We start from the raw sequence: 72,089 nt of genomic DNA on the forward strand, positions 1-72,089 counted from the left end.
TTGCATCTTGTTTTGCTTGCGAGTTTTAAGTCTATTTTATGATTTTGTGGAACCAAACACTTATTGATTCAGTGATTATCATAATTATTTTCGTTCTTAAAATAAATATTTACATAGGGATATGTCCTATAAATATCTCTGTAAATATTGATAATATTTGATGACACTACTTCCTCATATTTTGGATTAAGAAATCATTTAGTTCATATTCATACGAACGCCTTGATTTTTAACTGAATTTATTATCTAGTACTATTGCTTGATTAATTTTCTAGTGCTCGACACTGCATGTATGGGGATGGGGTAAGGGCAGAATTCAATTTCATGACCTATTTTTGCCGGGAAAGTTCTTTCAGAAAATAATGATGATGGCCCTAGCTCGAAGTTTTCCAGATACACCAGCGGTGCTAAGAATATTTCATTTTAGGGGGTTAAACTTGATAAGAATAAAGTTTCCGTTGTATCAAATTTATTTTGTTTTCCATATATAGCTTCAGCAATACCATGCAAAATAGTTCAACTTTTTTTTTCAATTTGGTCTACTTACAGCAGAGATATCGTGAACATCCGACATATCTATAATAATGGTAATTAATATGTGTGAATCCAAGTAAATGCCACTAGTTTTTGACAGTATGCTTGTGCAGTGTCGTTTATATTTAGAGGGGCATGTATGGCAAATGAGGCAAAGTGTCTCAAAAGCTGCGAGCGAGCGAAGCAAGCGACCATTAGGTTACCAGGCAATCAAACTAAGTTTGAAATTGTTGCGACCCCTGCAACTTTTTAAATCGATATTTGATATAAAATACAAATTTGTTCATGGTTTTGATTTTCAGATTTTGTTCATAAAAAATGCATGAATTAATGAACGAAAACAAAAATGGAATGAAAATACTGACTTCATCACTTATAAAATAAATATTTGTTTGAGATTTTGACCCCCCCCCCACCCACAAAAAATAGAAAATAAAATAATATTTCACCTTCATCCGTTTTCCTGTCCGTTCCTTTTATTTTCTTCATAAATGATCTTGTGCGTGAAACTTTCTGGACCCCACCCCCACCTGTACGCCAGTATGCATGTTGGATCCAGGGGCACAAGCGTAACCCTCTCGCCAACGTCGTATAAATACGATGTGTACGTAAACAATTCTAGACTTCAAAACATCCCGTGACATCAAGTAAATGGAATGCGGAACGTGTACTTAACATTATATAGGTAATTAAAAATCACAATTAATGCGAGGGTCGTTATGTTAACTCCGACGTGTACAGTGGCGTAGCTAGGACTTTTTTCCGGGGGGGGGGCACTGGGGGGTCCTTGCTTTTTCGGGGGGGGGGCACCGGCCATTTTTCCGGTGTGTGTGTATGTGTCCACAAGGGCGGATCCGACTTTCGCCAATAGGGGACGGGCCCGAAATTATCTTCACCTATATCAGTCACTTCTCAGTTTTATTCTCATAAAACAACATAAACATAAAATAATCTCATGAGCCTTATAAAAGTGCGAGCGCGAAGCGCGAGCGATTTTTTTTTACTTTGATGTATTTTTTCCAGAAAATTTAATTTTCTTTGCAATGTCATGTGTGATCCTGAACAAGATTAGTATGTACCCCAAGCGCGAGCAGATTTTTTTTTCTCAACTGTTCTAGCATTATCGAAAAGGGACCTGTTAAAACTGCTTACAGTTACCCACGAAGATGGTATATATTTCAATAATGCGAGCAAATTTTTTGACATTCCAACTAAAAAAAAAATGGTCATCCTAAGCACTTTTTGTATTGATTAATGGGGTAGGTATGTAACTAAACAATTGATGCGAGCGCGAAGCGCGAGAGGAAGAAAATTGAGATTTTAGACCTAAAAGTGGGACACTCTATTCATATTTTGTAAGTCATAAATAGGATATAGTCAATTGGGTATCATTAATAATGCTATCGTGAAGCGTGAGCAGACAATTATTGATATTCTGATGTAAAACTGGATAATTTAAGTACATTTTAAATAAAGAACATGCAGGCTATCGCGCATGTTTTATATTTAGACCTAAAATCTGGGCATTCTGAATACATTTGTTTAATGGAACATTATGGAATACACGTAGACAATATGAACTTGGCAAATCAAACAATGTGACCACGCAGCGTGAGCTTAAAATGCTGATATGTAGACCATAAAACGGACATTTTACAGAGCACTTAAATTTGTAAATGAAAAAAAAAATAATGAAAGCTCGATGTCCGAGCTAAAATATGTTTTGCATATTGACTTCAAAACTTGCTCCACATCAGCCTATTGAGCAAGATATGAATCCCATCGAACAGGCAATTATGGCTAGAAGCGCCAGCAAAAATTTGTATAGTAACATGAAGAGATTTTTTTTTTTAATTGCAAGTCTTCCCCTCACATTATTTCATTCACTCGTCTCCCTCCTCTTCATTTCCTCGTCTTTTTTCTTCTGTCTTTCTTCTTCTTTTCCTTTTTCTTTCTTCTTTCTCCTCTTTTTTTTTGCTCTGCCAATTTTTTTCTGGGGGCACCTGGGGGGGGGGCACACCAAATTTCAAGGGTGGGGGCACGAGCCCCAAGCCCCCACCCCCGTAGCTACGCCACTGGACGTGTAAAGAGCTAGCAATAAAATACCAGCTGCCGGACACCCTTTCTTGCATCCGCACACTGCCTATTAACCTGGGACACGACAAGGGCGAGCCCACGGACTCTTTTTTTATCTATAGGCCTAAGATTCGTTCAGTAAGCAGATGAGTATTCAATGATCAACATTAGGGTCCCGTATCATAAAGGTTAGCGATTAATCGTACGATTTATTTTTACGATTGATTGTACATTATAGTCAAGGAATCAATCGTAGAAAAAATGAACTACGATCATTGCTAAGCTTTGTGTTACGGGCCCTGGACTGTTAAACGTTAATTTGCTCTTTATATTTCTTCTCGTCTTATATTCCCTTTTTTATGAAGTTAAAGTTATTGATATTTTACCGCTATCATCCTCTGTTATGCATATCACTTTAAACGAATGAAACTTTTCAAGGCTCGCTCACTTCTCTCACTCGCTACATTTCTCTAATAATCACACACACCTTGAAAGACGATTTTGGTCATCATTATGTCTTCGAACTATTAAAATTTTTCTCGCTCGCTTCACTCGCTTGCACATTGATTTTAATTGTAATTCATTACTTTATCATGTTAATCACAACAAATCCATCAAAATATAGCTATTGAAAAAAGAAATCGTTATAGGCCTTTCACTGAAGAGTATTATGTACACGGTTAGTGTGGGGGTCTAATTGTTACTTTTAACCAATTATTTCGTATATTTTCATCATGTTCTGTTGTGTATCACCCTCCCCTTAATCATAATCTTTTTGTGACTTGGCTTGATCTATTCACCAGCTCATGAAATCGAAATTGCAGTGAGGTCGACTTGAGATTGGAAAACATAATGTATAGTTATTTATGTCCTCATTGCTCATCATGATTGCAATTTATGAAGCGCTAAATTTCACTTTCACAATTAGATCATGAAATAAACACGTCCAATTGCGAAACAAGGTCAGCCATCATGATTAACCTAGACGACGTAAATAGATCTGGCTATTTTTGACGTCGGGAAATCCCCGTAAAACGGGTGGATCTTGTTATTCACAAATCGTCATCTGGGTGATTCACTCTGGCCGAACCTTTCCCGTGTTGATACTCATAAATTTCCAGGACCTCTGATATATTCAGGTTAGTGAACATAATGACACTATCATATTCATGTTATTCTATATTCTTTGCCATGGAACATTTTTTATTCTTAGAGCTGAAAGCTGAACAACTAATAGCATATTTACATCTTATACGATATACAGACCGATTCGTTTATGTTTACCCTCTCGGTCCGACTAGCGACGAATGTGTCCTTACCCAGCAACACGTTATTTTATTTTATTATTGCTGTGTTACTGTTACTTGTAATTTCTTATAATTATGTTAATGGGTGTTGATTCCCATGCATACAATGTTTACGTCGATTGTTCCATTTGTTGGATGTCGCCAAGCAATGAATTATGACGGTGATTTGTGTCAGTTGGTGTTATATATAGAGTATAGTTTTTTTAGTTAGGACCTACTGGGACCGGAAGGTGTGTTTTGTTTAAACAGGAATCTTATTCTCACGTCAAAATGAATGACAAATTGCCAATGACTGAAAATGGGAAGAGGGGGCAAGAGAGGGCCCCCCGGGGGGGGGCACTTCCATTCACGAGTGGATACCATGCGCGACCATGGGGTCTCGAAAAGCACCCTAAACACGTAATTTCCATATTCTGAAAATGCACCCTTAACAAGTATTGGCGTGTGAAACCCTACCCGTAACAAGTATTGGAAACAAAACGATACTCTTGGCAAATATTCCCTGAAATGAATCCCTAAACAAGTATAGGAATGTTTTATTAATACGGGTCGTCGGCTTTACCTTATTTGGTTTAGTACGACCCCACCTTCTACATCTCGCGCAAATCAGATTCTAAACACGAAGTGTTGGGGCAAAAGGACATCCTTTATAAAACATTTTAATTTTGTTTTATCATCCCCGCAAATTCGACCCTAAACACGTAATTTTCCTAGCGAAATAGATACCCTTTTTTCATTATTTTTGTGTTTTTGACACCCTTATCAGGTTACGTACGTAACGTGCCCTATCGTGAAAAGACATCCTTTTTACGGTTTTTTTTCGTCGCGCATGGTATCCACTCGTCAATGTAAGTGCCTCCCGGGGGAGAGGGCAAAGGGAAAGAGAAATAAACATGATGGTTGCTTGCTCACAGGCATTCGTGCTTTCTCAGCAGTCAGGAAAAAAAAACTCGGTATAACGTATGAAGAGAGGAAGAGAGATAGAGGGGTAGCTTGCTAACCCCTGACGCAGAGGGTAAGGGGTGCCCAATATGTACCAGGGAGGGGGAGGGGCATGTTGATATATAATTACCAGATGGGAGGGGGCATGCAGGGTTGACCTTCTTTGTTAAGGGTTGGAACAAGCTACCTGGCATACAGGAGAGATGATTTAAACCCTTTTAAAATCCATGTCAACGAATCAAATTAAGAAAAATGAGAAAAAAATCTCACACCATCAAATCAAATAATTTCTATTTAGTTTATTTGATATTTGATTATTACATTGTATTTTTACATATGTCCAATCTCTCCTTTGTTATATCTGCTCTATTAGAGGTTTGTCACATTGTAATGCATTTCATTATGCCATATTACGATCATGTGTTGTAATTTATTTCGAGTATACATGTACAAAAATGCAGGACCTCCTGCAAAATAATTAAATAAATAAAAATGATATATAAAAGCGAAGATGTCTCTGGAATATTATGACAAAACGTCAATATGATGATGTTGATTAGAATGCCCGATTTCACCCGGTCTCCATTGTTTTTAATTTTTTTTATATGAAATTAAATTTTTACGAAGTTTGGCCCTAATCAGTATTGTATTCTTTTATTATGCATGAGAAGTCTTGCCATTTTTTGCAGTTAATTCCATGATGCCTTATTTCTGGTATTGTAAAAGATGAAACTAGAATGCATGTTTCAGATAATTATAATTATCATTCTAAGTAGTCGCGTGTTGCTCCTTGTGGAATTAATAATGCTAAAAAGGGATTATGCGTAACCAGCTTTTTATAAAATGTCAAACTCGCTTTTTTTCTCTTTCTTCATCTCTCATTATCCCAGGCAATATGTTTATTTCCCCCATTTATTGTTGTTTTTTCAAACGAAGTTCCTCTTTTCCCATTCGCTTGTTACTTCATTTTGTTATTGTCAGTTTCTATTCACGACTGTTATCGCGTTGGTAGCACTGTATACTCAATGGGGTCAATGCGAACAAAGGATTTTCGCGCCCGATGTATTTTTCGTCTAAAATAAATCAATAAACACTTTGTTAAAAGCAGAGGTACCTGGATTGGGGAATCCCAATGATGTAATCATCTTACAATGGGATCGTGAAAGAGTTTTCTTTTACTTTTTTAAAATTTAATTTGTTTTCACTGAGAAAATAGATAATCTGTTTGAACTTGCTGCGGGACAAGTCTCGCACAACTTTTGAGACCAAAATTGTGACCCCCGGTTAGGCGGTTCCAAAAGCAAGCAACATTTCGTAGTGCATGCATGCAGACCCCAAATTGCTCAAAAACGTGAATTTGTGTACAAATCCAATGCAACTAGTGTTTTTTAGCCAAAATTTATAAATGTAACATTGTTTTCCTTTTGACTGATTACAATCAATAAATTCCATCTTGTGTATGGTCAAAATCAACTCCTTGATAATTTTCATTAAAAAACAATACAAAACAAAAAGTCGAAAAACAAAGAAATACATAAGATATAAAAAAAAGTGATGTCGAAATTGTTTTAAAAAGCATATAATAAGATCCCTTTAAGTTATAAACAGTCTGTGTACCAAAAACTAGCATTTCAGGAGCATTATTTCGTTAATTAGAGCAACATTTTGATTTTATGCATAAATTCAGCATAATTTATTATCAATGAGATTTTTTTTGCAGACTTTGATCTTATAGTCTTGGAGATTATGCCGGGGTAAAACGCACATGCCAATCGAGCTTTCGAGCTTTTGTGTGCAAGCCTGTTGTTTAATTGCTACTGTATAATATCTTATGGTGACTTGCCAAATAAAATCAATCAATAAATCAATCTTCGTCGCGATCACGAGATCGACGGCCGAGATCATAAGGGGAGGGGGCTGAAAACCCCCCCCCCCCCTCAGTCTCTCAGGCGTCAAAATAGCCCAGTCTATTTAGGGTAAAGCTCATCTTTGAATAAAAATCGAAATTCATCAGTAAGTGAAGGAAAATCAACAATTATTGGTGTCATGCTGTTTACAGACAATTTACAGAATTTGCTATAGTAATAATCCCAAATTCCTTGTTACTCTATAAAATTAACACACCACAAAGGAAATGCAGATTAAGACACATACATGTTTTCGTCGTTATTGGGGTGGACTTGTCCTTTTAATACAATTTTCTCTTTTATTTATTTGCAGATTCACTCCCCCAGAATGGTGAACCTTACAAGGTTCTTTGTCATCACAACCATGACAGAGACCTTAGCGCTACTGTTGTATGTCTATGAGTATGAAGCAGTAGTCCAGGAGTGTTCAGACGTCTGCGACTTTTACGAGTGGGGTAAAGACGCCCAGTGCCAAGGTCGCAATCTTGAGTCCATTCCTCAAGAGTGCATCCACGCCAAGACCCTTCATATGCAGGACAACCGGGTGTCGAAGTTGGCTCAAGGCTCATTGAGAAACTTCACCTGCCTCAAGTACCTGTACCTGGAGAGGAACAACATGACGGTTGAGGTAGGATCCTTCGAAGGATGTTCTATGTTGGAGAAGATTCATCTGAACCAAAACCACCTACCGATATTGACTCAACGTATGCTGGATGGAATGCCCAATGTCCTTTACATGTTCTTGGACAATGCCAGCGTTCACCAGATTCAACCTGATGCCTTCGGGAATCTGCAACATTTGAAGTTCTTATCCCTTGAAGACAATCGACTAGAGACACCACCTTGTGGCGCGTTCGGTCCTGATAATTCCCTCGAGACTCTTTATCTCTCACAGAACAACATCTCCAATTTGCCAGACAACTGTTTCATGGACTTCAGTCACCTTACCAAGCTGTATCTGAAAAGAAATCCCCTCGTTAACCCGAACCCGTTGGCATTCAAAGGTTTAGACCGACTAACTCTGTTGGACCTCCAGTATACCAACTTGACAGAAGTTCCAACCGGTATATTTCAAAACGCCATTAACATTGAAAAATTGTATCTTTCCTACAACAATATCACGCATTTGTCTGACCGTGACTTCATGAGTCTGTATAGGCTAACGCACCTTTATCTCCATCACAATAATATAATCGTAATCCAAAAACAATCATTGGAGTTCCTGGGTTCTCTTCGTATGTTGGACCTTTCTTTCAACAGAATCAACTCCATTGCGGAGAACGCGCTTTCGCATCTCAGTAATATCAGAGAAATTAAACTGCAAAATAATCTCTTAACATCGGCGCGAAATGTTTCCTTTCAGGCATTACCAAGTGGAACCAATTTCAACCTAGCCCTCAACCCACTGCAATGTGACTGTACCCTGGCACCATTTCTGGCCTGGTCTAAGGTGTCATTAACCAATGTCATTGAGGATTCGCCAAGTCAGCCAAATCATGCCCGATGTGCATCCCCTCCTGCGCTTGCAGGAAGATTTATCCTGAGCATTCTCCATAGTGACATTTGTCCTGAAGAAAGTCACATAGCCTTTGAACCACTTACACAATCCGCCCCCGAAATAGAAATGGAAGAGCGAATTCATGTCCCTTCTGATGTAACTTCTGCATTTCCAACATTTACGGTGGTCATCGTTAGTGCAGTGTTTGTTCTCGTCAGTGTAGTCATCTTTACTTTTGTCTTTTGTAGGAAGCGACTTTATGGAAGAACACAACTTGAAGATCCCGAAAATGGAATTCAAATAACCCCAAACCCTCTAAATCCCGATGTTTTCCGTGGTCGCGGACATGCAGCATTGTCATCGTCTCCACCTCCAGGGCTGACTGATGGCGCGAATAGTCCGTACTATCTTTCACTCGACGGTGATAGCCAATGTCGATCACACGGATTCCATCCCCTTCATCATCCTATGCCCCCTTGCTTCTCATCTCAGTCTAACGTAGATGTGATCGATGAGCCTTTGAAGGACTCGACTCAGGTAAGTACCAACACCGTCGATACTTTTGATTGCATAATTAATTTTGGTATTCGGGCAATTCCCGTGGACTGGGATTCGTCTACAGAAGAGGTGTCTTAGAGCAGTGCCGCGCGGAGGGGGGGGGGGATCTTTTTGGTTTGCTTTTTTTCTATCCTCTGAGATTGAGAAACATTTCCGGAGCAGTCGCTTCGTGGGGATTAGATTATGGGGAGCAATATCACAGAGAAGTTATATATCCACTTTCCCATCTAGAACCTTAAAGCCCCAGTCACATATAGACGCCAGACAGACCGTGTAGACGTCTTGTACATCCTTGAGGTCCATGAACATGCTGAAGACCAACACGGCAGTTGTTAACATAACATTAACACAACATATTCTTGAATGTTCTCGCGGTTTTCTTTCAGAATGACATAGTCTACTCTAGCGTGCTACCTGATGGAGTTCGCCAAAATAAAAATGAAGTGAGTAGAACTTTGTATACATGTATTATCATCATAAAGGGAAGAGGAATCGATCAAGTTGATCCGTAGGAAGCTTCTGATTTAAAACAGGAATTGGACACCGTGGTATTTCAGAGAACAAATCAACTTGGACTCTCTATGTGATCGGGGGGGGGGGGGGGTGCGCTATACTGAGCCCCGTTTTCTTGTTACTCATGACATTATTGACAAAAATAGGCTACTGCCTGGTCTGTGAACGAGACAAGATGCTTTATATATATGTTATCGAAATCTTAATAGTACTCCTTATATGCTAGAAATGTTTCCGATGTGCATGTATGGTTGAATAAGTTTACTTAGGCGGTGGCTTTTGATCAAATTGACTATGTCAGATTCCGTTGAATTAAGGGTAATCAACTTGTCATGCCTTCCCAAAAGGGAAGGAAATATTTGACCGGACTTGATCGGGTTGATTGGACTCTCAACGCTAGCCTCCGATTGGCTTACGATCGAGAGCTGTCATTACATGGTGTACGCCAATATCATGTTCGTGCACAAAACCACATACAAGGGTCGATCGTCTTCATGAGCGGGTTTAGATTGAAAATGGTATCAGATTTGCCAAATTCAGGGAAAATAACGGGTGTACTATTCAACCTGTCATGAAAATGGAATATATGAGGCTTTTGAGTGTGTGTGTGCGTGAGGGTGAGTGTGTGTGTTTATCTAGAATGGGTGAATCATGAAAAAATACAGGGTACTCTGAAAAAAGAAAGATGACGAGTTACCAATGGTCCAATTTGAAAGTCTATGAATCATTAGCATGGACAGTGAACTAGCATTTTAATGACGATAGGGGCATAAAATGAAATGTGACAAATATAACAAATAGGCCTACATACAGGCGATCGGGTGAAGCGACCGAACCAATTTCCTGATTAAGGTACCTTGTGTAATTTTTCGAAATTGAAGGTTGTCTTCACTAGCGTACCTACGGGGGGGCAGAAGGGGCAGTCAGCCCCCCCCCCTCCTGACGAGTCACAACCCATACAAAAGACATGTCCCTGAGCTTTTTTTATTTTGCTTGTCAAATTTTTCGACCGGTTTTTGCCCCCCTGTGGAAAATCCCAGGTAGGCCACTGGTTGTCATTCACATTTGTAGCGTAATTCTGTGGGTGTTTTTTAAGTAAATATTGGAATTCCCCAGCTACATGCCCTAATGTTTTTACCTTTTTAATGTGTACTCACGTTTTTATGGTACCTCCTCAATCAATATTAATGAGATTTTGGAAATATGGCGTTGTCAAAACAAATTTATCATTTATAAATGATATTTAAAAAAAAAATAATCTCTTGTTATATCCTGCTATCAACAGGCTGACGTCATTAACTATACAACTGTTCTACCTGATGAACCAAGACAAGAACCGGTGGGTATATACCATCTAGTAAAGTGAGTTATCTTATACTATCGCGTTAAGGATTTCCAAAGTCTTTTACGAAATGTTGACATTATAGACCTATATCTCCTCAAGTTTGTAGGTGTGCAGTTGACGGAGCAATGAGTAATTCCATTAACCGATAACATGTTTAAGTATTCGATAAGCATGATAAGTACTTGGAATCAGGCTATTAATGATTCTTGCTATGGCAAGCATCTCTCTATGTGGGAAGCATTCTCTTTTTTTAAAGAATAATTTGTATTTAATATAAAAGTCTTCTAAAGTACAATAATTGAAGGACTTATGGTGCGGAAATATGTTTTTTATTGGTATTTCATATCTCAGTTTTATTTATTTCATTTATTTTTTTATTAATTTTATTGATCTTTTGTTTGGGAAGGGGCGGGGCTCTGGAGCCTCTGGTTACATGTGAGAGACACCTCACTTTGGGCCTGATGGACGTTAAGATCAGTTTTCTCATTTTTACAACTTATTGAAATTTAAAGGCTAGCATTTAAGGAAGGATGTTGAGAACTTGAGATTAGATACAAAGTAATAGAATCCTCCTTCATGCAATTACTTATAAAAATGAAAGATGTGGTAAATTTATATTTTTAGTTTTGAAAAAACAACAACTATAAAACCCTCTGTACTGTGTGCTTTTTCTGCTTATTATGGCAAAATTTTGGTTCAGCGCTTTATGTCACGCCTTTGATGTATTACGGGGGGGGGGGGAGGGAGGTTAGCACCAAAAACTAATCCTTTATCCCATATCATATTATAAATGTTTCGCGGGCTCTTGCCTTATTTTATACAATTATTATGTATATCATATTATTCATAAACAATATATCTATATAATTTTTTTGTTATTTCTACGCAGAGACCACCAAGTATCACGGACGAGGAGCCTATTGAGGAATGGTTGAAGAATAATTTTCGATTCGATACCGACCCCAGGTCCTCTGGAATGACTGAGGAGGTAGAGTCTAACCCAACTGGAAATGCTCGGTCACCTTACGTTACAGCGATCACACCTAAATAGACATGTTGGCATCGATAGCTATATTGATAAGAGTCTTTAAAAAAACACTTTTTTGTGTGTTAGCCGTATATGAAATTCTTCACTTGATTTCTTCAGATTTTTCAATTGATATGTCCTATGCACTGTACTGTACAGTATGTACAAGGTAATAAGTCGGAATTAGGTCCTACATCAAAATAGGAGAGAATTCTGTTTCTGTTATGGTATAGCTCCCGTAGGAACTCGGCTAGGAATCAGATTCATGCTGGTCTAACGCCAAGCTGGTACATAACCAATAAGACACATTCCTTTGTGAATTGGCAACATACCCCCTCCCCCTCCTCCCCCCCCCCACACACACTATAGGCTATCTACGTGAAGATGGAAGTGTAGCATCAAGGTACAATAATCAGGTTCAAGGTATGGTAATATTTTTTACGTCTTCATGCAAATAGTGGCTGAACTTGTAAACGAAAGAAATGACAATCGGGTCGTTTTATCATAGTGATCGAGATAATGGCAGAGCGGGGATTCGAACTAACGATCATGAGTAATCCTCGAACCATGTACGACCCGTCACCGTGCTCATGAATGGTGACGACAACGAAGATGACAAAGAAGGTTTCTTATTCTCTTGAAATTCTTCATTTTGATCGCTGGGTATGCACAGAGCTTGCCGCTAAAGATCCCCGAATTCTTAAATATAAGTTTATTCTGCTGGGCTTTTTTCCGTGCTGGTGCTGGCGCTGGCGTCCATGGAACTTTATTTTTATGGTTTTTGTACAATATCATGTAAGCTTTTTATAAAATAAATTGTCCGGCAAAAATTTTAAGAGCATTTTATTCGACCAATCATGTACTTTTGCCCGTCCACGAATGAGAAAAAAAATGTGTATCATGCATGAATATTGCCTTTATGAAGAGATTTTTTTTTTAGAATTAGTGTTGTTTTTAACGTAACTTCATGGTCAAGTTAAAGTCCCAAATATCAGAATACCATTTTTTAAATGTATATGGTATGAAATTGCTGACTTTGTCATACGATCTTTTTTTTACAGTACTTAGTTACAGCTCTGCACAAAGATGATAGGCCTAGTTTGAGAACGTGTTCTTCATATACATGTATCTTGTATGTAAATGTTTGTTTGGTATGTCATAATCATATACATATTACGCTGTAAATACGATTTTCACAGTTCTTATAAAAATGTGTTCTTCCGGCAGATTTGGTATTCATGAATAGGGCCCAAGAATAATTTCGGTACGTGTATATATAGCCTAAGGAACTTCTTTACCATACCTTGCCAGTTTAATTTTGCAGTGTATATTGGTGAAAACTTGGATTAAGAATTGTAAAGAAGAAAATTTATTCATCAATTATTTCAGGGACCGCAGAACCCCCCCCCCCCACACACACACACACCATTCTCCAAAACCGTTTACAAAAAGCTGGAAATTGCCATTTCAATGTATGTGTTTTTTTTATATGGTCAGGGTCCCACTTTTTACTTATCAACCGAACCCCCCCCCCCCAAAAAAAAAAACTTTCAAAAACGTTCCGCAGCCCCTGTATTTAAGGAAACTGTATTTCATTTAGTTTCAAATCGTCCGTATTTGCTATAATCAAGTTTTGGTTATTCGTCTTTCTATTGTCACATGAGTTTTACAATTAGCATCGCTCTTTTTTACAACTTTTATCTAAAAAGTATGATTGTTAAATAAACAGCAAATACTTTTTTTTATTTTAAGCATGGTGGATGTTCTTATTATATTATGTTTCGTATACACTCTAATAACAGTTCCGGCTGGGTGTTTCATAAAGCTGTTCGTAAGTGCAGTATAAGAGCGACTATAAGAACGCGTAAGAGACGACAGTGCTATACTATATTCTACACTTATGCTACGGCCGCCAAATTCTAAAATTTCTACGGCGAGTAGCAATTCTACGGTCGCCTCAGAATTTCCACGGCCACTTACTCTAGCGGTCACATATGTTACGGTCGCCGCACGGCGTATTTTTTAATTTATGGAGAAAAGAAATCTGCGGCTGACGTATGTCCTTGAAATCATGACGTACGGTCGCCCTAGGGCGACCCTGCGCTGGCCGTAGGTTTTTGACAAATACTACGGCAGACGCAAGGTGGCCGCAAGGCGCCCTCACGGCGGCCGCATGGGGACTATACAGTGAGAAATACCATCATGATATTTTACATTAGACATTTCATTTCAGAAAGTTCTCAAAGTGTCTCACCATGCCCATGCGCGTATTCTGGGCGGGAGGGAGGGGGGGGGGGGAAGAGAAAGAGAAAAGGGAGAAAAGAAAGAGAGAAGGAAACAAGAAGAAGGGAAAAGGAGAGAAGAGAAAAGGGGAAATAAAAGTGCTTGGACGCCAAATTGATGTTCGACTTAGGAAGGGGGGTCGCCAAATTAATGTTTGATACTGATCTGAATATTATACGATCAGTAATGTTCGACCTAGGAAGGGGGGGGGGCAAATTCGACCTTTGTGGTGATTCGCGCTCGCATCGAATGATTAGTTAGATGACATCCTGTTAATTACCTAATGATTACCTCAATCGCGTAGAATGTCTAGTTTTGGAACGGAATATAATCGAATAATTTTTAAGTACCCATCCTGATCATGATTACCAATAATGCTTAGAATTTCCAAACTTTGGGTCATTTTGGAATATAGACAATCATCAGCTCGCCCTGACAGATAGATAGATACCCATCCTGGTCATGCATACAAAACTTCTCAGAATACATGTATTCTATTTTCTGGTCTATACACAAGCTATCAAAAATCGCGTTCGCATTATTTATTTGGACTTATGAAATAAATCTCCCTTAAACATGTTAACTTGTTTGTATGAATAAAGTTAAGATGTTAATAAACACGTTAGTCTTAAGTAAGAACTACACCCTAGGAAACAACAACAAAAATCAGCATTTAACTCCCCATGATAGTAATAATAATAATGGTAATGATAATAACATCATATTTTACCCAAGTTAGCCGCTAGTGAAAGTGCAATATCTGTGCTTCCTGGTCAAATTTTTTTAAAGTGGTATTACAGTATATCATATTCATGGATAGTTTGCTTTTTATTAAGTCATAATTAAAAGAGTTGTCTGCAGTTGTCCTTTTTCATGTGATTATGAAATAAGATAATTCAACATGCATTTAAGGCACCTGTTTGCCTGACGAGGAGGGGTCACCATTTTCTTCCGAAAAGTACACATGCATATGGGCCAAAATTATAGGGCGGGCCCCCGAGGTGCAAAATTCTGAATACGCGCCTGGTGGCTTCCGAGCAGATAACACAATAGGAGAAGGGGAAAGGAGGGAAGAAAAACACAAGGGCAGCCGCACGGCCACCGTACGCTCAACGTACGGCCGCCGTAGACCGTTCTACGCCATGCCTACGGCTAGTCTAATTTCTACGGCGAGCGTAGAAAAGAAAAAATGTTATAACTCCGAGTTAAAATTCTACGGCCTGTAAAAAGTAGGAATCCGCCGTACATCGACCCTGCGGCCACCGCAGATTTTCTGCGGCCGCCGCAGAAATCTCTCGAATTTATGTATCTACGGCCGCCGTAGAGCATAATATGTGACCAAGGTATTAATTACGCGCTAAACCATCGCCAAAGAACATTTTGGTGTATATCATTTACCACAAGAAAGGATTATCAGTCGTTCTTAAAGTCCCTCTGAACTTACGAACATAGCTTCATAAAACGGCACCTAGGCCCGTATAGACCACTATACAATCGGTCTTATTTGCACAGTACCACTTAATAGCTTTGAAAAAAAAAACGAGATTGAACAAACGAGGAAAACGAAGAGAACATAAGAACATGAAGAAAATGGACATCGGGGCAGATGAACGCTCAAAATTCCAACTGACCCCTCGTGCTTGCATTAATATTACTTAGTTAGATTCGCATCGTGGGACTACTTCGAAAAAGGATCTTTTTAAATGTTCCTTTTTCAGGTCTGAATATCAATAAATTTCAGCGCTTCGCGCTCACATTCATTGTTTTTCTAGATACGGATTATGTTTATGATAAAAAAAAGAATATTCCGTCTTAATATTCGCACTCGCACTGATGTTATGTTTTATTTTAAATTATATATATAAGCTCTCGGAAAGGGCGCCATTTGTTCGAGATACGCCACTGCCTTCATGAATTCCTAAAAACAGTTCTTGAAATATCCATTTTCTGGTCTGAATATCAGAAGATTTGTAGCTCGCGCGCGCATTGTTTGCTTCGTGAGACACGTACGTAGAGTGATTACAAAATTTTGATTTATTTATTTCCACATTCCACTAACAAAGGCATATACAAGTGAAATCATTTTATTATTAACATATGCATATATACAATTTAATTGAAATAATTTATACCTGATTTTTTTATTGTTAAAAAAATAGCAGCAGAAAAAATATATATACATGTATCAACAATATACATTTTGAAATGTGGGAGACCTTCATCTTAAGCTTAGAGCTTGAAATTGATGAAGGCCTCAAAAGGAAAGGGGGAAAAAACAGACAAAAAGTGCAATAAAATTAATTAATTTTGCTTATAATTTCAAATTTTCAACCCACCTTCTCGCTTGTGTTATTTGATTAGTGAGGTAATCTATTTTCATGTTATTATGCCTGGCTTAATAAGTGACTAAAAAATTATTCTCGTGTCCCCCCCCCCCCCTTCAATGTCACGATGAGCCATGGTTACGCGACTGATCTAGGCATATCAATTATTAAAATAGGTGTATTGAAGTCGCTTATCTAAATTCTGAATTATGTACGTGCGTCAGTGTCAGTGTCAACCCCCCCCCCCATACACAAATATTGCAGGCAATTTTATTTTTTTTTTGGGGGGGGGGTGTCAAACTTTTGGCGGACGAATTTGCCCCCCCCCCCCCTGGAAAATCCTAGGTACGCCACTGCATCCATGGTTTATAAACGGATAACTGAATCCAATTCTTGTTTTTTTCTGAATCATTCAACGTTTAGTATTAGTCTACAAAATGTAGACCCACATCTGCAGTGTGTACCTCAGCTGATTCAACGAGTCTGCACAGCAGACTAGGTCTATTGAGGCTCGCTAGCCCTTTCAGGCTGGTTTGCCAGATCCCAGTTCACGAGCCATTCAGAGTCTGCATAGCGAACTAGTTTAGTATACTATAGTTTAGTATAGTGTGGACCATACCACAGTGATAAGGTCCATCCATGATTATAGGATGTAATGATTTTGGATCCTTTTACTTTTTTTTAGATGTGTCCTCTTTCAGCACATATTTTCCTTTTCTTGCTCATTTCACTCGATTTTAGGAATAAGGAATTTCATGTTAGCGTTTCATAAAAAGATTTTTCGAACGTTTTCTACAAGCAACATGGAAGCTGTGCTTCTCAGCCAAACAAAAGTCTAAGAAAGTTGACTTATTTATTTCCACATATCATTAAAAGAACAACAAAACAGTGCATAATTATATGGTATCACATATATATGTAAATATGTAGATATATATATGTATACATATATGAAAAAAATGGCAGACGATAAATATTGATGAAATGCCCCCAGACTGCATAGGTGTCTGATGCTCCAATAGAGTCATACTCTATTTCAAATTATTAGTAGGTAGGTTATAAGTGAAATGCGTTTTCATGATATGGTTTGTGACAAACAGGGTAATAGGCAAATAAAGACGTAGTTTGATGAAGAAATAAGTCAATAACATTATTGCACTGAACAAATAGCAAACCGGGTGTTTTGCTAGTTCACCAAGTTTTTCCCCAAATACACCCCTTCAATATTAAAATCAAACAAAAATAATTCAACCGATGATGTTAAACATTATCGACTGTTTATTGACCCGAACGTTAACAACGTCCTCTTGAACAATGATTTAAACTTTTATCTCGTTCTTGGGGAAACCCAGCTCGATTCAAAGCATGTTTTGAGTCTTATGATTGGTGAATCGTTGTGCGCCTATAATCACGCTGTTTACGCGTGTCGCGTTCGCCACCAAGGCTATATATGATGTAAAATGAATCAACCGTATAAGGGGAACTTCGTGCTTACATCAAGTTGGCGTTAGTAAAAAACACAAATTGAAAGGAATACATTGATGAATGATTACTAAAAATCAGAAGCGTAATAAAGTTTTGAATTATTTCAATGTTCAATTGTGACCTCATTTTGTGACCAGCTGCCCCTTGTTGGTCACGTGTTATAATTAATTAATATGTTCCACTCGTTAATGATAAAGTAATGTGTCTAATGATAGCATTGCTGATGGACAAATAAAAACAACAACATTTTCTGAATAATGACACTTGTTGGAATAAAGAGTATGGAGATCTACTGGCATTTAGTGGCGTCACAAAATTACGAATTAAAACAAATGCATAACCCTGTTATTCCTTGTAGGATTTCCCAAAACTTAACATGTTTACTGAACATCTTACTTTATTAGAAAAGAAGAAAAGCCCGGGGAACTTTCCTATGAAAGCTTAAAAGTGCCACCTAGATGTTCATGATTATAATCATCTCGTCATTTCTACATCTCTTAGGGAAAAAGTAAGATGACGAGATCTCGAATCTCGTCATGTCGACATCCCATGTTAGAGATGATCAGACATGTCAGACGGCAAGATCTTGGATCTCGTCATCTCTTCTATATAGATGTAGACATGATGAGATTTAAGGTCTTGCGAACTGATTCTATTCTAGAAGATGTGTCGAGATACAAGATATTGCCATCTGATCATCTCTCACACGGGATGTAGACATGACGAGATCTAAAATCTTGTCATCTCATCATCTCTCACACGGGATGTAGAAATGACGAGATCTAAAATCTTGTCATGTGATCATCTCTCACACGGGATGTAGACATGACGAGATCTAAAATCTTGTCATGTGATCATCTCTCACACGGGATGTAGACATGACGAGATCTAAAATCTTGTCATCTCATCATCTCTCACACGGGATGTAGACATGACGAGATCTAAAATCTTGTCATCTCATCATCTCTCACACGGGATGTAGACATGACGAGCAGGATTGACGAGATCTAAAATCTTGTCATCTCATCATCTCTCACACGGGATGTAGACATGACGAGATCTAAAATCTTGTCATCTCATCATCTCTCACACGGGATGTAGACATGACGAGATCTAAAATCTTGTCATCTCATCATCTCTCACACGGGATGTAGACATGACGAGATCTAAAATCTTGTCATCTCATCATCTCTCACACGGGATGTAGACATGACGAGATCTAAAATCTTGTCATCTCATCATCTCTCACACGGGATGTAGACATGACGAGATCTAAAATCTTGTCATCTGGGGAGCGTTTCATGTAAGGACTTGTCGGACGTTTTATCCGACAAGTCCCATTTTATCCGACAGTTATAGTGCCTCTCAGCCAATCAGAATCAAGGAAAGATGCCAGATCTGACAACTTGTCATACAAAAATGTTGATGAAACGGTCCCCAGATCATCTCTCCACGAAATGTAGAAAAATGACGAGATCCAGATGTTTATCCCACAATTACCATGAAAACTTCTCAGCCAATCAAATTCAATGGATATTGTCAGCTGATGAGTTAATATTGATGAAACGCCCTTTTGGTGTCGGGGTGAATTATGATTGGAATCGTGCCAGAATGGTCTGATATTGGATATATATGATTAGGACCCCGTGGAGAGATTGTGCTAAAATTACTGCTGACTCTAACAATACTTCATGATTTTATTTTGACTTCATGCATGCACGACTATATCGCATGAAAAGGAATATTGAAAAGATTATATCAAGATCTGTATTGTATTTTGTGCATCGTCCTGTCTTTTTTACAGTGCCATGAATCCCCAGGGAAAACTGTGTTAAATTCCCAATGGATTCTGGCGAATATATGAATAAAAAGAAGTTATACACCTTTTTCATTTCATGTCAACACATGCACTTTTCTTCAGTTGATAAAACCAGTAGATTGTCAAAATACCCGCTCTAATGATTAAACCCTTTAATGAAAATGTAACATGTTTCCATGATGCTCTATATTTCCTTGAGTTGGAGGCGGTCCCCGGAAGGGGGTGCACAGTACCCCTATCACCCCAATACCCCATAAAATTCCTACAACTGTGTAAAGTGCCCTTTGTAATAGAGTATGTAGGTACTCTACTTTGTAATTACAAACAGTGCCCTCTTTAGGCCTACAGGTAATAAATGCTTTATATTCTTGATATAGACCCATTTCTCTTTTGATGAGTGCCATATTGGCTTCTTTATTTTAACACGGCTAGTGAGAGACTGGGCAACGATGGGGTATTATAAACCTCTATTTCTGATTCGTCAAAAGTTTGGGTCACATGTTAACCATGCTTTCAAAACCACAAACTAGGATTGTTACCTAGGGCAATGGGTACAGTTTACAAGAAAGATTCACATGGCCACCTAGGGACCTAGCAACATAAAGGACAAGTACACCCCAACAAAAAGCAGATTTGAATAAAAGGGGAAAAGCATAACTCTGTAAATGTAATCAAATCAAATGTAAAATAAGAAAGTTGTGATAATTTTGTATAAAGTTTCGCTTAATTTCACAAAACAGTTATATGCACACCCAAGTGTTTGGAATGCAAACGAGGAGAATGATGACGTCACCCACTCATTATTTCTTTTGTATTTCCTTTTGCAAAAAAAACGTTATTTTTTATATGTAGAATTACCATTGCTTTGACATTTTGTGGTTTATACAAGTTTGTTATTATTGTTATATCTGTAAAATTGAAATATCGTATAATTCAAACAATAAAAACAAACATAATATAGTGAGTCAGGGACATCATTGTCCCTCTCATTTGCATATCACTGAGAAGTGCATAATATATGTTTGAGAAAAATCAGCGAAATTTCAAATTGTCTTTCTCTTACATCAGATTTGATGAAAATTTCAGCGTTATGCTTGTTTGATTGTTTTCTCTATGCTGACTCAGATCAATTCTGGGGGCTCCAAATACGCAAATTATGCAAAACGCCGTTGAATTGGTTCAAGTACCAGCCCTACGTGCACATCCGAGAAGTACCAAAATAACACCAGCTTGGAATCAAACTAATGTTGTTTTAATAATAGTTGGAAAACCAAAATTGTGTTGTTTAAATACTTCTCAGATGTGGACATTCCGGGCTGGTGTTAAATTGACATCAGAATTTTTGCAGTGTGTCCAAAAAAGCTCCAAAGAGACTCCGCATCTGCATCTGAAAAGCACATCTTCTCCGTTAATATGATGCACTTTTCGTAACTATTTATAATGTAGACCCTATTCCTTTTCAATCAGCATGATGAGTGTTATAGACCCACAACATGGTAGGTCCGTTGTGTTACTTATTCCACATTTAGAAGAGAGGTGGATCTCTCCCCCCCCCCCCGACTACAAACGACCTCTCACCATGTTTACATGTCTTATATTTTCGTCTGGCATTGTCCTCATTCTCTCGTTTACTTTGATTTCGTTATAAATACACTTATTTCGATGAAATTTATTTTCTCTCTTTTTAACAAGAATTACAATTTTGAATGATATGATTATTATAATACTCTTGCGACTGGTTAGCTCGAAAAAAGGTACGCGGCTAGGTATATTCTTATTGTATGAAATCTTTGAAGTGCCATCTACATGATCTATTCGAAGAGAAGGTGAGATATTTGATCTTTCAATGTCGATATGGTGAGATGCCATGCTGACTTGATAGCATTACAATGTCGACAATGGCGACAGAAGGCACCTAACAAAGACCATGCACTTACGAAAGTTTTGGCGAGATACGTTTGCCAAGTCGATCGAATCATTTACATGGCAACATAAATCTTACAAATCACTTCACATCAGAGACTATGTCGACATGGGAACCTGCAAGTTTGTGAGTCGATGCGACAAGAATACGTAAAGTGTTTCCATAAGTTGACGTAAGATAACGTCATATGTTACCATGTCGAAAAAGAAAATAAAGTAACGTGGTGAAATAAAAGCATCTCACCCTCTCATCAAAGCTTAATTCCCCATCCTTATTATATTTTAAGCCCCGTTTAGATAGAAGAACCATGGAGCTATTATGTTAATAGCTCTATGGAAGAACCATATGGAGCTACTACGGAATAGCTATGAGGGGTGGAGAAGGATGCTCCGAGGACGAACTCTTCGCAATTCCCTGCAGTCAGTAGGCCTGTTCCGATCTAGGTACCGTTCCGTAACGACTATTCGATTCTGATCTGCTTCGACAATACAAACCCAGGGCTGCTGTTATTGTCACGATTGTGTATACAAACTTCGTACCCGAGTAATAAAGGGTAAGAGGGCATACGACCTGGGTCAGGTGAATGCATTGTGTGGAACCAATTTTGCCACCGTTGAAACCTACCAGGCCTAGGTTGTGTTTTCTTCTGTGTGTGCACGCACTGCATGGTGACTGTTGCTCTCCTCGGCTGCAGCTATGGCATCTTGTTATTTGCATCTCTTTTAAGTTCTTGTAATTTTGCACGACATCGAGGAACGTAGCTTTGTTCACCTGTCCCCGTCATCGACAAGATTTTAAAGAAGCCTTCTTTTTTAATCAGGCAAACTAGAGGTACGTTTCCCACATGTATATTTTAGTCGTTATGGGTTACTCCCAGAGGATGATACCCCGGCCGTGAACTGAATTCATAAATTATAGCTCTTTAACTTTTTGTCTTTATATTTGCATAAATTACTGATTTTTATTTTGTATTTGTAATCATCGATAATTTGAAATATGAAGTATATACTTTTCTGAATGAAAGGCAGCTCGGTGAAGTTATTTATGATCCAAAGTTTTGTTTGTAGTACGACCTTACTCTACAAATTAAGAAGAACACCAAGGCAACAACATCCTCCGAAAGGATGATACCCCGTGAACTGAATTCATAAATTATACTTTCTAGCTAGCTCTTTTTGAATTTTTGCAAAAAAAATACCGATTTTCATTTTGCGTTTGTAAGCATCCTTTAATTTGAAATATGAAGTATGTTGTTTTCTGAATGGAAGGCAGCTCGGTGAAATTCATGTAGGATCCAAAGATTTGTTTGTAAAACTATTACGACCATACTCTACAAAGAAGAACACCAAAAACATTCATGCTGTTGGTCGCATGCACAACAATTATATGTAACTCTTACAAATTATTAGGCCTGCCATCTATAATTTTACTTGACGTATCTCGTTGCTGGTTGACGATATTCGTCATTAAATATTGTAATCTTATTATATCATATATTGGTTGTATCCCTCGATACGTTTTAGTCAGCTTAATCATTCGCCCACTGACTTCGAATTTCTCAAACATTTGGACAGCCTGTTTGTTATTTATGAGGGAGTATCTCTCTTCTCCTCTCAATATAAGAGTTATGTAATAGAGTACAAAGTGTATTCACAAAAGAGATATCTTGCAACGTGTTACCTATAAAGATTGGTTCATTCGAGGAATACCAAATAAACACTGAGCGTAATAATTTTTTATTTTCCTCACAATTTTATCTTTCTCCGTCAGCTCTTTTGGGGTCTGTCTTATGCTATCATTATAATGCAACTGATTTTTATTTATTCAGATGCTGGAAAAGAAAGCAACAAAAGAAACCTTGAATCTATATACAATTTAAACCTTTCTTGGCTATTGGTCTGTGACGTCGTGTTAGTCAGGATTAGTAATGTATTGTTGCGGTCACCATATACCTATACACGAGCGATCTCTTTGTTGTTGCGATTGGGGGGGGGGGGGCACCACGATATCAGGAAATTATCAATAAAGATGCTGCTGAAACGATAAAGATAACGATAAAATAAGGGATACTGAGAATGCTTTGGTAATTGTCTCGAGGATAGGCGGGATAGTCCATGCGTACACTGAAAAACTGTGGTGTTAAAAGGTGGGGGGGGGGGGGGTGAAACGTAAAAAATCAACTGTAATGTTCAATTAAACAGCCGCAAGTTATACATTTGAGGTGGGGGACTCATTAATTGATATATTATTGTTGCTATGACTATCATTATTTATTATTATTATCATTATTACTGTTATCATTATCATCATCAGTTTTATCATTGTTATCATTATTACTATTATCATTATCATTGTTATTGTTGGGAGGGGGTTATTTTTACATGATTAGATATAGAGTTTCAGAACATCCTGCTGAGAAATATCGGTAAATTGTTTTTTACATAGTAGATCAAATGTGCATTATCGTTCATGATTAGTTGTAACGGGTTACGTTTTTGTCAAGGTTGTTCTGATGGCAGGAAACGGAAATTTTGATGTAATAATCGGATACGACCCGTAAGCTAGCCGAAACAAAATAACAACAAAGCGATTATGGTAGAAATTCTTTTATTTGATTCATTATTGTTGTTGTAAGAAAGCAGTAAGAAGGATAGATTAAAACCATTCCTTTGTGCAAGTTGTTTACATTATTTACAAACCAACTTAACAGAGGTGACTGACTACTATGGACCACAACAAAGAAATCTGAGATGTTTCTGTGGTTTTTATACTTGATTCATTCAGTATTCACCTGTCTACAATGACACTGTATAAACATGGACCTATATTAGGTCCATGGTATAAATAACGTCCTTTGCGTCTTCCATTGTCCTAATTGCCCTGTGGCAGGGAAGGTATGATATTTAATTTAGATCTGAAATTGTGCATGAGTCATGTCGATATTTAGTTTTTCTTATTGATACACAATACTAGCAACCATAAAGAGGTTTTCTTATGGTAAAGCGTTTCCCCGAACAGGTGTTATATTACACCAGTCGCTCTTCATGAGGGCCTTCAGGGAAACAGTAATCAAGTGAGACAATAAACACAGGATCTGTAAATGAAATTCAAAGGAGTCCATGTTTGGACTATAATAAGTAAATAATAATCTATCCTCTATCCGTGACTTGCATTCACTATTCTTCTCAAAATGTATTGTTTGAGAGATGATTGTCTTTGTATAAAGAGCCTCGCTCGACAGACACCTTAATCAAATATAAAATGGACTCATCTAAAGTGCCTGATTGATGTGTAAATATATAGAGCTTAGTTTAATCAATACGTGGGAGCTCATTGTTCTAGATAAATGAGTAAGTCGGAGGCCTACCTAGTAGGCCTAATCCTTGTGATAAAACTTATAATGATTATATCGAAAGCTCAGCAATAATGGGCTTTTATATAATACGGAACATGACGAGACAAGCTGTCTTTTGTATGCCATGAATAGGTTTATTCTCAAGTATACTTGCATGTTCTTTAGTTAGGGATCGATTAAAGTTTGACGAGACCCCGCATCCGGGCCCGCATATATTATTTCCGTGACACCCCAGGGTCCACACCCATGTTGATGTATGTTAATACCCGCTCGTAATATTGACCGGAGACTGAGTTCTGGGGCCCGTCTTACGAAGAGTTGCGATTGATGCGATCAATCGCAACTATGGACAGCCAGCAAAGTCAACATATAGAATGCACATTTGTTTAAAAAAATCTAGATATGAATGTATATCCATTAATTCATTGATTTCTTGACAATTTGGTGTGTTCTCCTTTGTTTACAAGAGACATTCTGCGAATTTCCTGTAGAAAAATAATAATCCAGATGGATTTCCATAGAGTTACGATTGATTGAATCAGTCGTAACTCTTTGTAAGACGGGGCCCCTGGTGACTTTTTTCTTGATTTCAGTCAGGGAGGAAACATAGTTATTGTTATATAATTTATGATTCTTCATAATAACTATTTAATGGAGGAGATAATTATTGACCTACAAATGCCAAGCATATATCTATATTTGTTGTAATTTTTGATTCAGGGATACTCAAACCATGTCCATGCTCAAACATAGAGTATGCATGTATATATATGTTTATATATATATCCTTGACGGTCGGTCCTTATTATCCATACAGATTAAATAAGGAAGTACAAATAAAAGCTTGAAATTGAAAGTATACATCCTATATTTATTTAACCCATTGAAAAGTAACCATTGTAAATATATATGATTATGAATCTTTATATAAACCGGGGTGATGAACGTTTATAATCAACTTTTAAGAGCGTACAGACGAATGTAGGCTGCATACAGTTCTGCCATAGCGCTTTCTATATATAGAGGGTTACATTTTTAAATATTGGGTATTTCAAGTTTATTCCCTTCACGTTTACGATCGCGTTACCTTTTTTCTTGTAGCAGTTTAGAGGGTAATCCAAACCTCATGGGTAGTTGTTTAAAAAAGAGAAAATGCAAATCAGAGAAATCTACTTGTAAAAAAAAATGAATAAAAAAAAGAAATTTGCCATATAAAGAGCTGACGTCATTGGGACTCAGTTTTCTCTCATAAGTGTTCTTAATTCATAGAACTAAAAATTCAGATCGCTAGCCATAATCAATAGTTCCAAGGATCGCTATTCACAATGTTGAAGAGGGTTGCTTTTTTACAGGGTCGCAATAGTCGTAAGCGCATGAGATGGATGCAAGTCATAATGAAACAAAAGTTCACGAGTTATGATAAATTAGGAGGGCCACTATTCGTAATAAGAATAATAATCATCAGATTAACAACTATGTACAGTCACTAAAACCAATTTTGATATGTTCGTGGGGAAACTATATTCTGAAATGACTAGAGCCAAATTGAGAGCTGCGAGGGGAAGGGAAAAATGAACGAATGAATGAAATAAGCATGTCGAGGGGAGTGGAGTTGGTGCATGCAGTCGGTAAAAAGCGTTAGGGTTTCGAGCCGACTCCAGCCATCATGGTAATGTGAATAAAATCTGCGTCGTGAGTTAATTAACGTGCCCCTCTGGCAATGTCTGGTACAGCCTTTTCATAGACGCAAAGTAAAAAAAAAAACGTGTTCCTTGGATAGGGTGGAACGTAGAGAACCCGTCTCTATCGGAACAAATAATTTTTTTTCACGAAGAAAGGAGAATAAACGAAATAATCCCCCTCTATTTTTGTATGAGTAAGGGGAAACCCCGTTGCAATCTTCCATCTGCTCACTCCATTCATCGAGAGGAGAATTGGCCTTAAACAGTTGTGTTGGGAAGGAGAAAAATAAATTAAACAGAATGGTGAAAGTTTGAAAGAAATCGGCAAGCAGTTAGAAGGTTTAACTGCTTTAAAACTGAAATCACTAATACTCTGTAGATTTCAAATTGGCAACTGGGTAAGTAAATTTTGACAAGGGGCAAGGACAACTTTCCCATAGGCCATGTACTTTATTATCAGGGATTTGTGGTTTTCTCCTAAGTACCATTCCCCCGGGGCAGTATTCTAAATATAACCCAGGTAGTATATTGTTTTATGTCCTCATGAAAGAAAAAATAATTTGAAATAAAACTTTTGGGAAAAAGGACATTTTAGCCATAATATGTATTGGAGTCTATGGAAGAGTAGTCCTTGCCTTACATCACTATGACATCACATATGCGGTAGGCTTGGGAGCCAGCGCCGAGTACTCGAGTCTACCCGATTCTCAATGCCAGAGTCGGGGAGTCGACTCTAATCTCAGGAGACTCGAGTACCAAGCGGCGGCGGTTCTGAGATAAAGGGGCTCGAGTCTTTGCCGTGCTCTCTCATTCATGGACAAGAATCGGCCCCAGCGTCGACTCCCAACGCCGAATCCAATCACTGAGATAGAAAATACATGGAATTTGGAGCCGACAGAATCATTTACTTCGAGCAGAGGACGAACTTTCTCTGATTGGAGCCTGCAGTGTATGCCGTGTGCATGCATCGTGTGTGTTGTGTGTATTTCTGTGACTGTACAAAGCCAGTAGAGAGCACGTGCGTTGTGTTAAGCAACACTTGTGATTGTATCGTCAAAGTTAGTGTAATGGGATTTGTGTGTGACTTGTGTGAGAAGTTTTTTTTTTGGCTTTCATTCCAGAACCCCCGGCCCCACCATCATTTGCTCGCTAGTCTTAAATGGGAGTCTTGTCATATTGGAATATTGACCAGAAGTTAATAAAACATATTATTGTTCTGTCAGTAATGAAATTAGCGATTGAACTATGGATATTTTTCAGTCATATTTCCTTTAAACTTATTCTTTTCATTCCAAACAATCATTTTTTTTAATGATGTATTTCACTTTTATCCAGTTTGCCATTTTCTTAAGTGACTGAAAACAAAGACTAGTCCCTTCATTCAGGGACATCAACCCTCCGCGAGTTGTTTACATAACTTTCTTTGTCTCCGCTAGTATTGCACAATCTTGAGAAGCACATGTTTGGAAATCTGATATTCTTGCGGTGGTGGGGGGTTGCAAGATTGCCGCCCTTTTCATTCTGTGTTGGGTTTGGCTGCTACATGGCCTCTGTGTTGAGAAATTAGGTCAGGGTAAATTTATTTGCAAAGAGAGGCTTTGGACGGCATTCATGATGGATAGTCTTTTTTTAAATGCATCATTTAAATAATTTTAACTTCATAACATTTGCAGGCTTGCAGGTATATTGTATGATAAAATTACTTTTCTCAGAATAGTATGAAAGTTGTACAAAACTTTATCTTTTTACATTGTATTTGGACACGAATGCAGATCTTTCTTGATTAATTTGACAAATAATGGGCTAAAAATACTAAACAGTAAACATACAGACCTCAAGTAAACCAAGTACCACACATTCAAACTTGGATTAAATCAATTCAGATATCAGTCAAGCACAGAAATCATTTTATCATCACAGCACTAAAAATTATAAACAATCACTTCGAAGAAACAATTGCCAGGGTCAAACCACGGTCAAACATGTGCTTGCATTGTGTCCTGTGTGTGTATAATGTTTGCAGTGAGTTGATCTTGTGATGATGTGGAGAGAATTTGTGTGTGGGTTTTTATGTCTGCAGTGAGTTGGGTCATGACTGGAAGAGAATGAAAGGACCAGGGAGTCGGGAGGAGAACCGAAGCGAGTGCACACTGAGATAGAGGTATAGAGTGTATATGGTAGGGGCATAATTGAGGCATTGTCTTGAAGCCCATTTCGGCGCTGGGAGTCGACTCTCTTCGGAACCGACGCCTGGGGCAAGAATCGGAGTCGACTCTTGCCAAGACTAGAACCGCCCAAGCCTAATATGCGGCCAATTTGAAGTCTCCATGGGTAAAGTGATCACCAATATTTACCACTTTTAAAATTCATAACTTTCTTGTTGTTTGTCCACTATATTGTTCAAACTTCACCTATCAACTTGTCTGATTTTTCTTTTCCTTATAAAAATAAGTTTTTATTTGGGTTGGATTCCCCTAAGTTCCTAGGCCTTTTCGACACCGAGGCAAAACTGACGCCAAACAACCATTATGATTATATTCATCTCTTTACAGTATAGAATATTCAAGCCCCGCAGAGTTTTATTGAAATCTCTTTTTTCAGAAAGAGGCACCTGCTTATATATATATATGTATTGCTTCTGAAATGCTGCACGAAAGCATTCGTGTGAATTGAAGATGGAATGCGTTCGGACGTAGCGACCGAGTGATAAAATTGAAATCCAGAGGCCCCCAGAGGAACTGTATTTAGAGTAAAAACAACTTATCGTCATGTTGATTAGCAAGGGTCGTGATCGTGGGATTAGTGATGTAGGGTTTTGAATTTTCTGGAGTAGGTCCTCAGTACCCGCGCAATTGGCCTAATTACTCATGGCTTATTATAGCCTCTGTAGATGTAGAAATAGAAGAGAAATGACAGGGGAGGCGAGTAATAAATATAGTGAACAATAAGTAATCATATCTGTCTGACGTGAGGACATCAAATGGTTATAACCATCTTATTTTCTGTATCCTGATGATCACAGCCGCCTTATTTCCAGGTAATGTGGTACCACTAACCCCCCCCCCCCCACCACATACGCTCGAGCATGGCTGTGATAGGTCTCGTCGAAGGGTAATGTATCTCAAATTGTAGGAGAGAAGATTGAAATAGCATCTACTCTCCATGACCCAGCGATCTCTTATTCCTCGAGGGTTCAAGGGGTTGCCATGGGTTTCTGTGACTATCACGTTTTCGCTGATGAATGTGGTTTTCCCCTGCAATCTTCATGGTAATCCATATCTCAAGGAGATGCAAGGATATTTTGATGGGGGGGGGGGCGCACGTCCGAATGGTGACAGCATAGTTTGCCCCCATCGAATCATTCTTTTAATACCTTTCTTCCCTTTTCCTCACTTTTTTTTCTTCTCGTCTCTGTTCTATGAGTTCATTCCTCGGTCGACCCCCCCCCCCACCCTCAATGGCACCGCCCTGCGTGCCACGATGTATCACAATGTTGTGGGTTAGTCCTTAGCTGATCGTAATACATTAACTTTTGGGACCTTACAGAGTTTACTAGCAGTAGTAATTCATCACTTTATTAACATTCAAATCATTCAAACAAAGGAATAAATATATACAAATATACAAGGAGCGCCCAGGACATATCTGAGTATACTATTCATACGGACAACACAATTTTTTTTAAGTGGGGTTAAGAGTTCTATTTTCATCTATATTCAACCTTAAAAAAAATCAGCATAGGGATTAATACTTTTGAAATGATTTATTTCAAGGTGGTGTAAATGTGGTTGATATTGTTAAAATACACATGTCAGAACTATTTTCCAGCGGTAGTATCGTCTTATTCCCCCAGGCTTCCCCACCACCTTTCTGAAATCAAATGTCTAGGGAAACAGAGAGAAAAGAGTGTAGGTGTGGATCAAGAAACGCTTCATTAAAAAAACATCCTCAACACAAATGAAAAAGAAAACGTTTCATTGATAAGGGAAATAAACAAAAAATCGAAGAAAAAAACACTTGACAGAGTTTACGGATTTATTACCGGCATCAATTCATGTATCAATGAATGTGTTTCCATATTTAGACAAGATATACATTGGGTTTTCCCATGATTATGGAACAATTGTAAGATTCCTTTCGATTTAGTTCCATTAATTGCTTCACCCACCCCACGACTGACGGGACATCCTCCTCATTTTAAGCAACGGTTTTCTGTAGGGAACTCCGCTTTACATCAGTTCGTAATTCTAACGTTGAGTTTGAAATTGTGGAACATTTGATTTCAACATCTTCACAATCGACTTCCCATGGGCTTCTTTAGAGAAATGGTAATGAGACTTATCGATTCAGCTCGAAACAGGTAGTTTATCTGGTAAAAAAAGTTATTATTGTATTAATTATTGCGCAACGTCACTCTCATCTCTAAATGTCAAGATGGTCTGTAGGGGTGATGCATTTTGGCTGACGTTATCCACGATTTCGCTATATAGAAATGATAGATGGATTCTAATTTCATATCCCGATTAGGCACTCTGTGATGAGGAAAGTCTTTTTTTATTCGTCTTTCAAACCTGAATGTTATACAGAGACATCTTCAAAATTGCCTTGCTCGAGTAGTATACTGGAAATCATAAAGAGACGGTGTGTATAGTATAATTTGTTCTTACTCTCGAAATTTAGAAAAAGGGAAATGGTCTTTTATTTCCATTTATTTTATACATGAAATTGCATTTGAAAATGATATGATTCTTATGCACTCTTTGCCATAATATTGCAAGAAAAGAATTTTAGGTGTGGAGTGTGTATATGAGAATAAAAATTTACGGTAAAGTTGGAGACTCGTTAACTACCTGGTTGCGAATTTATTCTCGTGCATGGAGCGTCAACTTTTCATGACACAGATTTCCCACTGCCTTTACGCTAAATTTTAAGTTTTAGTCATCAGTAATAAGCACCGTGAAAAGTTATGACGTGATGTCTCGTAGACCTGTTGGAATTTCTTAATGGAAACAAGGACATTGCACGTATACGACGCACGCGGCTATGATGCGGTGGTGTAGCGATGATGCGGCGGTCTTGCGATGAGGCGACGATGCAAATGATATAATGCCATCCCAGTGTTGGTTGCTTGAATCGGTTGACGATCCCGGGTAATGGGAGGTGACTTCCCTGCCTCCCCTCTCCCCCACGAATTTCGAACTTATCACGGCAAATTATGGGAGGATCGTCTCGCTCCCCACCTCCAACCCCCCCCCAAATAGAGTGACCTAACTCTCAAGAAATGTTCATACACGGTTGCTTGACCCAAATTGATAAGAAACAGAAAGCATTTCGGTAGTGAAACGGCGCGGGTGTGAAACATCTTTCTCACAACAATAAACAAAATCGAAAATAATGTACTTTTCAACATCATAATTTTGTCATAAAGTTTCTTCGAATATCTGGCTCTTTTGATTTTTTCTGTTAAAAATCTATCACAGAGTATAAAAAGCAATTATTGCTCAATCACTCCCTCCGAAAGAGTGCACTATATATTATTGATAATTAAAAGAAATGAGTGATTACAGATGAATGTGAACAAATTAATGTTCGCTTAACCAGTGGGTGTATAGGTCCATGGTTAAATCAGGGAGTTGGGACTCCCTGGTTAAATCAAGCTGACTTGTGTAGGTGTTACTCCCTGTGTAATTATTGAGCCAGAGATGTGAGGTTCGAGTCCTAGTTCACGTCTTTCGGTCCCAAACAGAAATCCAACTGCTAGGCCGGCAATTATCTTTAGATCCAAATCTCATCTAAAACCCCACCCCTACTAGACACAAGAGCTGGAAAGAAGTTATATATCAATCTATTTTTTATGGCGAATTTGCATTTAAATGAAAGTGTGATATCATATCATTTTACAGTGAAGAAGTTCCTGGAGGGGATCCATTTTACCACCCTTTTTATGATTGGCTTTTTAAAAAAACGAAAAAAGAAAGAAATCTATAGATATATATTTGAACACAGCAAAAACTGTGGTGTTAACCGGTGTACATAGTTTTACACCGGTGTTAGATTGGCGGTGTTAGTTTTACACCTATAGGTGTTATTACAACACCTTTGGTTGTTACATTTACACTCTTTGGTGTTATGTTCAATCTTTAGGGTGTAATTTTAATACCTCAGGGTGTGGTCATCTATTAACACCAATTGGTGTCAGTTTTAACACCACAGTTTTTACAGTGAAGGTCGTCTTGGTTCCATGTACTCGAAGGCCTATGGGCCTTCTTGGCATTTAGTTCGTGACCTTTGCGTGAAGAGATAGTAAACAATGATTTGCAATGTTCACAAAATTTATCATCAGTTTGCACAAAATCTTTAAATTTCACGTTACATAATGCAAAGCGCCTCAATGACAAGCTTGGCGCACTTCGATCGCTTCCTCGCGGTCGAGTTTCTAAGAAAATGTTTAGGTCAACATGACTTGCCCCCACCCCCTTCCCGGTAAATGCGCGTACGACCATGCTCCCTTGCTTGTAAGTCTCTTTTTGTCGAAAGAGGTCTCGTGGACCATGAATTGTTTTCTTACCTTTTTCTATTTCCCTCCAACCCCCCCCCCTCTCTCTCTCTCCCTCGCTCGCTCTCTCACTTCCCCTCTTTCAAATCGTGGCCCTTTCCCCCGCAATTTAAACATCAACAAAATAGAGAGATGTTATTCTGGGGATCCTTTGTTAGGAGCTCACAATCACTCGTAAAAAGCAAAGTCCAAAACGTGTTTATCTCGGAGTGCCTTTTACATCTTTTCATGATGACATAAATAAACCCTAAGGACCCAGCTCTGTAAATATTATTGACTTGAGATCGAGGTTGATAACCCGAAAATGAACTGGCACCTTTTAGGGCATGTCACATTGACCGCTGCACATCGTCAAAAGGGGCACATTTTTTTAGAGAGATTCTATATAGAGCTATTAGAAAATACGTCATAGGTGGAACTGGATTCACAAACGGTATCCCATCCCGAGACACAAATATGCATCCCAAATTTCTGGATTTGTTTATTTATATGTCTTTCTGAATAAAAAAAAAGACAGAATACATACGAAAGCTCATTAACAAAATATCTTCTGAAATAATAATGATAATAATAATATAGGGTATTTATATTGCGCACATATCCACCTTGTTAGGTGCTCAAGGCGCTCCTATATTACCCGGCAGCTAAGCTAGGCGTTCATAGCGCACACAGCTTTTTAAGGAATTACTTCCTACCGGTACCCATTTACCTCACCTGGGTTGAGTGCAGCACATTTTGGATCAGTTTCTTGCTGAAGGAAATTACGCCATGTCTGGGATTCGAATCCACGACCCTCTGTTTCAAAGTCCGAAGACTAATCCACTGGGTCACAACGCTCCACAAATAACAGTGAGAAGAATAAAAACAGCCAAAATAGAAGACGTTAGGGATGTATAAATAAAGTATATACTTTCAAGACAGAAATCGTGTTATCCATGCTCATATGATGGTGAGCGTCGAGATTTTAGACAGTGCAGACAAAGTTGCCTGCGATCAGGAATATTTGAAGACAGTTTGTTGGAAAGATACCCGGGGGGGGGGGGCCACTTCCATTCACGAGTGGATACCATGCGCGACCATGGGGTCTCGAAAAGCACCCTAAACACGTAATTTCCATATTCTGAAAATGCACCCCTTAACAAGTATTGGCGTGTGAAACCCTACCCTTAACAAGTATTGGAAACAAAACGATACTCTTGGCAAATATTCCCTGAAATGAACCCCTAAACAAGTACAGGAATATTTTATTGTTACGGGTCCTTTGGTTGTCGGCTTTACCTCATTTGGTTTAGTACGGCCCCACCCGTAGTGTTGGGGCAAAAAGGACATCCTTTATAAAACATTTTAATTTTGTTTTATCATCCCCGCAAATTCGACCCTAAACACGTAATTTTCCTAGCGAAATAGATACCCTTTTTTCATTATTTTTTGTGTTTTTGACACCCTTTTCACGTTACGTACGTAACGTGCCCTATCGTGAAAAGGACATCCTTTTTACGTGTTTTTTTGGTCGCGCATGGTATCCACTCGTCAATGTAAGTGGCCCCCCGGGAAAGATACATGTAGCAGGAAAGAGGGTCAAGTAATGGGACTGGGATTAATCTGTCATTGGAACGTACTGGCTCTGTTACATAAATGGAAAACTCTGGCATTTTTTTTTTGGGGGGGGGGGTGAGGGGCATATTTTTTTTAATGATGTGTAAGTGTCAGTGGCATAACTTTGTTTGCAGAGTATTTGCTTATTTTACCAGAGTTTTTTTATTGCAAAATATTTATGCAACAGGCCCCTGTTAAACTTTGCCAATTTTTCATCTCGATATTCCTACATAAACTTATGTACGAATGATGAATCTGATACGAAGGCATAGTTATATGAGACGAGATGTAACTGGGATCCTGGGGGAAAATCACTGGAACGAAAAAAAAAGTTCTTCACCATAACATGTCAAAAGATTGAATCGACGGAAAGTAAGATTATCCTCTGACTCTGAACTTAAGCTCGTCAGTCAAATTCAAGCGCGGGTCACACAGTTTAAAGGTTGTAACCCTGATGTATCAAATGACTGGCTGCAAAATTAGCAGGCTATTCGTATACATTTTGGGTATGTTCTCTGTACAGAATGGAAAAGGGATTTCAGTCTATTTCGATCATGGAGTAGGTCCATGTTTCGACCAACAGCTCACGCTTCTTTCCAATTTAAATTAGGCTTACTAGATTACAGGAGGCGTATATCCATCTATAAAAATATAAGAGAGCTACCGAACGTTTGAATTAATTGCATTAACGCATTGTTGGTTTGAAGCCTCGAACCCGCTCTATAGAGTAGAGCAAATAAAGGATAATGTAGACAATACTATAGAACTTCCCCAGGGGCATTCGCATGTCAGATGTTTTTATTGCAACGTGACATGTTCTTATTCAAACATGAAAATGATAATAGGTACTGTGCATGATTGATTTTTTTTCGCGCTTACCTTCTTCAACCCTTTCTCTCTGACATTGTCTTCCCCGGGCCAGCCCCGATCTTATCCCAGGACAGCGAAATGAAAGGCCGGGATTGACAAAATGACGAAATGTTTTCTAACCCTACTATTATTCTTTAACTGTTTTCGTGCAGGGCGCGACAAACCCGCTTGCCCGGGGCAAGTGAAAATGACGTGCGGGCAAGCACCTCTCAAAGTCAATTGCCCGATCGGGCAAGTGGTTGTTGCGTCTTTTTTTTCTGTACCGTACCTCGTTTTTCCATATTAAAATCAACCAAAATCCACACTCAAAATCATGAATAAGCCTTAAAAAATAGCGAGTAGCGCAGTTTCAAATTCCGAAATTGCGTTATTTTTTCTGTACCACGTATTTCCATACATGGTACCAGGTATGAAAAAAATCAACGCAATGGCCGGGAAACAGTTGAATGTAGTATAGGGGTCCATTATGACTACCACCATGTGCAATTTCTAATGCACATTTTCCCCCTTCAGATATCACAATTCTGTGATAAAATAATTAGAATTACACAGGAAATAAATCACAGAGTCTAGTAACCTCGCATTGGTGAGTTGTCATGTCATTCGGCTTTGCTTTTCAAAACGGCCTATTAACATCCAAAATAACTTGCCGTATTTGTTAATTATAACTTAAAATTCATTTGTTTCCCTTTTTGAGGGGATGAGGTAAATATCAGACAAATCATCAAACAAAGCTCCATCTATTTTACAAGGCCGTCGGGAGGCTCACACACGTGCGCATACTAGCTAGCCAGTCTGAGCTCTGTCTCTCTGCCAGAGCTCTGGGGGACAATTCGCTCAGTAAAGGCCTCAATGATGGTGATTTTCTGTTTCAGACAGAGTTTACATTTCGGGTATATTATTCAAAACTTCCAATAAAGTTTGATGATTTCTTCATTGTCATGTATATTTAAGTTATTAATGAATACATTCTCACCAAATTTAGACTCCCCCATAGAGAAATGCAATTTTCGTAGAAGTCTGCGTTTTCAAAGAACTTCAGGAAAAGTTAGGGTATGTGGGCCTTTATTACATGGCTGAGTACAGGTTATTGTACTGGAATAGGCGAAGTAGAAATTAGATATTGAATTCATTTATATCAAAGTTCAACTCACAGTCACACCCACACAAACACACCCTCACACACACACACCCAAGATTCTAAGCATAGTGAAAAAATTACTTAAAAATCATACAATATTAAACAATGTTACTAATAATTCATTAATAAGTGAACAGGTATTCCTCAAAATAGAAAAAAAAGTAGCATGTGAAAACATGTAGATAAAATTATTGACCGAGTGGAACATCATAAAATGATGAAGAAAGACTTGATGGTTTCCAACTATTTTTTTTTTAAATCAAGGAAATATGGAAAATAAATGACCATTTCATGGATTTAAAGATGCAAAATGTGAAATTTTAGCCACTCCACTTTTGATGATAAAATAATTTTTTCTGAGTCAATAAAGAGCTGAACATTTTTCACTGGCTTTCTTTATAGTTTCCAACTACGGTAAATGAAAGCAATTCTAAGGAAATATGTTACGCAGGTAGCCATTTCATGGATTTAAAGATGCAAAATATGAAATTTTAGCAACTTTTGTTGAAGGGTTTTTTAAAACCTTAAATACCCATAAATATCGATTTTTTTTTCTCCAAAATAAACGTAAAGACTCAGGCCTACGTTGCTGAAAATATCCTTTTCAATGTGTGTTCTTTTATACTGGACATGATTCTCAATTGTTATTTTGTATACCTTAATAAAAATAAGAGTAGTGCCGTCATAATGAAAAAATTATTTGAAAAATTGGGCAAGCAGTTTTTTCTATCGGGCAAGCAAATTTTTCATCACTTGCCCAACAGGGCAAGTGACGAAAAAATTTTTTGTAGAGGCCTGTTTTCGTGCGTGAATTCTTATCAAATAAAGTCTATATTTGTTTGGTTTCACTTAATTTGTCTTTTAGTATTGGCAAAGGATGATGACGTTTTATTCTAAATGGGTATCGTGCTTTCTCTAATTATGGATGACAGTAAAAACTAATTATAGATCCAGGTAAACATGTAGCTTGGTAAAAAGCTCCATTGATGAAACATTGATAAAGGGAAGACCAGAAATATTATACTCAATAATCCTTACAGAAAAATATGCAACCTTTTTTATTTTTCAGATTATCAATCTCCGAGATTGTATACTACTTTGATGAACGCAAACACGGCGTCTGATTATGTTTTAAAGGTTTATACACCAGGCCTCCGGAGATGAATCATGTTTTTATATGAGGAAAATTTGAATTTTTAACATACAGTACCATCAAATTAAGCACCCCCTCCCTGGAACCCCATCAAATCTTCTAATATCACAAATCATTCAAGTTAAAACCAAGGATAAGATATAATTGAAAGAAGCTGTGTGGGTTTTTTTTGGCAAAAATATTATTAGCGACGTCCGTGACTTAACAGCTGAATGAGCCCATCATGAACAACCAAATGGCAATTATTCAAAAACAATAAAATGTTTTAATGACTTTGTTTTGTCACGTTTGTGACAGAAATACTTGGGTTAGAAGTGTTAATAGGCATGCATGAATAACAGACAATATGAGAAGAAAGGGGTTGGGAGAGCATCATGGTGCAACTTTTGGCAATTATTTTATAATGCACTGCATTTCACTACATGTACATGTTTTATCACATTGAAAATGAACATGAAGTTTCTCTTGCAAATTTAAAAATTATTATTGTCTTTAGTTTGTGCTTTTTCGGTTTTTGAGGCAAGCATATCTGTGGGGTTTTGTTTAACAAAATAATTAAAACCACATATTTTGCTGTTTTGAAAAAGCATCTTTTTGTTCATGTTGTGCTCATTCAGCTGTTATGTCACTGATATTCGAGAATCATCACCCTATTGTTCTGATCTTTTCCATGCTTGGCTCTGACTGGAATAATTTGTTATTCTGGAAGATTTGATGCGGTTCTTTAGTGGGAACTTACTTTTGAGGTAGTGTTTATTTTCTTGATAAAGAGTAATATTATTGTACATCATTTCAATGAACGAATAATTCAACATTTGCTCATAAGTAAATTGCACATCGTATCGAGTTCACTAGCACCCATATCACCCATTTTCTCTTCATAACCAATCCCTTCCATGTCCCCCGGCCATGTCCCCGAAAGGAGGCTATAATAATGTTCTGCTCCTCCCAATAACCATACACACTGGGTAACGGTATCACCGGGTATGTGAACAAGAAATGAAATCAATATTTACTCGTATTGTCCCTATTTTTGTGGCCTTATCTTGTTCTGAGCCCTGGTACTGAGGCCCCATTAAATTGATATCGTGACAACGACTGTTGAAATAAAAACGAAAGATTATTGTCATGTAAACCTTTATACTTGATCGATCCCTTTTTTATCACTGACATCGATTTAGAGGGTTCATGATAAAATGGGACTGCACCAGATAATGGGGAAACCCGAATCTTTATCTTTTTTTTACTGGTGGAGTCGTTGAACACTTTTCCCATCCCCCCTTTTTAATTACAAAACATTTAGCAATGTAAGCGTTTTCAATCTTCGAGTTCCTCTTCTCCACCCTTAGTGATTTTAGTTTTGAAAACATCAGGAATATTTATTGCTAACGGGTCCTACAAGAAAGAGGTAACATAATTCAATCTGAGTTTAATTTCTGCTCTATAACTAGTTATAGATAACAATGCAGGTATTTTTTCTCCATTCGTTACCGTACTCAATGATCATTGACATTTTAGTATAATGTATACACCAATAAGAAAAGAGCCTAGAAGTGATAACCATTCCCAAAGTATATATAAAAATGTGGAAACCTGTTTGACCGTTAGAGTGTTGGATTTAACTTTTTGAATCATAAAAAGAAAGTGTTGTCTTCCGAGAATTTACCATTCCTTTTTTGTTTTGTTTTTTGTTTATTTCTTGTTTTGTAAAATATTAGGCCTATTATTATTTAGAGTGCACGTTGATATTCCTGCACTTGCTTTGTTTTGTGTACAGGGAAATCTTCTAGTAAAGTATATTCAATATTTTTTTATTGAGTTCGAACTTAATACGAAAGCTTGAAGCAATTTTATCATATACATCTGTGCTTTGAACTCATTTTCCTACACAAATTTGATTTTGTACCTGCTAACATTGCCTTCATTGCAACAGAATAGGCGTACTTACTACTATATTTTGCTTTGAAATTAATAATCATTGTTTTTATTGTTGTTTGGTGTGTGTTTTTTTTGCAGAAATCTACGACTTTTCAATGTTTTCATCATGGGTGATCTCTTTCAACAAGCGTTGTTGGTCAACTTGGTGGCGCTAGTCTGCTTAATCGGAGTTTGTCGGGCGGTGAGCACTGGATGTTCAGATGTCTGCGAATACTATGAATGGGGGAAGGAAGCCAGGTGCCAGGGGCGATACCTGACCTACGTGCCACAAGAGTGCAACTCAGCCAAGACCTTGAGATTGCAGGACAACCGACTGGAGCAGCTGGTCAAGGGTTCCTTCAGCAATTTCACCTATTTGAAGTACCTGTATCTGGACAGAAACAATCTGACGCTGGAGAACGGAGCATTTGAAGGCTGCTCTAGGTTGCAACAGATCCATCTGAATGAGATATGTACCCCAACCATCGAACCGGACATGATGAATGGACTGTCGAATGTTCTCTACATGTTCATGAACAAGGCTGGGATAGAGGTGATTCAGCCAGGCACATTTCAGAGCATGTCTCAACTGAAGTACTTGTCTCTGCAAGAAAACAAACTCACGGCAGCCCCATGCGATGCGTTCTCGTCTGCCAATTCTCTGCAAACTTTATACCTAGACAGTAATAAAATCACGCATTTGTCAGATGACTGCTTCAGCAGATATCCTCACCTGGCCAAACTTTATCTCAAAAACAACCCTTTGGGCGACCTCAACGGTCGTGCGTTTAATGGACTCACCAATCTCAACCACTTAGACCTGCAATATACAAACTTGACACGAGTGCCAACTGGAATATTTCCATATGCCAACAGAATCCACACCCTTCAACTTTCTTTCAATGACATCCAGTTTCTCCATAACCGCGATTTTGCTAGTCTGACTGTACTAAGGAAGCTCTATATTCAGCACAATCGCATAATTAGTATTCAGAGCCGGTCGTTTGAATTCCTCGATTCTCTTAATGTACTTGACTTGTCATTCAACAGGATAGAATCAATAGAAACTAGCGCACTTGATGATTTTCGGCATCTGACTGATCTCCGACTGCAGAATAACTCGTTGAACTCAACCAGGAATATCAGCAGCAGCATCCCTCAGGTTACTCAGCTTGATCTTTCTCACAACCCCCTTCACTGCGATTGCTCGATTTACCCTCTTCAGTACAGGCTTGAAGCAATAAGTCTTGGGGAAGATCTGTCCTACATGGCAACCTGTGCATCTCCAGCAAGATTCAAAGGACAATTGATTGCAGAGCTCAGCCATCATGACATCTGCCCTTCTGCTGGTGATAACATGCCCTATGAGACTTTTATCACCCCTAAAAACCCCCTCTTTCAAAAGGATCCCGATGGTCATCAACAGATGTCAAAACTGGAAGATGTTCAACCGTCTACAGGCTCACTGGATAGTAAAATGATCTATATCATCACTGGAGTTGCCGTAGCGATCATTTTGTCTGTTGGCCTAATCACTATCATAATCATGAAGTGGCGCTATAAACGACGTGACATCTACAAAACGGATGGACAATACCAAACCGAACTGAAACATGGGATTAAACCGTCAGATCCTGCAATGCAACTGCCAGCTCGGTTAATGAATATCACTGAAAATCCGATGGACCAGGGACCAGAACTACCACCCCGACGTCACGATGTCTTTCCTATTGGGCGCAGGTCACCGGGTTCCTTGGGACTCTCGAGTACACAACCACAACAGCCGTCCCATCCGCACACCAGAGACATTATTCGGACTGAGGAATCCAAGGATAGCGCGTACATATCTCGCTCTTCTTCGACGAGGCCGTCACTTTCCCCTCAGTGCAGCCTGTCTGCTTCCAATTCACAAGTAAGAAAGCTACCAAATCGTTTTGAATAATAACGTTAATCAACGTAAAATATGCATTGAATTGTTTCCAAATGGGTGGGGATATTATAGGAGTAATCCCCGGGGGGGCCACTTACATTGACGAGTGGATACCATGCGCGACCAAAAAAACACGTAAAAAGGATGTCTTTTTCACGGTAGGGCACGTTACGTACGTAACGTGATAAGGGTGTCAAAAAGCAAAAATAATGAAAAAAGGGTATCTATTTCACTAGGAAAATTACGTGTTTAGGGTCGAATTTGCGGGGATGATGAGACAAAATTAATATGTCTTAAAAAGGATGTCCTTTTTGCCCCAACACTACGTGTTTAGAGTCCGATTTGCGCGAGGTCAGTGTAGAAGGTGGGGTCTTACTAAATCAAATAAGGTAAAGCCGACGACCGAAGGACCCGTAACAATAAAACATTCCTGTACTTGTTTAGGGGTTCATTTCAGGGAATATTTGCCAAGAGTATCGTTTTGTTTCCAATACTTGTTAAGGGTAGGGTTTCACACGCCAATACTTGTTAAGGGGTGCATTTTCAGAATATGGAAATTACGTGTTTAGGGTGCTTTTCGAGACCCCATGGTCGCGCATGGTATCCACTCGTGAATGGAAGTGGCCCCCCGGGGGGTAATCATAACCTATTGATCATTCCTCCTCCGTTTATCAAAGGAGATATATAATACCCTGCTCTGGTGTAGTTTTTAAGAGTAATAACAAGGTGATTTTCAACATCTTATTGATGCATTATGATATTGGTATCATATTAATTCATTTTTTGTAGCCAAGGCAATTTGACGAAATCGGTGATGAATTGATTTTGCATTCCCTCTTCCAGGATGATGGTGACTATTCCGAGGTGTTTGTAGATGATCAATCTTGTGGAGACAATGAGGTAAGCATTTGAGAAGTTTATCCCATCAGAACTTTCGATATCGACTGTGTTTAAACACTCGGTGGCATAATAGGCCCGAACATGACCATCGACTGCATAATAGAGTCCATATCATTACACATTTTTCAAACTTTATGACCAGGATGACGTCAAGATCTTCACATGACATAATTATCTCACTTAGTGTTCATAGCCGAATTCAAATGAAGACTGACTAAAACAATCTCGTTACTTCGAATGATGCAGTATCAATTGACTGCAAAATCAGACCTTACGAATAAGCGATTCGGGTGTCAATAAATTTGTTTTAATCTTAACTCCTATTGTTGAAGTTATCATTATTTTGCTACTTTATTTTCCCCTTCCTTTTCTCTGTACACTTTCTTTCTGTCTCTCTGTCTTCACTGTTCTTCTGCCCCCTTGCTATTGTCGCTTTGCAGGAACCATCAGCAGCAGAATGGGTAAGCAAGAACTTCGTCCCGCCTGACGAAGCACATGCAAACACAAATATTAATCAACCACCCGATCAGAAGAAAGACACAGGATACATTCAATGGCGCACGTGAACTTGTTCTGCCGTAGCAGCTGCTCGTACATCAGCTACGACCGACATGGAGTGTTTCAGGCCTGTGCCCACCAGAGCTCTTGGACTCACTGTGGCATCAGCGGGATGGTGGAAGGCCACCCCTTGTGGTATATTTTGTATTCGAAGGTGAAACTACCACGCTTCTTCTTCTTATCTGGTGATGGAAATGAAAGATAAAGGGATCTGGTTTCCTTTCATGGAGGTATAGAGGATTCGATGGCACTGTACAACTCCTTCAAATTCACAACTATAATACTTTTACTTCATGTTCCTTGTTCTTCCGTTAATTTTGCCACACAACCATACTTGTCCTAATGCTGCTACCAAAAATATACTACTTTACTTCTACTATTTCTACGACGACGACCAGTAGCAATTCTAGTCGGATGAGGCACAAATCTTTTGCCCACTGTTGTGCATTAAAAATACAATGGCTGGATCTGCCACTTACGACGACGACTATACTTCTACCATTTTGTTTAATTCGACGACATTTCGGTTATTTTAGAGCGTCATTTCTCATCCCAGTCTCTCGGCGGATCCCTGCCCTTCTTCCACCCAAGTCGTTTTAGAGTAAATTAAAACGTGCATTTTGCTTTTATACGACTTAATTTAAAGAAATTTATTTGGAAAGTGTTTTTTGTGACAATTTCGATAGTAAAGTTCGTTCAGTGTCCGACTCCGGAATAACCATTCTTCGTGATTAGAACTCTGCATAGCTGGTCTATGATAGTAACAAATCCCTCTTTAACTTCTTCCTTCCGTTAATTAATGTTACATTATTTCGTTCAAAAATTTTCGATTGTTTGATGTTGTATATCGACGTCTTAGATGACAAGTTTCATTATTTCTTTTTACAATAACTAAAAATGAAATGATGATGCTGTATTATTCATTCGTAATCTGATTCTATAGAGATACTTTAGTGCTTCCAGAGGGATTCGATATAATATTCGGCCAAGGTATCAAATAGGTGTAAACTGTAAATAATGTTTTTACTTTTGTTCTTGTGCGGGCACAAGGATTTTTAAAGTACTTTTTTTTAACCTTGAAAATATGATCAATATCTGGCGTGAGAAAATTTGCTCGCACATGCCAAACGTGTAAAAATTTGCAATAACAGTTTGTATTCATGTAAATAGAAAATTAAGCTCACAATTTGCCATTAATAGAAATGGTTTGGTTTATCGTTTTGCATAAGTTGAATGAAAGTGTATTCTGTTGCAGATAGCACAATAGCACCATAGGTTACCATTTAATATGGTTCTTTTCGTACAAATTTTGATTGATGCAATCAATCTAAACTATGGCTAGTCAATTTTGCCACAATAGTCTTAATACACCGTCAATAACCCCCCCCCCCCATGAAAATAGAATAAAAATATGATTGTAAATAAATCAATGAATCGAATAATTAATCAGTTAAATAAAATGCGACAAGGAATATTGATTATAGACAATATACTATTAGCTCCAGCTGATGTGCATTCTCGACTGTTGTGTCGATGACTGTCCATAGTTGTGATAGGTTGGATTAATCTTAATCTTTATGTGAAACGCACTCAGATGTAGTGCCTTCCAGGGTGAATGTGATTAATAATTGCAATGATGCTTGTATATGCTATGCATAGTGAAAGTGGTATTTGTGCACCTGTTATGGTGATAACCATAGTTTGAATTAGCTTCATTTGTCTTCCAAATAAATGGAGAACTTTTCAACCATTATTACTTGTTTTCATGAAGAAAAACACATTAAAAATATTTGTGAACGGTAGTTCAGTCCCCCGTTCCTCCATCTAGGCAAGGTTTATGCTTAGTGTCTATTATGTCATTGTGAACTAAGAGAGAAACAATGATTACACGTTTTATTTTTCTTCTTGAGTTATTTTTTTTACCTATCCTTGTCGACAATTTTTCCTGTTCTTTGATTGCCATAATTTCACAGACAGTCTTAACTCACTTGTTCATGATGTGTTGCACTATTACATTCCGGACAATGTATTCTTTTAGGCTTTGAGGATCTGGGGTTCGTCTTCATGGTCTTGAAAGAGCTGCTATTGATCCGATCCACATCAGCTATGTATGATATCCAATTCATCAATGTCATAATATCCGCGACAGGAAATTTGGACAATGTCTTTAATTTGTAGATAAAGAGAAGCACATTGAATTCTCAAGAAAACAATGAACGAATATAAATATACATCACATCTGGAAAATATTTTGAGCAAACATACAGTTCAGATGTTGACGTTTTTGGCCTTCCATAGTTGTGGTTGATCGGAACGATCGCAATTCTTTAGACGTGGCCCAGATATTTCCCCTTTGATTTTGTTTGCTACTTTCCTTTTTTTCCTGAAGAGATTGGTATGGTGTAGGCCTGATTTTCGACATTTCCATTGCCTTATACTTATCTGCTATAAATTCAGTACTTAAATGTAAAACAATTTTCATTGATTTTGTTTAATCAGCAACAGTTGAATATACTGATGCCAATTTTAACAAGCACATATATAATTAGGTATATAGATTTGTTTTAATATTTGGCATATCTTCGATATTATTTTAGGGTTCTATATCAAAATTGGTTATTCTTAACCACGGGGTCTAAGCTATCATACGCCTATGTATTCATGTTGAAAGTGATGTGGTCTTTTATAAGCATTATAATGTATGCGAAATGTTATACTTTTATTATGCCATTTGTGTAATTGCATGTGTTTCATATTGGGTCGGGTCTTTCTGCTATACGTCAAAAATTATCGTGCCTGTTGTACTGGATCATATATGTCATGTATATAAACGATGTCTAAAGACCAGTTCGTAGTTACTTCAAGGACAATTTTGGTCAAATGACCCTTTCATTTCTTTCACTATGATAGGCAGATTTCAAAGCAAGATATTACGTAAGCATGCCTTACATAGCAGGATGGAGAAACTGAATAGACCGGGGGCGGTATTCTCAACATTGTCTTTTCTCCATATTTTATCTTATCTCAGAGATATGATAAAATCGGTATTCTGGTGATGTCATAACTTTGTCACACAAAAATGTCATAAATTTTGTCTCTTCTCTTTAGCGCGCAGCAAAAATACGCGGCTTTAAATGCGCGCAATCCTTTTATACAAGCAAAAGATATGACAAAAGTTATGACAGGGGGTAGCAGTCATAAATTTTGTCATATCTTTTAGTACCAAATATCCCGATACCCTGCCGACTGAATGTCAAGCAAACAATTATATTATTTAGATTAGATTGTGGTATTAGTTTCACTCATCTTCCATGACAATTTTCAAAATTATTTTTCCATGCTACAATTAGTTAGGCCCTCCATATTTATTCCTCCTTTTTTTCTCTGTTTTCCTTACTTTTATACTTCTCTAAAATTCTTCATAGCTCCCTGTCTCTCTTTGTAATTAAGCGCATAAATATACGCGTAGTTGCGCGATGCCAGCAACTGTTTTGGGGATACGCCCTACTTGCAACGGGGCTTTCCTATTGGCTAGAAGGGCTCCAACTGGGAACTAACGATGATTTTGATTGGTTTGCTTCCGAAAAGATGGGTGGGAACTTTGAGAGATATGACAGGGAAAAGACAATGTTCAGAATACCGATTTGTGACAATCATAGCGGTGTCACATCTCGGAGAGAAATGACAAAAGTTATGACAAAAGTTATGACAGAGTTACAGAATACCACCCCAGGTGACTAGAATAGCACACCAATGAACACTTTATGAAGGTATTTGTTGCATTCCTACTTTGAATGCATATCAGCATGTTGCACAATGTACTTGTCAAACTGTGAAATACCAGTCGTTCGTGGACGCTTTGTTGTTTTGGGATGTAAATGAAAAACACAGTTCAAACGAATAATCAACACATCAAATAAACGTTGGTGCTTATCTAATTAAATTTTAAACCACCATGTCATTTTAGTACAAATGACCTTCCTCTGATCATGCGCAGAAAGGAACTACGAACTGCTTATTGTTTAAAAACTTTAATGCATATTCATAAGTCATGTACATTGCAAATGAGTATTGATGTTAGGAGTGACAGGTTTTGCATATTAATTATTGGAATTTGCATGCAAATGTTTTTAATCCATCATTCTATATCATGACAGTTTGTTGATCAATTGCTATTGTCTTTTTTTAATGTCTATTTCAATTATTGTCCTGAAGCTTTCAATTAATATTGTGTTTTAATGTTTTATAATGTCATATTAACACTGCCATAATCAAGAGTTTATATTTTTATACAACTTTATACTTTCATATAATTATATAAATGACTAAATCAAACACGTATGCTCGAATTTGTGTACATTTTTCGATGTATTTTGTACAGTAGAAATGGTGTGTGTGTAAAAATTGGTTTGCGATTACCATGCTTACTGTTTACTATGTTTTTAATAAAAAATTGCAAAACGTGTATTGATGCATTTTAAACGCCAATAAACGCAAGAATTCAAAAGTGAGATATGGACTTTTAAATATACGGTATCATTTTGTTTGCCTGCAGAACACTGTTTGAGTAGCATTTTTTTCTACTTCTTCTTCATCTTCCTTTTCTTCTACTTTTTCCTCTTCTTCTTCCTCCCCTCCCTCCTCTTCTTCTTATTCTTCTTCTTCTCTCATTGGCCCTTCGAACGCATCCCAACGTCCATGATATTCAAATTTGATCCTATGTAATCGGCTTTTAGCTTTAGGTGTATGTCTGAAGAGTTTTGTAAGTTTATTTTGTCGATTCGGATTTGCCTGTAGATTATGAAATATTGCCCGCAAATTAAATAAATAATAGTTTTGTTTTTATCAACTCACAATTAAGATAGTCATAATAACACATACGAGTAATACAAATAATATTAATTTGATTGGGGATTCAAGAAAAAATCGGGGAGAAAAGAGCCGAGAGAGATGACAGTGGAGATATTATGAAAAGAAAAGTTTAAGTATGATTATGAGAGGAAGAGAGATATGACAGGTGAAAACCAACTAACACTCAAAGGCCCTGTAGTTCTAAGGGTGTGATCAAAATGGTGGAGGAAAAGGATTAGATAAGAAGGAAAGTGAAAAGAGTGGAAGGAGAGAGTGGGGATGGAGAGAAAGAAAGATGGAAGAAAGGAGACAAGAAAAGTGGAATAACGGAATGAAAGTGAGTGTGTTCTCAGGGATGTGGAATATCTGGTGTAGAATGATTTGGAAAGTTAAACCGGCTGTTGCTGCCATAAGGTTGGCCATGATGATACATCATATATATTCAGCTCCCCCCCACACACTTTTTTTTGCCAAAACCATGTACAACTACGTAAAAATGTCCATCTTATTGTGATTTTTTTTAGCATGGTCAGCCCCCCCCCCCACTTTCAAAACCGTTCCGCGGCACCAACATTACCACCCCTTTCCCATGAGGCGTCTGCAATTCACGAGTGCAGCGAGCGAAACAAAATTAATGGGGGGAGGTAGCCGCATAGGTAGTATATGAACATACGAGTGACCGAAGCGTACGAAAAAAAAACACTCTTAGTCTATTAGCTTAGAAATAGTTAGAGGTGTAATTTCATCATGTGATTTTGTATTTTGATCACTTTAATAGCTTGCCGAGTCCATTTGCTTCCAGTCGTTTAAGAGACAATTAACACAATTACCGTTACAATTACAATTACCGTTTGGGGGCATGAATATTAGAGAAAAAAATGGTCGGATTAAAATATCGTTCAAAACGAATGTGATCTACGAACAAATTATTATAACATTCGCAATTTGCAGGAGGATGTTAGGTGAGTGAAGGCTTATTCTGTCAAAGAGTCAGCAAATTTTCATCGCCTTCGGGGGGGGGGTGCACTAGAAGGAGAGGGAGCTATAGGAAACTGAAGGCAAATTATTTTTGTTTTTCATCTTACATATTTCTCTGTTTTCCCGTCTTTATTTTATTTCAGTTCTCGTTTGCTCCAATGTGTGCCCCCCCCCAAAAAAAAAATAGAGTTGTAACATAGGGACCATAATATTGAAATATTTGGCACGGAATTCCCGAAGCTATACTATAATTTCTTAAGCTTCTATTAAATATGTATAGACTCTTCTTTTTCAGTCATCGTTATTTATTTATGGAATTCAATGACATTTTGATATGGTTCATTACTAGCAAAAGACGTTACAAATCAAAAGCTTTCCAAAAGGTTGCCCAATTTCTTGTTCTTGTATAGATTTCCGTCAAAACTTCACCAATACATAAAATCTATTTACTAGTTTTCTGCCTTCAACCAAATCCTCAGGCCCTTGTTAATGTGTCTTGACCGTCCATTTTTAGATTCTCAAATAACGATGCAAATTTATATTAAACAGCAGGGTAGGATTGTGAGGTTTTCATATTCTTTGATTTATTTTGCTGTTTTTATGCACTCAAACTCATATACAAGTACATGAAGGCCTAATTTTCTTTACCCGGTCTGAAACTATATAATGATACAGGCAAAGCAAAATGTAATTTGAACTTCATGTAAATCATTTATAACTATCATAACACACCTTCATGACATGATAACACCATGTACTTTTACATGACATGGAAGTATATTGTTTTCTCACTTATACTATCTTGCATAGCCGTGATGCGACAAAAGCAGTGTAGCAAGAGGAATTAGCAAATTAGCATTATTTATTGTGGTAGAAATGCTATTTGGAAATAAGTTATAATACATTATGTTATATTAGGGTTGAAACATAATTATCCATGATTTCAAATGCAGAGCGTTGTTTTCCAAAATCATCTTGCTTCCACCAAACTAACATAGTCATATAGAGAGGCAAATTGAGCGAGAATATATAGGCCTATATATAATAGCGTTTAGGCCTAGGCCTATATAGGCCTATTTCATATTTTTAAAGGGTATAGACATGTATAGGTATATTTGTCTTTCCTTTCAGATGAATATATGCCCTTTTTAGAAGTTATATCTCATGGCTTTTTTTTCGTGTCGTAAAACTTGAAACCGTTCTTGCCAACTTTTTTGTTATACCCTTACCAAGCTGATAAAAAAAGGCTATTTAGGCAGGCGCAAAGGTCTGGTAAAATAATCTCCACCAAGACCATCATTATTACAACAACAAAAAAAAAAAGAGAGCTCTATCTCGAGCTCGGGGCCCGACAGAAATAAGGCCAATGCATTTCTTGACGTTTACCCCCGAAAAAAAGAATAGAATTAGCTTAGGTAAACTTAATAAGTAAATTCATGAATTAATCCCAATAAACAAGCAAAGTATATATATATAGGCCTATAGGCCTATCATCACGAAAAAGCTATAGGGTCTGGGAAATATAGAATTAAAGTAATACGGCCAAGAAAACTTGATTTGCTGAGCTGTGCTCCATCATTTTTTTTTTCTCTGCAGGCCTATTTGATTTTTTTTAAAGTAAGAACCATTTAATTGAAATTCAAAAAAAGAAAAATTAAGTAAAAGGAATGTTAAAATGACAATGTCATCGTTTCGTCACTCACTGAACAGTTTGTCGCGCAACAAATCTATAAATAGGTTTTGTGATCACTAACTAGTCTAGGTCAAGGATTTACAATTTTTGTATAGAATTCATACAAAATTTTCATGCTGTTTAACAATAAATTCAAGTCATAAATACATTAAAAACAAGATTTTATTGAATGAAAAATTAATTTAGCTCTCATTTTCCTATGGTATATACCTATTCCGTAAAAATATAATTACATACATTGTGAAAAGACTAACTTCGGATATGATAAACAATACATGATTGATTATCGCTTTACATGTACTTCGTCGACAGCAAATTTTCTAAAAAATTACTCATCAATATCTCCTTAGAAAGAGTGTTATTTTGTTCTTAGAATATTAACGTGACTGCATATAATTTTCTGGAAGGAATCATTCGAAGAAAGTGTTAATATGTGCTGTGGATTAGGCGCTGTAAGTAAATGATCGAATGATAATGTATTATAGAATCTGCGACGGCGAGAGTTTGCCTTTGACATGTTTGTGCTTTGTACCGTACGTAGGCCCACTGCACTGTCGATGACTACAAGTTACATGTATGACTACTACGGTGGGGAACCACTACGGTACAGCTAGCCTATGTGTAGTATGAGAAAAAAAATTAGAAGTTAGTAGAGGACTCCGTGATGATTTTGATATTGTCATTACATCTAGGCACGATTTATGGGACTATGCCTAGCAAACTTTGTAAGAATGGAATTCTCTTCATGACATTATCAATGACATTGCAATTTAATTTAAACAAAAAAATATTAATTGGTTTACAATACTAATTACAAGGGCCTAGGCCTATGCCTTGTAACGTTTTAATATAGATAATAGACTGCACCTATTGTGTATGATTTATACCATTTCACACAAAAAATAACAAAAATGAGAAGTTTCTTACCAAACCAATCTTGTGTATCCATTCGTAAGCACTGCAAATACAGTCAGTAGGCTTAACCTAAGTTGAGGACGCAATGATGATGATTTTTTTTAGATACTGTCATATACTTCTTCATCATTGACGTCTTGACACTCTCTCCATAGTGTCTTAAGCGAAGGACCAAAACAAAGATGGATTTCCTTAGAAAAACCAACAACGGAAATACAATAGCGTCGACCCTAGAACCGTTTATGTATGACGTACATGACATGTGTACTTCCAAAAAGCAATGCCGTCTTAACGAACAATTTAGAGATAAAAATTATTATTTAAAAATATTTTTTTTTTTTATTATAAATAATTAATATTAATATATAAATTATTCATGATCATGAAATAAATTTTAATATTTCTTAAATAATAGGCAAACCCTGGCTTGAACTGCTTCGTGATGACGTGTTGTAAATGATTATTTTATTATTGTAATAATATTTACAATCAAAATTTACATTTTGCAAATATTATTGTAATAATATTTTTTTAGAATCAAAATATGAATTTTATTCTTTGTCAAATAGAGGGCCTATACAAAATTTGCTCAAAATTACAGCTATTGAGCACTCTTGGGAATAAAAAAAAGTATGCCCAATTTACTAGTGTAAAAAAAAAAATCACAACCATATGAAAATAAGTATTTTTATTTACAGAAGTGATATTTAAAGAATTTTGTAAATGTGTGTAGTGTACTGCAAAGATCTACAAATAAATTCCCCATAGGCAGGGTGGTTGCAGTGAACAAGTGTATAAAACCAATGTTTATTTTTTTTTACATTTAGTCATACCAGTAGATCATCTACTGTAGCTATAACATTTAGTGTTAAGTTCCTGGCACTAACCACGCTAATGTTACGGGGGGTAACACAAAATTAGAGCATAGAAATTGGAAACAATGTCCTAGCGTCAACTTATTTTGTACACTGTACAGCAGCTGTTTTGTAAAGTCGGTCAATAGTTCTGCCCTATAATTTGGGCATTCCAAAATTTGTCACCTCTCTTCTCATGTGTGACCATGTCTGTGCACTTTAAAGTTTAAAGTAACCTTTAGAATGAATATTACCCAGTGAAGGAGTGTTAATCTAAAAAAAATGATAATTTGTAATTTCTCCTATCCATACGTAGTTGGCGTGTTGCTTTGGTTCAGCAGCCTGCTCCTGTTGCTGTGCTGCCTGCCCATCATGCAAGAACTCAACATCCACCAGGATCGTCTACGGCCTCTTCTTGCTGGTTGGAGCCGTGGTCTCGGCCGTATTCCTCTTGCCGCAGGTCGATAAGGCTCTGTCCAATGTAAGTATTGCCTTGCCATTTATTACACAGCTTTTAAAATCAATATTGAATTGATTTGGTTTATGAAAAACAACATCAAACAGGCAGTTTGGGGAATCTGTTTCATTCATCATTTCCAGACAATTATGAATGATTTGATAGTCATATAAGCTAATAATTTGAACCTGTGCTGTTAAGTATATTTGTTTCACAATTCACTACAGTATGCAGAGCTGCCAAGTAGTACTGATTTTCCGTATTTAGTACTGAAAATAGAGAATACCGATGGTTTCATGCAAAATACAGATTTCTAAAGTTTCAGTTTTTGTGTTGTTCTATGGTATTCCTGTGAAAATACTAATTTCCTCACCAAAATACTGATTTTCAGCCTTGAAAATACTGAAATGTTCTTGTTCAGGTTGGCAGCTCTGAGTATGCTATCTATAGTTAAACCACCACGTAAGGCCAGAGATTAATTTAACTCGAGTTCAGAATACAGGCCTGTGAGTGTGCATTTATATTTCCCATGATCCCATTTCCCATGTTCCCCTCCTAGTCACCATTACTATGCCAGGACGTGGCCATCATTGGACAGCTAATTCCATCTCAGGTCTGTGAAAGGCTGGCTGGCTATCGTTCCGTCTATCGAGTCAGCTTTGGTGTCGCTGCTTTCTTCTTTCTCCTCTCTATCATCATGATCAATGTGAAGAGTAGCAAAGATATGCGAGCTCCAATCCAAAATGGGTATGTATGTGGAGGAAAAATGTGACCAAAATTTCACAAGTTGCTATCTGTTCAAGACACTGAGCTTCAAACACAACATAAATTATTTTTTTATGACTGTTAAATGATTGATGCAAGAATTGAGTGACACTGGCATGAATTCACACGATGTGTTTGCTGATGTTATGCTTTATTTTTTTTGCATATTTTCATCAAACAGAATTATTATATTGATGCAGTGTGTATGTGAATTGTAAATGGAAATCGGAATACATGATACTGATTAAAGTACAAACATTTGCTTACAGTGGACATGTCAAATTCAGATGTAAATAGTAGCAGTCAACACACAGAGTACCTGCGTACCTAAAGTAGATGGTGTATTTTCACTGCTCTTTTTTATACAGGAAATGCAGTAGATCTACATGTACAGTATTAAATTTATGTGTCTTCTGTGTTTTTTTTCTGTACATATGTGTCTTTTTCTCCCCTTTTCTTTCTAACTCTTTTTTCTCATTCTCCCTGTCCTCCATCCGTTCACTCTATTCTTTCTTGAAGGTTCTGGTTTTTCAAGTTCCTCGTCATGTGCGGTCTGTGCGTGGCAGCATTTTTCATCCCCAACGGATCCTTTGAGAATGGTAATCATCATTATTTTGTGCACCCAGTTATTGGCTGGAATGTCCATTTCAGCATTTTAAGCTCACGTGTATGACTGTCTTTTCAATAAAGTAAATTCCAAACAACAAATAAAGTTACATGTTGGCTGTGAGAAAATATCATGGAAATTTGCCATCACTAGAAGGACTGAATATCACTTTTTTAAAGGTACCCTCCAATTTGAATACTGTATGTAAAGTAAGATCTTGCTATTTGATTAAGTTATGTATATTTTTAAAATGGAAATTAAATGAATAAATTGATAAATAATTTGTTTGCCTCACTATTACCTATTAAAACCAGAGAACAATAGATTCAGTCTACTAAATTAGTGAGTCAAAGAATTGTGACTGGTAGTGTAAATGTATGGATAGATGAAGAAATGAATGACTGAATTAATTGATTTATCAATTTTGCTTCGTTCCTCCTGCAGTGTTCATGTATTTTGGAATGATTGGAGCGTTCTCCTTCATCGTCATCCAGCTGGTTCTTCTGGTCGACTTTGCCCATTCTTGGAATGAGAGCTGGGTTGGTCGCATGGAGGATTCTGAGCACAAGGGCTGGTACTGTGGTAGGTGTTCTCATTGTATAACGAACTGCCATCAAAAGCAAGGGGAGGGGATGTTTGTAAGGTTCCCTTCCAATATGTCGCAACATTTTGCACACTGATTTTAAGTGAAACATTTTTTTTTTGTTTGGAAGTTGACCATAAATGCCTTTCAAGCATGATTTTCATTTACATTTGATGATTTATTAGAACCCTTTATAATTTATGACTTATTACACAATTAATTTGATGGTTTTGTTTTGACTTTCTGTCCACAGCTCTGATGTCATCTACTATTATCATGTATCTGGTTGCTCTGACGGGATTCATTCTCTTCTACATCTTCTACATCGGAACTGGGGTAAGTTATGTTCTGCAATAAACTAAAAAAATAATATGTGAATGAACTGGGATTCACAAACAAGGCTGCCTTCCTTAACAAGCTTGGCACTCCTAATGGCAGTCCCAGGCATTTATTGAGTTGTTCATTTTTGTAACACAAATTTGATTTTTATGTCATTTTTCAGTGGTACATGTACATGTTCATATAGCTCTGGCTTATTGCTTTGTACATGCAGTTGTTAATCACAAAATCAAAGTTAGATAAGGAAAAGGCACCTTTTGCTGAAAAATTCAGACACTTTATGGGAACCCTTGAAGGATATAAATAATCGTGATAATCAAGAGTACAAGTGTTACGGGTCAATGAATAAGTCCCTGGATTGAAAGTGAAGACCTTTTTTTTTCTGGTCAAATTTTTTTTCGGACAAAATCCCCTTAATTTTTGGTTGAAACCCTTTTTATTTGCTTATGCCCCACCCTTTCGAAAATCCTGGATATGCCCCTGATTACCCCTTACAATCTATTTTTTTTTTAGAATCAATGCTCCCTTCACAAGTTCTTCATCAGTTTCAACCTGATCCTGTGTGTTGTCATGTCTGTTGTGTCCATTCTACCCAAGGTCCAGGAAGGTAAGATAAAGTAATTCAATTTAATTCATATCCCTGTCCAAATTATAAAAAAAAATCAGGTAATACTGATAAAACATGATCAGATGTATTCAATTCATTTCATTTTCCTGTTCAATTCATGATAACAATTTAAGTAATATACTGTAATATGAGACATGCTTGTAGTAAATGTTGAACAGTTCATGTTTTTAAGACAAATCAATGTAAGTTGAATTAGCAAGTTGTGTCGATGTGGCTCTTGGGACAACATGGATCCTTGAATTATAGGAGTTATTTCACTTTAACCTGTTTATAATTAGTAATTTGGGCTTCAAAATTTTTTGCCGTTAGAATTTATTAGCAATGATCTGAGTAATTGGCATTATTCTATAAAAGGCAAAAGCAATATTGATACATTTTAGCAATATCTCATTGGAATAATTGATAAATGCAAAATCTAAGCTTTTTATGGTGTCGGGTACTAGAAATTGCCATTTGTGTATCTGAGAAAGTATCCACAAACAAGTCATTAGTTGATCTCTAATCTTGATCTGCTGTTTATGCCATCCATTGTGAATTTGATTGAAGGTGGACCAAACAATTCCCTTTTTATTTTCCATTTTATTAATCTTTATAATGATGATAACAATTATCAGTTCTTGTCAGGAGTATACCACATACTATTTAAAGTCAAAGGGACTTTGATTTCCCAAAAGCAAAATGGTAAAATAGCCTTAAAAACGGACATACTGAAGCTTTTCGACATGTACTCATCAAAGTAAAATTGCATGAATTACTCAAATGCTAGAGCAAAACAATGCACTGTATATTATAGAACCGATATAGACAATTGACGCTACATGGCGAGCCGTGTAAAGGTAAACAATTTAGTACATGTACCCGCTGTAAATTGAAGTGAAGCAACTAAAATAACCCAAGGGTCTGTTAGCTGGATATATGCTGCCTCGAGAATGCACAAATGAGTGAAACCAGTAAAAATGGTTAGATTATTAATATATCCTATCAAACATGTACATGTAGTAGTATCGATCGAGGTCAGAATTATATGTGAATGAATAAATATGTAACTTGATTGCTGAATGGCTGAATAATATTTGCCTACATGTTTTTATGTTGGTTTCATTTTCAGCCATGCCACGATCTGGCCTTCTCCAGTCAGCTGTGATTTCCATGTACACCATGTACCTGACCTGGTCATCTATGAGCAACAACCCTGATATGAGTGAGTTGGCATCTGTTTTCATTTAGATCTTTATCAGTGTCATACAGATGGGGGGGGGGGGCAAGGGGGCTTGAGGGCACTTGATCCAGAGCTGCCAAGTAGTACGGATTTTCCGTATTTAGTACTGAAGAATGAGAATACTGATGGTTTCATGCAAAATACTGATTTCTCAAGTTTCATTTTTATGTGTTGTCCTATGGTATTTCTTTGAATATACTGATTTCCTCGCCAAAATACTGATTTTCAGCTTTAAAAATACTGAAATGTTCTTGTTCAGGTTGGCAGCTCTGCTTGATCCCCCCCCCCCCACCTAAAAAATAATAATGACCATGAAAAAAAAGAAAGAAGAGAAGGGTGAAATATATTATTTCCTGCATATTATTATGTCAAAATTTATCGCAAATTTTTTGTAATAAGAAATGTCACAATTTTTGCTTGCCCCTACAAAATTTTTGGCTCATTTCACCACTATTCTTTATACACATTTATGACGGTCATTTGATGGCATGTCATCAGCTTAATAATTTTTGCTTGTCCGTGTAAGGAAGGTGCTTCTCCATCCTAATTTGTCCTGGTTTTGTAATATTACCAACTAATGTTCATACATGATGTACAGCTTCAACGTCAATTTGTTTTTCTTTATTTTTTTCATGTGTGTGAGACCTATGGAAGATGAATGCAGTGTATGATGTTAACATTATTTGAGTAATACATGTAGATCTATATATCAGTAGTCTTGATGGAAAAAAATGCAAATTTTACCTTAAAAGTGTTTTTGGAAGCTCCTGAATTTTAAAGTATTTTTCCCTTTATCCTCACTAACTTTCCATTATTATTAAATCATCTGGTTTTTGATTTGTCAGGGATTCCATCTGTGCCACAGTATATCGCCAATATGTGTGGTTACAGTACTTGTGTAATATCGTCTGAGTTGGATATCAAAATTATTTTTTGCCTCTCCCTAAGCTTAGAAACAACAATAAAAAATGCCCCTCGTGCTGTTTTGACTAAAAAGTCCTTTGCATAATTTGTTTTATATCTTATATAGCTTGCAACCCAAGCATCACCACCATCATCCATGGAACAGGTAATAGTACTGTTCACAACGAAGATGTCGGCAGTGCAGAGAACTGGGCCAGCTTTGCCATCTGGCTCATTTGCCTCATCTATGCCTGGTAAGTATTACAGCAGTAATGCTTTGCAAAAATGTAACTCTATAGTGGTGTTTATTAATGACACAACATGGGTTTTGGTTGTTGAACGAGTGAAGGTCACTTTTTACATTTTAAGTTGTTTTGGTGACTATTGCTCCTAAATCAATAAATCTCAACTTCGAACCCCACTCTCCACTCCCCAGGGAGTGGAGATATGCACTTTATGTGTGGAGCAATTATGTATCCTGGGGTCGGGGTAATAATTACAATGTAAAACATTCAGAAGAAGCACAACATAAGAAGATCTATGTAACTGTTTTAATCTTCACATCATTCTATGCAAAAAAACACATCACAACCTTAACCCTCATTTTTGGAGAAATTGATGGAGGAATATAGTAGTTGTCCCAGGCGCTAATGATGCTTCACTATGGTTTCAATTAAAATCATTGGCAATCGTCTTTTAATCTTTAGTAGCTTGAGAGTATTATATTCATGAAGGACAGTACTGCGACCTGGAATAGATTATCTAGAAAGGTGGCACTGAATAAATGCTCTTTCTATTATTTGATCATCATTACTTTTTAATATTACTCTGATCATCAAAACTGTTGTTAGTAGTGGCACATGTGAAATATGCATGTGTTTGGTTTGATACAAATTTTCATAAGATTTGTGCATGAAATTGTGTTAATGAGAATTCTTTTTTCGCTTGACATGCTATTGTAAAGGAATAGTTAAGTTTGGAACACCAGGGCATCATACTAGCATGGGCTTCTCCCCATATTTCATGATTTGCCTTTTAGTATTTTTGAATTTTACGTTTTGATATTTCAGCATCCGGACTGCAAGCACCAACAATGTTGGAAAGCTGACTGGCAGTGAGGTATGTGATTAAGATTTGTGTTGCCCATTTTTTTTTATGAATCTACCCCCCCCCCCCTTCCTTGCGTTCATCTCATGATTGAATGTCATCTTAATTCAGGTTTCTGTCATTTCTACATATGTAGTTTGAGTTTGATAACTGCTTTTGCTGTAATTGTATTCTAGCCAGATACTTGAAATAAGATCTTGTTGGAGGTTAAAAGGGCATGTACAGTGTAGTATGAATTAATATCCTGGAATTTGACACATTTGAATTATGTAAAAAAAAAATCTGTATGAAACCTATGTCCAAGCTGATCAAAGAACAATGATGTAGTTCAATGTTTGTAGTCATTGTTTTGATTAAGTCTTCTAATTGGTCAAATAATATCTTCCATTAATTTTGGAAGCTGTTTCAATTTAATCTGATCGCATTAGGATATCTCATTGTGCTCATATAAAACTTGACAGGGATGTAGCACTGATATGTTACTTTATTATTATTTGGTTTATGTTTTATTAATTGATCGTTATTGATGTTTTCTTTGAATTTGAGAGGCTTGTCCTGTTTTTTTTAAAACATTAACACTTAAAGAGAGAGGGAACTTTGCCCCTTAATATTCATCCAAATAAGATGAAAAATTTCCTACATCCTATCACTAATTTTCTGATTTATCTTCGCTAACTTCACTAATTTCTTCTCTAACCCCAAACTGTCTTGCTTTATTGAAGTTTGGAGATGTAAGTGAAATTATATTTTTCTTGTCATTCATTGTGGCTCTCATATGAATTTATGTGGCATACATAGACGTAAAGAAACGTGAACATTAGGCTACCAAGACATGTATCTATACATTCACATTTTTGTCAAGATACGATTATGTTGCTGTTTTCATTATATTCATGCAATCGATTTACAACAGTGCCGGATCGAGCCATGTTGGATACAATACCATTTCATAGTCCATATTTTTGTCTTCAATGGGGGACATTCAAAGCATTGTATCTGATCTTTGTAGATCCGCCCCTGGTTTACATGTTACATATACCACATTCATGATATACAGAAATATACTATACACTACATGCTCTTGTACATATATGGTAGGGGACTGGTTAAATTACATCATCATACAGTACATCTACTTGTTTCATATTATTATGTAATACTCTGGTGTGTATTCAGCATTCATGCATATTGAAATTAGAGGAACAGTGCAATAGAACACACGTTCTGATTTCCTTTTGTAACAAGAAATTTGTTTTGGATGAGGCATGTTGTTAGCATTTGAAAATGTGTGATCCGAACTGTTTAGCCATACCCCCTCCTCCTTCCCAGTCTCTAGTTCATGCACGATGGTATCCCAGCTTTATGGCAGAGTTACATTATTTTAAATCTTTAATCTTATTTGATTTGAAAATTCTTCCCTAGATGTTTACAGTGCAATTTATTTTTGGTATATTCTTTAATACACAATGTGAATCCATTTCTGTGTATGCCTTATTTCAGCTACTTGCATGTTCATGTACATGCACATTTATAAGCTTTGGAAATTGCTGTTAGTTTTGATAGATTTAATGAATCAACCAATCTGTAAGATACTTTTATAAATGTGGAATACAAGAGGAAATAACTTCAAGGAAAGATTGAGTGGAAAAAAAAAAGAGGAAGAAAATGAGAAAGGTATCACAAAATGTGTATTCAGTCTGAAATGTTTAACCCTATATAGGTTGGGGTATTTTGGGAGATCGTATGGCCGGGGTATGGGAGGCTCACAGGCCCCCTTGAGATCGCGACCGTTGAGAGCTTTTTGTGTGGCTTACATGTAGAAAGGGCTAAAAGAGCAAAGAGAACTGAATGCAGTTTCAAAAAAGATTTAGGTGATTTTCCAAATATGTTTCTCAATTTTGTTCTTCCCTATTTTTGTTAAATCGTATGCATGGTTTGATTACCATGGAGGGTTATTTGAGTAGAAACATTAATTTTATTTCAAATTTCCAATGAATAGATGTAGTCAATCTTCATTCTACTGAAAGCCATTCATTTTAAGAAAATGATTTCATGAGTTTGGGGATCCTTAGTAATGAATTACATTCTGTGTTCAGCAAAGGGAATAATGGCTTTTAATAAAGCATAGTGCAGAAATAATCTGTAATTTTCCTCACCTCAAACGGACAATGATAATCCCCCTACGGTAGGAGGGGGTCTCTAAGCCTGTTAAGCCTGATAAATGGGGCAGAACAGGGACTTCATTAATGTGTTATCCATCGTGCTAGTCTTATTGAATCGTGACAAGTCAAGCCTGTTTGACACTCTGCATGTATTCCCCTGTCTGTGTATATCAAAACAAGAATTGTGGGAATAGTTAAAAAAAAGGAAATTTGAAGGAAGAGAGAAATAGAAGGGGAAGAACACAAGGAGAAATAAAGAAGGCAAAGGAGTAATGGAACAAAGGAAGGAGATAAAAAGAAGAATAAATAGATTTTAGAATCATGTTTTTTCACCTTGTCTTCCTGAATCAGTTAATTTCAGATATATCATACAAAATGGTAAGCTAGAGGCTGTTATCTATTTCAGCCCTTTTACTGCTAAAGAAAAAATGATTTGGAAGTCTGGTATACCATCTCTATTCTCCTATCATTCCTGGACACAGTCTTTAATGAATCAACAGCTTTGCACTGTGCACTGAAATACATCTGTATTGTGCCTACTGAATCATGATTACAAAGGTGTTATTCACATGTAATCACCATCGTTATTTACACTGCCATGATGTGCATTGACATTTCCCCTGCATTCTGAACAATAAAACTTCCTTACACTAGAACAAATACGTGACTAACTTTGTCTGAGACAGAATGACCTTTGTCATCCTAGCGCAACTGATTTGAATGATTCGAATGATTCCATTTCAGTGCTCATGTTTAGGTTCAAGGATGTTCCATCACAATCTCATCCCCCCCCCACTACTTATTGATTATTTTGACTATATTGATATTTCATATTTAATTAACTTTTGATCAAGATGCTATTTTCCCTTCTACTCATAAATTTCTATTCCTTTTTCATACAGTACATTTTTCCCTTAGAACCTTGTCCTGGGCAATTCCACAGATTGGTGGACATGAGCTTAAAAATTCAAATTCAATATTTTCTTGAATTTTTTAATACTTTAAGTCCTTCATGCATGATAGTTTCAGGAACAAGAAATAAAAAGTTTATTTTCATATGTATACTTTGGAAAAAAATGGTCAAAAGTTGTGTCTTCCATTCTGTACCAAAATACAAGAAAAATAGTGAAAAATGAAATATGCCTTATTACCATTTTGTTATTGCAACAACATACGACTTTATATATTTCTGAAGTTTAGAAGAGTCAAATTACCTAAAATACACAACAGCTTTTCAAGTAAATTTGAAGTACTCATTCAAAGAGGAATATTGCAACCTGCTAAGGTGATGTAACGTGAGTAACCGAAAAAAATGACTTTGTTTTCTGAGAGAAAAATTCTTCACAGTTAGTTGGTGGGATTTAAATTAATTCTCTTCCTTCAAACAATCTTTGACACAGTGATGACTATCAAAATCATTAAAAAGTACAATTTTTTTATAAAAATGATAAAGAAAAACTGTAACGTGAGTAACTTTGTAACGTGAGTAACCATCATGTAATGTGAGTAACCAGTAAAAATTATTCAGTTAGGTAACATTTTCTGTGGGATGTCAAGTTTAAAGTCTCATGGTGAGTTGTGAAGTTATTTTTGATTAATTAAAAGCAAAATGAGGGTACACCTCTTTGATGTGACTCTTTGTTCATCAAAATATCAGTGGTCATACAATCACACAAAAAATTGAATATTAGTAGAAGTATTCACGATGCGAGAGTGCATTAGTAAGACTTGGTTTTGATTAACCAAACTTTAAAGAGTGTTTGAACAACACATTGAATGTCCTTACCTGTAACCCTATCTAGGCTGGGGTATTTTGGGATTTAATATGGCCGGGGGGGGGGGTGGGTGGGGCCTCCCAGGCCCCCCTTAAGATCTCGGCCATTGGCCACACGATCACGCCGAAAATTTGCACGCAGGTGTCTTGGACATAATCTACAATACTGAACAGAAATTTATTTCATGCAAATTGGTATTAAGCGATTATGCTAATTTATGCATAATTAGTAAGCAAAATCATACTTTTCCCTCTTACTCCCTAATAAAGCTCAAATTGTTCCAATTTTTTGAATAAAATCTCTTTAATGTTCCTAGCAATGAATTTTACACACATTATTGGATTTTTAATGACATTTGTGTTGTTAACCATACATGGACAAAATGTAACGTGAGTAACCGTAACGTGAGTAACCATATTATCTGCACCCCAAGTAAAAACCATGTGTTCTTTATTTTTTTAATTATGTCCAAAGTTTGTCTCCTTAATATACTTCTTTGAAATGGATATAATCAACTTTCATAAAAGCCTTGTATGAGGAGACTTTTCACCTATGCCGACAATTCATTTTATGCATGTCCAAATCATGTAACGTGAGTAACTGACACATTCCAAAGATTTGCCAGGAGCATAATAAAATTTCCCAAGTTTTGTTTTTATACAAAGGATAGTCAGACTGTGTACTTTGTTGTGATAAGGAGATGTTTAGTTCCTATCAATAATAATGGAGTTACAGCTCCAAGTATGAGTCAAGGTGTCTCCAAATGTAACGTGAGTAACCGTGGAATAGCCCTCCTGTTGTTTGTTATTTTGAAGGGCAATTAGAATGAGTCACTGTCCTCTTCCTGAATAAATCCAGACATGTACTTAAACAATGACATCATATAATTTTCACGGTTCACATCCGTATTTCCTTGTTTTCCAATTAGTTTGCAAATATCATTTAACCCCCCCCCCCGCGGTATATTTGAGGTTAATTGACAAAACAAAAACATGCACTAGTACATGTAGATGAAAACCTACCATTGTACAGCATTGTGCAAATGATAATTGATTAAAAGTAAATATGCATGTAAACATATTTTTGACATCTACTGAGATGAATTTTACAAGTCCACCACTGTTTGTCATTGTGATACCAATTGGATCTATTAACATGGACTGTAGGTTCAATATGCACAAGTCAACATCCCTTTTGTCTTTTTGTTAGCAGTGGGAAATACACACATTGGTTTTTTCGATTGTCAATACATGGAATCCCACATCCTTGATAGTATTATTTATGTTAATTGAAGCTTGGGTGCGTGTGTTTTAGTTTCATCTTGTGCAAATAATGAAGTAACCAAATGCGAAAAAGGGGAAATTCATATTGTGTACATGTATGAGACAGGTTGGACCATTGGAATAAGATGATAAAGGAAGTGAACTAATCAAATAAAACAAGAAACGGGTCTTTTGTTCAGTTTCTTAGATATGAATTCAAATATATTACTATTTGGAGAAGTTTCATTATGTGTAGTGTAGTACAAGGATGTTAACCGGACTAAGGTCAGACTTTTTCGAGTACATAAAATCTGGGGGAAAGCGTTTGAGTTAGAATAGAATTCAGGGAGGGGTGAGGGATTGTATTATTCAGAATCTTTATAAAGTACCTCTGATTAGATCCTGTATGATTTAAAAACTTTATATTCAGTACAACACATAACCATTTGGAATGCTATTTGTGAAAAACTACTCATCAAATTAATTTATTTGAAAACTGGGAAAGATAATCAGAAAATACCTTTCAGTTTCTTTCATAATAGATGTATTTACTTTAGCTTTATTTTATATATACTTGCTTTGTTTCATTGTATTGTATTGTATTAACTGAGGGTGTGACAGACTTTGCAAAATTGTAATGTTTCAAATGAATTTAACGTTCATCATGCTTATTACATTCACTATTCATGAAGGGAAAATATGTGAATTTGATCTGGGTTAAGTCATTTTCAGGAAACTGATCATCACGCACCCATATGTGTAACAAGATTTTAGATCTTATCACAGCACATGAATCATGTCGTTGTTGCCATGGGGAATTAGGCTAATGTTTGATGCTGAACAACCAATTAAATTATTCCATGAGAAATGGTGTACATACATGTGTGTCTTATCTTATCAAACAATATTTGTCAGTGTTTTATACTGAAATGCAAGGCATCTTTTGTTTTCTTCTCCTTATTACTTTTTATTTTCTATTTCCTGCCTCTTTCTCTGCTGCTGGTCTTCTCTTCTGCCATTTCTTCTTCATCTTTACTGTTTTTTTTCTCACATACATTGTAAATTATCCTGCTTATCTGTAGATCTAAAAAAGAAAAGTCATTAACAGTCAGAAATGTTAAACATTCATTGTAACATCAAAAGCAGTAAATGGAGAAATCATAAGGAATAGTGTTCTTGCTACAATCTCTCTTCATTGTCTAAAAACAAAATTATTATTTTTTTAGTTTAGTTTAGTTTACTTGCTTCTCCATACACATATACATAGGGATTTCTTAGGAGAAATCTCCATCCAGCTTCTAACCATTTCACACACATCTTATTCACACACCCAATATATGTTTAGGATGGTCTACAATATGGAACTAATGAGGTAAGACTATCAAATTTCTTGAAAAGAGACAATAAAAAGATTATCAAAGAAACAAATAAAATCAAAGACCATTTCAGATTAAACCATTAATTTTCCTTCATATAACTTTTTCATCATGCAGGTGATGGAGCTGTATTATATCAAAGCAATTTATTTGGCATGTATATGTATTCATTTGGTGAAAGCCATTAAACTTATTGTGTTTTCCTCTAAACTTCATATTTGGGAAGTTGTTTGGTCTGGGAATGAATAAAAACAAAATAGATATTGAATAAAGTACTTGTGAGAAATGTACTCAATCATATTAATTTGAGCATTATTTTCCAACAAAATTCCAAATCCTGACAGATATTCTCCTTTACAACTGTTTCAAAAGAGCCTGTTAACAATGCAATACTCATTACTTTTTTTTCAGGGGGGGGATGATTATATCTGTGATGAGGGATGAATATTAACATTGTGCAAAAGTGTTTTTTTTTTTAGTGTATCACGTTTTTTTGCCTAACTCTTTTTATAATAGATGCCATGAATTACTGCCTAACTTTAAACATGCACACAGTGATGAATCATGAACAATCATTTGTATTAAAATGACTAACTAAACAAGACTTGAGAAAGTGTACAGGTATAAAACCAAATTGATAGTTACATATTGTGAAACAATATCCAATGCATTCAGATCCTGTGTCTAAATGCTATTCATAAATTATATGCATTAGTCTTGCTCATGTACTATCAATCTGTATAATTACTGCAAAATGATCACCAGATTTATATACTAACACTTTTCTGTCAAAATTATAACAAAAATATTGTATGAAAGGCAAAGTAGTACGTTATTTTTATGCCACATAAATTCAGCAGCTGCAAAGATGGCTTTTATCTATCTAAAATTCTATCTCTAACTAGGATTATTTTTTTCATTTTCATGCATTTTTTTCTCTTCTTGACTAACTACTCCCTTTTTCACTATCATAATAAAGAGAGAAGAAAAATAGATTTTTGAGTCTTAGAAAAGTGTCTAAAAGGAATAATTGAAAACATTGTTAAGATTCACTATATGCAAAACAACAAACAAAAGCAAAACTATATTACTGTACATACATGTACATTGTGCATGTTACAATTTCCCATATGAACACTAGATTCGGGGGGAGGGAGGGGGTGATAAATAGCTTATGTGCCCCTGCATCTGCTTGAAGTCATGCCAGTGCTACAGACAATAGTAGATGTAATCAGAATTGATTTGACCAGCATATATTTTCTGGGTATTGATATAATGTTTGAATTGAATAGGAATTCCAATAACTGCATGGGGATTGTGTGGCCATCATATAGTATGACATTATACTATTTAATTCATGGAGGGTGTGGTGTTTCAGAGTTGTTGATTATGTCTGTAAGTTATGCACGACTATTTAAAAGCACCACTGTAATGTGATCTCCATGCTACTGTACATGTACATTAGATCATATCATATAGCACAAGAACTGGTCAACTGAAATGGCCACCTGGTTTTCTAATGCAGCATTCAGATTTAATAATTTATTGTTGCATAATATAATTATAGAGCTCCTGTACTTGATTGGTTTATTTTATGTTCAGTGTTTAATGTTTAGTCCAGCCATGTGTTCCAAAGACTTTCAGTGATACCTTCATCTGTACTGGTGTTGGTACGTGTTGGTATCAATATTTACCTTCGCTTTTGTTCCAGATTTCTTATCTTGAGCTAGAGAGAGAGAGGTACAATTTTTCAAATGATAGATTCTTTAATGCTCAAGCCCTCTTTCTTGATGCAACATTTCATGAAAATTTTGTCAGTGAATGTTCACTGACTAATTTCCTTTGGCTAATCAGATGCAAAGATTTGCAGTGCTGTAGTCAGTGAAATTCACTATTTGTTTCATGAAATGTGCCCCAGGTACATGTATACCCTTTTTTCCGATTCCAATCAAATTTTACCCTACTCCTTGTTTTTTTTTCTAATCAATATGATGATGATGATTATCAAGGTGATGTTTACTTCCGATTCAGTCTACATGTGTACATTTATTTCATGAAAAAAGAACACCACAGTGATAGCAGACATCATCTGATATTGCCCATACAGCTATAAATGTGCCACATTCAACTGCATGTAGTGATTTGCCACATGTGTACCCCCATTGGCCCATCCCCTCCCCCCCTCCCATGTGTATAGAACATCAATGATACTGTATAAGTGTTCAAAAAATTAAAATGAATAGACTGCATGCCCCTGTGCTTCCAATTTATTACCAAACTTAATTGGTATTTTAATTACCAAATACAAAACAATACAAACAATTCACAACAAAATTTATACATACATGTATTGCAATGATGGTAAGGTGGCCCCAGAGAAAGCAAAGCTTATAAAAGGGGCCACAAAAAATTTATGCAATTGTCAACAATTCAAACGTATCTGCAAATGTTAAATATTGCATCAATCAATACATGTAAATTAATTTTAATGTTAATTTGGAGTTGTAAACCTGTATGTGATATTTGTATTTTTTTTTCTATTTACAGAAAACTCTGCTTGGGTCTACAAATGCAAGTGCTGGTGAGTGATTATGTACCCCCCCCCCCCCGAATTGATCACATTATGTATGTATTTATTTACAACACAAACATAGAAACATGAGAGATCTGCCTTGTAAATTAAATTCTTTACTTTTGAAGTTATATTAAAAACAGAGGCTATTTATGGCAGCTGCATTCTTATAGTGTTTAATGAACACTGACCTTGTATAGGCCTTTTGTTATAATTAGTGACTCTTTGTGATAAGCAGCCCACTATTCAAGTATCGTTAAGAGAAATCTTTCAGAATCCCTTTTCTCAAATGATTAAGAGGAAATATAAGTTGGGGTATTAAAGGCCTTGTGGCTGAACTTGAATTTACCCGGCCTTTTCCGATCAGTCCTTTTTACATGGAAGTCTGATGCATTTGATATGAACATCACAACAGCCATGCGAATTGTGCAGCAACTGATCCACAACCTAACTGCAATATTTTTTCAATTCTCCCACCTGTCCTATCCATCCCCTGTTCTCTCAGGTGACACCAAACCCGCTGATGGAGACGCAGAGAAGTGGGGCCAGGAGGTGTATGATAACGAAGACGACGGCGTGGCCTACAGCTACACCTTCTTCCACATCATGCTCATGCTCGCTGCATTCTACATGATGATGACCCTCACCAGCTGGTTCCAGTAAGTAGCTCAACACTAGGAAAATCCGGCATTATTCTAGAGCTGCCAAGTTTTCCGCGATATGGGAAAAAGGGAAGAAAGGAAAATTATACACAGAATTTGGGAAGAATACAGAAGTTCACGAGTTTCAGAATTTTTGAAGTTGGCAGTCAATGAAGCAAATGAGAATTTGTTTGAATTCTAATAGACTTTTTTAGAGGTTGAATGTTATTTTTACATTAATTGGTTTTGGGAGAGCAAAATTTTGAAGAACTGAGGCACCTTGTCACGAGTCGGAGGCTTGGGTCAGAGCCGCTTCTTTCCCGTAGGAATCCTGCAAGCAGTGTTTCATTATAAATTATTTTACCATAGACAACAGACAATCTGGACTGCAGGAAAGCTGCAATGAAAGGACGCACAGGATCCTAATAGCGGGATTCCTGCTGATAGGCACTGCACAGACTTTAAACAAGTTTGCCTAATCTTTAATACACATCTCTTTGTTACACTGGGGTATCGGGGGGGGGGGGGGGGGGGGGGGGGCAAAGCCGGCCCATGCCCCCCCCCTTTTGAAAGTAGAGACCCCCATGGAAAATTCTGGATCTGCCCCTGTCTTTGTTACACTTTTTTTTTCAAGTTGGGATATTTGGACATTTTTCACTTTCATTGACTCTCACACATCTTGTCATAAGCTTATTCATCAATCATGTCATTTCATTAATTGCCCATTTCATGGAGCACTCATAACATCTGGAGCTCAGTAACCCACCTCATATATTCATTTCTAATTAGGAATACTACAGTCAACTTTGAATAGAATAGCACTTTTGTCATGAATTGCAATGAACATTAGAGGCAGTTCTTTAGTCATATAATAAAGCTTTCATCATAACATCCACATAAATTTGGTGCTTTGAAGCTTAGATTTGATAAAAGTAGTCATAAGAAATTATGATAGTCATATGATAGAAATGATGACAATGACTGTAAGTATTACACTTATAATGATTTTCCATAATAAAGGATTCATCTTTGTATATATCAATATTAATATTTGATTATACAGCAACAGAATGCACTAGATTTTTTTTTTGACAAGTGAATCTATTTGAAGAAAGTATGGATTAGAAACCTGAATGTATTCATTAAACATTTTACCGGTAGACCTGTAGAAACACATTGTAAAATGGTTATTGGTTATATCATCAGTTTGTATCACAGGATTCCCACTGGTAACAGGTATGAATTGCATGCTGATTTAACAATCTGTTTTAATTAAAAAAAAAAATCATTCAATCTGATCATGAATGGAATCAGCAAATGCTTTAAAATAAAAACCTTTGAATTTCTAAATTTATCTGTACTTTCCAAACCAGCTGGCTGTCAAGAGTTTTGTGGATTAAATCTAAACCCACCCTCATTTTTAGCCGGCATTTAACAATTTATTTCAAGCCTTTTTTGTTGTTGTGAACCCCTATATAAAGCATCAAGGGGGTCATCGTTTCTTTCATATTTATAGTTTGCATGAAAACATCACTGCACCGTTCAAGCACATAAACAATTACCAACACTTCGTTATTTTTTACGCTAATTTTCAACATTATATAAAAATATACCAATACAATCATTTGTTTGTATTGTTTGATAATAGAAATGCAATGGATAGAATTTTTGAGAGCAGTTTGGAAAACTTTGAAAATAATAAAATAAAATAAGTTGTAAATTTCAGTCACTAGCACCTGAATGAAATAATTTCAATATTTGCACAGTATAATGATGATGATGATGATAATATTTCATTTTTATGTAGCACTATCATACTTTGGAATGATGTCTCTGACCTCTTTGAAGATGTTATTCCACATAATCTTGTCTTGAAATCCTAGCTTGCCCTCACACAATGTATACACTTTTTCAACTCCCATGGGATCAAACTCAACAATATCCCCCATATCATTTCAGTTCAGATATCAGCAAGTCTAATAAGTGATTGAACATGTTGTTCAGTGCATCTTATGAGCTAATTAGGGAAATGGGATAGAACCGATTTACCTTCGCAAGTTCTTTATTTGTAACAAATTTGAAGTAAGAAAAATGATACTTTCTCCACACAAATGCACCCTAACTATTAATGCTTTACCTTTTTTCTTTTCCTCCGCACATCTACCAAAAGGAATATCACTGAAAACTTTTGTCATCAGAAAAAATGCAGTCTTTGAAGTACTAAGCAAATGTATTATATAAGTTCATCAAAATAGAGAAATAATGCGTGTTAAATAGCAAGATCACCTTTTTTTCACTATTATTTTGTAATTTGCAAGGTCATTCATTTTCAATTTCTTACTTTGAAATTTAATGTTGTTTTTCTAGATATTATTTAACATTGCACTGCCTGTAAACGTTTTTGTTTTAATAAAAAAAGAGAGGCATAACATTCATGAATTTCTTCAAAGTTCAAAAATGTATAATAGTTTTAGCAAAGTAATATCCAAATTTTATTTGGGAATATAGAATATAATTTCTCTTGTCCTAAGATCATTGAAGATGAAGAGATCTATTTTTTTAATAAAAAGAAAAATTACCACCGTGTCCAACTGCGCAAACGAGAATTAACATGACATTCTGTCAGGTTAGTTGTTAATTCCAACAAGGTATTTCTATTGAAGAGTAGTTATCCAAGTTTTGCCCTTAGTGGGAGGTTTGGTCATCTTGTTCTTTATTCCCCAATTCCTCCTGTGCTTTGATAATTAATCAAATCCATGTTCTTTTCATTCTCTTTGATGCAATGCAGACATCTTTTTCATTGGGTCCTTATTCATCCCCCCCCCCCATCTCCCCTGTGTTTAATCTGATCCAATCACATCAGATTACACAATATACATGTATCTGTGGTACTGCGATAATTTCTTCCGTATAAAAAGAAAAATAACCACCATGTCCAACTGCGCAAACAAGAATTAAAGGGGAATGAAACCTTTGAAACAAGTAGGCTTGTGTCGAAACAGAAAAATCAAAGAATAAGAACAAAGAAAGTTTGAGAAAAATCGATCAAATAATGAGAAAGTTATGAGCATTTGAATATTGCAATCTATAATGCTATGGAGATCCTCCCATTGGCAACGCGACAAGGATGTGTGATGTCACTGATGAACAACTTTCCCTTTGATGGACTATGAAATACCCTGAAAATGTGTCTTTTTGCTTT

The 72,089-nt window shown here is 36.7% G+C and overlaps 3 protein-coding genes across 10 annotated transcripts in view; all 3 read left to right on the top strand.

Moving 5' to 3' along the window:
• The first annotated feature begins 3,665 nt into the window (after positions 1-3,665).
• Positions 3,666-13,452, top strand: LOC121422284 (leucine-rich repeat-containing protein 15-like). 3 transcript variants are annotated; one of them, XM_041617222.1, is made up of 5 exons: positions 3,666-3,749; positions 7,080-8,801; positions 9,209-9,265; positions 10,621-10,674; positions 11,570-13,452. In XM_041617222.1, the coding sequence occupies exons 2-5, from the start codon at positions 7,095-7,097 to the stop codon at positions 11,729-11,731; spliced, it is 1,980 nt and encodes a 659-aa protein (XP_041473156.1). In that variant the 5' UTR covers positions 3,666-3,749; positions 7,080-7,094; the 3' UTR covers positions 11,732-13,452. The 3 variants fall into 3 exon arrangements, with proteins under 3 accessions (XP_041473156.1, XP_041473173.1, XP_041473165.1); XM_041617239.1 differs by having other exon boundaries at positions 10,621-10,697; positions 11,570-11,713; XM_041617231.1 differs by lacking the exon at positions 3,666-3,749 and having other exon boundaries at positions 7,046-8,801.
• Positions 13,453-22,098: 8,646 nt separating this feature from the next.
• On the top strand, positions 22,099-44,592 carry LOC121422303 (leucine-rich repeat-containing protein 15-like). 3 transcript variants are annotated; one of them, XM_041617268.1, is made up of 4 exons: positions 22,099-22,373; positions 39,912-41,724; positions 42,586-42,642; positions 43,083-44,592. In XM_041617268.1, exons 2-4 carry the CDS (start codon positions 39,940-39,942, stop codon positions 43,206-43,208), a joined length of 1,968 nt encoding a protein of 655 aa, XP_041473202.1. In that variant the 5' UTR covers positions 22,099-22,373; positions 39,912-39,939; the 3' UTR covers positions 43,209-44,592. The 3 variants fall into 3 exon arrangements, with proteins under 3 accessions (XP_041473202.1, XP_041473193.1, XP_041473185.1); XM_041617259.1 differs by lacking the exon at positions 22,099-22,373 and adding an exon at positions 30,890-30,939; XM_041617251.1 differs by lacking the exon at positions 22,099-22,373 and adding an exon at positions 31,102-31,220.
• A 6,397-nt stretch (positions 44,593-50,989) lies between these two features.
• The window catches only part of LOC121422319 (probable serine incorporator), a 24,720-nt gene continuing 3,620 nt past the window's right edge, over positions 50,990-72,089 (top strand). Inside the window, exons 1-14 of one of the 4 annotated variants that reach the window (XM_041617282.1) lie at positions 50,990-51,174; positions 52,808-52,972; positions 53,508-53,695; positions 54,233-54,312; positions 54,765-54,902; positions 55,157-55,239; positions 55,756-55,849; positions 56,979-57,071; positions 58,120-58,246; positions 59,063-59,111; positions 59,822-59,830; positions 65,644-65,670; positions 68,222-68,255; positions 68,752-68,905. In XM_041617282.1, coding sequence (XP_041473216.1) covers positions 51,154-51,174; positions 52,808-52,972; positions 53,508-53,695; positions 54,233-54,312; positions 54,765-54,902; positions 55,157-55,239; positions 55,756-55,849; positions 56,979-57,071; positions 58,120-58,246; positions 59,063-59,111; positions 59,822-59,830; positions 65,644-65,670; positions 68,222-68,255; positions 68,752-68,905 — 1,262 coding nt within the window. In that variant the 5' untranslated portion in view covers positions 50,990-51,153. The remainder of the gene's footprint in view (positions 51,175-52,807; positions 52,973-53,507; positions 53,696-54,232; positions 54,313-54,764; positions 54,903-55,156; positions 55,240-55,755; positions 55,850-56,978; positions 57,072-58,119; positions 58,247-59,062; positions 59,112-59,821; positions 59,831-65,643; positions 65,671-68,221; positions 68,256-68,751; positions 68,906-72,089) is intronic. The other 3 variants (XM_041617296.1, XM_041617290.1, XM_041617306.1) reach the window with 3 other exon arrangements.

Source organism: Lytechinus variegatus, chromosome 1 (genome assembly GCF_018143015.1).
Source record: "Lytechinus variegatus isolate NC3 chromosome 1, Lvar_3.0, whole genome shotgun sequence".
Lineage (NCBI taxonomy): Eukaryota > Metazoa > Echinodermata > Echinoidea > Temnopleuroida > Toxopneustidae > Lytechinus > Lytechinus variegatus.

Excerpts from the sequence above, each read along its gene's own strand:
- LOC121422284 (XM_041617222.1), top strand. The coding sequence starts at position 7,095 with ATGGTGAACCTTACAAGGTTCTTTGTCATCACAACCATGACAGAGACC. Across the intron at positions 9,266-10,620 it reads TTCGCCAAAATAAAAATGAA|GCTGACGTCATTAACTATAC; the intron begins GTGAGTAGAACT and ends TGCTATCAACAG. Across the intron at positions 10,675-11,569 it reads ATGAACCAAGACAAGAACCG|AGACCACCAAGTATCACGGA; the intron begins GTGGGTATATAC and ends ATTTCTACGCAG.
- LOC121422303 (XM_041617251.1), top strand. The coding sequence starts at position 31,117 with ATGAGGAAAGTCTTTTTTTATTCGTCTTTCAAACCTGAATGTTATACA. Across the intron at positions 41,725-42,585 it reads TGTCTGCTTCCAATTCACAA|GATGATGGTGACTATTCCGA; the intron begins GTAAGAAAGCTA and ends TCCCTCTTCCAG. Across the intron at positions 42,643-43,082 it reads AATCTTGTGGAGACAATGAG|GAACCATCAGCAGCAGAATG; the intron begins GTAAGCATTTGA and ends GTCGCTTTGCAG.